This window comes from Phyllobates terribilis, unplaced genomic scaffold (genome assembly GCF_046119375.1).
Source record: "Phyllobates terribilis strain yellow unplaced genomic scaffold, ASM4611937v1 Scaffold_1__5_contigs__length_1240528914, whole genome shotgun sequence".
Lineage (NCBI taxonomy): Eukaryota > Metazoa > Chordata > Amphibia > Anura > Dendrobatidae > Phyllobates > Phyllobates terribilis.
The window spans coordinates 499,410,562-499,480,924 of NW_027362761.1; the positions used below are offsets into that span (position 1 = coordinate 499,410,562).

General features: G+C 44.5%; 2 protein-coding genes across 3 annotated transcripts; both read right to left on the bottom strand.

Annotated features, from left to right (window-relative positions):
* Positions 1 to 1,175: 1,175 nt before the first annotated feature.
* KGD4 (alpha-ketoglutarate dehydrogenase subunit 4) lies at positions 1,176 to 10,581 on the bottom strand. Of its 2 annotated transcripts, none has more exons than XM_073655052.1 (4): positions 10,464 to 10,581; positions 7,860 to 7,923; positions 6,643 to 6,803; positions 1,176 to 1,430 (listed from the first exon to the last, which is right to left on the bottom strand). In XM_073655052.1, the coding sequence occupies exons 1-4, from the start codon at positions 10,500 to 10,502 to the stop codon at positions 1,413 to 1,415; spliced, it is 282 nt and encodes a 93-aa protein (XP_073511153.1). In that variant the 5' UTR covers positions 10,503 to 10,581; the 3' UTR covers positions 1,176 to 1,412. The 2 variants fall into 2 exon arrangements, with proteins under 2 accessions (XP_073511153.1, XP_073511152.1); XM_073655051.1 differs by having other exon boundaries at positions 6,643 to 6,851.
* Positions 10,582 to 24,510: 13,929 nt separating this feature from the next.
* On the bottom strand, positions 24,511 to 60,710 carry CENPH (centromere protein H). The gene is made up of 9 exons (XM_073680197.1): positions 60,419 to 60,710; positions 53,970 to 54,025; positions 51,982 to 52,042; positions 36,718 to 36,789; positions 35,667 to 35,723; positions 35,251 to 35,314; positions 33,026 to 33,077; positions 32,573 to 32,733; positions 24,511 to 26,030 (listed from the first exon to the last, which is right to left on the bottom strand). Exons 1-9 carry the CDS (start codon positions 60,676 to 60,678, stop codon positions 25,938 to 25,940), a joined length of 876 nt encoding a protein of 291 aa, XP_073536298.1. The 5' UTR covers positions 60,679 to 60,710; the 3' UTR covers positions 24,511 to 25,937.
* Positions 60,711 to 70,363: the final 9,653 nt, after the last annotated feature.

Below are 70,363 nucleotides of genomic sequence, written 5' to 3' on the forward strand. Positions count from 1 at the left end.
AAAGACTTACATGTAAGATGAAACTGCATGGACTGTACCACTGAGCTCTCCACAGGAAGAAAAACTCCAATCAGTTACTGATCAAGACTACCCAGCACCTATCACACAATAATGATGAAAGTTCAACCTCCTGACGGTGTTCTTATATTAGCTTACTTAGGATGATAATCATACTGTCCCCACAGCAGGCAAAGTTCATTTTAATCAATAGATCTTGGAATAATAATAATTTCCACAATTGGATGTGTTTAAATAAAATGTTCCTGTGCTGAGATTATCTTATAAATGTGTCCCTGCTGTGTACTGTGTAATGGCTGTGTCTGACCGTGCAGGAACATGGTCTGATCATACCACAGCTCCTGGGCAGGGGAGGAGCAAAAGAATATACAGACATTACAGCACAGTATCACAGCTGATTCTGTGAGGTAAAATATTATTTAAAAAACATGCAAGAAAATGTTCTACCTCACAGAAAGAATCAGCTGTGATCCCATGCTGTCATGTCTGTATACTCTTTTGCTTCCTCCCCTGCCCAGGAGGAGCTGTGGTATGATCAGACCATGTTCCTGCACGGTCAGACACAGCCATTACACAATACACAGCAGGGACACATTTATAGGATTATCTCAGCACAGGAACATTTTTTAAACACATTCAATTGTAGAACTTATTTTTAATACTAGATCTATTGATTAAAATGTACTTTGTTCATGGGACAACTTCTTTGAATGATTGGCCACGCCAAGAGTGCAGCGAGTGCCTTGGTTTGAACAGTCATTTTGTGCTGACATAGTCCCTTTAACAAAGTTGATGGGAGTGCTGAAATCTAGAACATAGGAATGAAAAGCCTGAAAACCCAAACGTAAGACTTGGCAGCAGTCGGCATACAGATGAGCACATGAGTCACATCCAGCTTTCACCTGATTTCATGCATCTGTAGAACAGTTAAGGTGTGGGAACACAAGTACCACTGATCCCAGCCAGCGAAGAGGCCAGGGAACTCCTTGTCTGATAAGATCAGATGGGTGGTATTTTGTCTCTCTGCACCAGTTTGAAAGCTATAATGTCTGCTTTGTGTACCCGCACGCCACCTAGTTAGTAGAGGCTGTACGGAGAATTGCAGAGTAATAAACCTCCACCTCACGACAGATTACAAGGAAACTACAGGACTAAGATTACAAAAACATTTCCATTTAATTTCAGAATTCTATTCATACAAAATGTTCTCGTCACCGTTCAGACAGAGTAAAGCTCTTGTAGATATTAAGTGAATACAGAGGTTGAAGGCTTCTGATGTGTCACTTTCCTTCCTTTATTAAATCCACAAATTTACAATTATGTAGAATTACACAGACCCAGGTAAGCTCTGTAACAGGTAGGTGTATACTGGTAGTGGTTGAGCTGCTGCCGTCTCATTCAGGACCTCCGCGCTGAAAAAAAACAGAGCAGAAAAGAAATCGATGTAAAGCCACATTTGCTGCAATCAAACATATTACATTTGTGTCAAGAAGCCCAAATTGTTTTCTAATTGAAGATTTATATTTATTCTTATTTATGCTTTCTTTCCACAATTATAGGGGCGGCCATCTTGCCTGAGCCACAACACTACTCTGTTAATGCACCACTCCATCTTTTTATTTTATTTCAGCGCTGGAGTGGTGCTACTAACGTAAGATCCCTCCTAATGTTATACTCACCACCCAACATCTTCAGCTCTTCCCAGCACCACTCCGGTACTGTGCCACCATCTTGTGACTGTAACTTCTCAGTCAAAGGCAACGGTCACTAGCTCTATGTAAGTCTGCAAGGCTCAACTTGCATTGAAAAGTGACCTCTGGCTCGCTCCAGCCAACAATGGAGCGATCTGGCAGGTCACAAACTGCTGGAGACTGACAGGAGCGGCGCGGATAAAAGATGAAGACGGCAACTGATAAGTATGTGACTAAGTGCAGGGAACTTACATTAGTAGCACCACTCCAGCGCTGCTATAAAAAAAAAACAAAAAACGCTGGAGTGGTGATTTAACAGATTTGCTTTTAAGCAGCCACAGGAAACAATGGTTCCTTTCTGATTATACAAAATTGATCACTACTTATTTGAAGTCCCTTTTCTGTTTCCCAGTGCACAAAGCCAGGCCCATAAAGACATGGTTGGGGGGAGTTTGGTGTGGAAGGGAGGACTTGACCAGCTGCCCAGAGGCCGCATCTCAATACCACTGAATATCTTTAAGAAGAACTAGAACAAAGATTACGAACCAGGTCCTCTCCTCCAACATCAGTGTCTAACCTCACCAATGTTCTTCTGGGTGAATTGTAAGAAATGTCCCACAAACCCTCAAAAATCTTTCAGAAACCTTCCCATAAGAGTGGAAGCTGTTATAGCTGCAAAGTCAGGAGCAACTCCATATTAATGTCTGAATATAGAATAATGTCCAAATACTTTTGTCATTGTAGTGTGCCTCATATACTAAATGTTGATTCCCACAGAGAATAAATTGAGCCTCTCCATTTTAAAGTTTAGTTCTTGGGGCTCAGCGGTCTCCAGTGATCAGTGAATTGTCACCTTTCTTCTGGATGGCAACAACCCTATAATAGCCAAAGGGGAAATAACTGGACTCAAACATTTTCCATGTTGCTTCTTTCTTCTTGCTTCCTTCTAAATGATCAAATGAGCCAGTACAGGGTAGACCCCGATTCATCATGACCAATGTTGATCATGCCGGTGTCGATAAGCAGGTGCCTTCCTCAACGATTCAGGAGCATCTGACAAGTGTTCGGCGCCTTGTCACAAATTTTACTCTATTCAAGAACAGAGTAAAATTTCTGGAGTAAGGAACGCCATAGCTTGTCATGTATCCTGCCCCAGCTAAGCCAATTTTGGCAGAGCTGAGTAAAACCAGATTAAAAAAACGTCAACGCGGAGTTGCGCAAAAATGTTGCTACTTTTTTCAAAGGTGATTTATGTTAGAATTCTGGAGTAAATCGCTTTGAAATGGTTGAAAATTTTTGAATCGCTTTGATGAATCGGGGTCAAAGAGTTTGTACTTGATTTTTTTTTAGTCATTAGCAGCAATGAAGAAGCCCAATATCCTATGATTTTGCCTGGGTTGGAACAGCCATTCGCTTCCCTATTGAATTTAAGGGAGTCTGGAGAGATTGGACAGCAAATTTTCTTATGGATACAGCAAACCCAATACTATGTGGCCAAATCAAAGGTTGTAAGCCAGAAAATTAGAATAAAAGCTTTGGAAGGTAACCATTTTTTAGCGCAACATGGAGTTGTGCAAAAACTTTGTAATATTGGGTGTTTTTGAATCAGCTCCACCAAAATGGACGAAGCTGGAGAGGTGTCGTGCGTGGCCACATGCGCCCGTTAAATTAATTAAAAATGCTAGCAAACAGCCCTCTCAATGGCAGAGAACTAGTGATGATCGAGCATGCTCGTTGCTCGAGATTTACGAGCGTGCTCGGGCAAGTACCTAATATCTTCAGCGTGCTCGGGGGGTTAAGTTTTCATCGCTCCGTGGACACGATTTGCGACTGTTTGACAGCTTTAATACATGTGAGGAATGCTGGAAAAACAGGCATTCCTCACATGTATTAAAGCTGTCAAACAGTCGCAAATCGTGTCCAAGGAGCGACGAAAACTTAACCCCCGAGCACATTGAAGATAATAGGTACTCGCCCGAGCATGCTCGATCATCACTACAGAGAACACATTAAAGGAGTTGGCCACAACTGGAACATCTTTTCCTAAAACCTGCATTCGTCAGTGTAAAATATAAATAGCAGATACAACAGATACACGCCCCCCGCACCGGCGCATTTCTAGCGATATCAGAGAGGAGTCTCACCGTGTTCATGTGATATTGTTATGCCATGCGAGTGCTGCAGACAGTCTGCTAATGTGCTGCAATGCTAACCCTTTCCTCAGACGTCAAAGTTATGCCAGAAGGAGATGTGAGCGATGAGACCAATTTGTAGCTGCTGATTGTTATGCAATGGGAGTGCTGCAGCCAATGTCACATGAACCTCAGGAGATCCACTGCCGACATTGCTGGGGCGGCGTCAGTGCGGGAGGAGAGTATCTGTTATTTTTATTTTACCCTTGGAAATACAGTAATTAAGAAGAATTTGTCCAATTAGTAGACCAACCCTTAAAATAAGAACATCTATTTTTCCTGCCATCTGATAGATGGCCTTACTTAAAGGGAACCTGATTAGAGATTCATGCTACCCTAGCTACGTGCATCATGAATCAGAAACTGATAGTAGCCGTGAATGTCTTACTATGGAACAATAAGGCTATGTGCACACGATGCAGAAATGAAGCAGAAAATTTCTGCATCATTTCTGCATCACCCTGGCAGAAAAAACGCATAAAGATTGTGCATGCGTTTTTCCTGCAGAATACATGCGGATCCACATGCAGATTGACAAGCGCTTTCCAGGCGATTTTAGCATCACCTGGAAAGTGCTTGACAACTAGGTCACACTATATAAATCCATGCAAACAGCATGGATTTATATAGTGTGACCCGAGAGAGTGTATATACTTACCTCCGATGGCCCGCGCTGTCCTGCTCACTCCGTTCTCCCGGCAACTTTGAATTGAAAGACCTGCCGACGTCAGCGTCACGTGACCCGTCACATGACTCTGACGTCACCGCAGGTCCTGCAACTCACTGCAAGTGCCGGGAACAAAGCAGGAGCGGTGCGCGGGCCGACAGATGGTAAGTATATATATATTTTTTATTTTATTCTTGTTTTTACAGCTTTTTTAATGGTACCCGAGTGTGGATGAGACTCTCCTCTCCTCCACACCCGGGTACCATCCGCACATTAGAACGCACCAATTACGCAAGTACAGATGCAGTCTTGCGGAATTGGCACGTTCTAATGCAAGTCAATGGCGGCGAAAACGCCGCGTTTCCGCAAAATTAAATGACATGCTGCGGATTTTTGAGTGCAGCGTTTACGCTGCGGAAAAATCCGCATCATGGGCACAGCACATGCAGATTTCAATTGGGGAACATTGCTGCCCTTCTACCATGCGTTTTTCATGCGTTTCCACGGCGTTTACGCAACTGCAAAAACGCCGCGGAAACGCATGAAATACGCATCGTGTGAACTCAGCCTAAGGCATTTCAGAGAAAACATACTTTACAGAAACGTTCAAACTATGTGTTTTGGATTATTAGTCAGAGGTAAGACCCTAGTGGCGTCTCCTCATACCTCTCTCCAAGACTTACAGGTCTTTCTATATATATGTATAAGTCCAGACCCGTCAGTCTAGTCACCCGTGAGGCATAGTCACTTCCAAAGTCTAGCTCTTCAAAGTATGTTTCCTCTGAACAGCTGAAGTCTTGCAGAATAAAACATACACGGCTGCAGTAACACCACCAGTGTCTGATTCACGCTGCACCTGGTTAGAGCAGCTTTAACCTCCCATCAGGTTCACAGTAAAGGGGCACTCCGGGGAGATTAAAAAAATTATTGTAATGGCCCAGCCTTCATAAGCTATGAAGATAGCATGAATAGTGCTGTGTCCCACCCTCACACTGCAGCTGCTCCTCACTGCTCCCTCTCCCTTGTGGGACATCACAGCACAGATTGGGGTTGTGGCCAGCTCCTGGACTCTAGTAGCAGCCAGCTCCCTGATACCATCTGCTTCTAGACAGTCTGAGATCAGCGGACGTGATGGGGGTGTGGCCTGCTCCCTGCTAGCCCCCTAATAATGTCTTTCTATGCAGCCCGAGATCAGGGGCATAGCCAGCACTTGGAATCCATGCTGTGCACCTTCTTCATGATTGTCCACGCTCTTGGAGATAGAAGGATAGATGGAAGGAAGGACGGATGGAAGGTATATTTGGTGCACAGTATAAGGAACAGGGCACAATAGTGGGACTTGGGGGCTTTATTTCATGTCTGAGAGATGCTGTAGCAGACGGCTGGATGATTTCTTCGGGCTGAGGAAACACGCGAGAATAAAGTTGCAGGGGTCAGGACACTACCAAGTTGATATGGGGAAATGGACCATGGTCTGTGCTCCCTGCTTTATGCCTGACAGCAAACATTATGGACTGTCATGGCTGCACAGCAGAGGATCGCAGTAAGTACTCGCAGCTTCTTTAGGAGATGTCCAAGAGCGGGGACAGTCATAAAGAGGGTGCACAGCATGGATTCCAAGTGGTGGCCACCTCCCCTGATCTCGGGCTGCATAGAAGGACACTATCAGGGGGCTGGCAGCTACTAGAAGCCAGGAGCAGGCCACATCCCCACCACAGCCCCTGATCCTGGCCTGAATAGAAGGACATTACCAGGGGGAAGGCTGGCAGCTTTTAGTGGCCTGGAGGAGGCCATGCTCCCTGATCTTGGACTGCATATAAGCAGATAGTATTTGGGCTGGCAACTACCAGAAGGCAGGAGCAAGCCACACCCCCTTATGTGTGACATGACATCCCGTAAGGGAGGGGGAGCAGTGAGGATCGCAGGCAGTGTGAGGGTGGGACACAGCACTATTCACCATCATGGCTTATGAAGGCTGGGCCATTACAAAAATTTGTTATCTCCCCGGAGTGCCCCTTTACAGCAGCGCCTCTGTGCCAGTAATGATCTAGGAGCTCACTAGCTGTGGCCTTACTTGTATATAGTCCATCTCCTCCACAGATACAGCTTTTCTCCTGTATTTCTGCGGCAGTGACCTCAGCAGATCACTTGTGTCTGGGGAGCCTTGTACTTTGCGGACGGGTGCAGGATTCGGAGCTCCAGGAGGGTTTTCACTGGCGGCCTGATGTGCCGTTACTGGAGGAGCAGTAAATGGGTAGATCATAGACTTCAAGGCTTCTTGTACTAAACACAGAAAATCAAACACTACATATTACAAGTAGAAACCCCCCCTCCATCTCCCGCTGTGATCATGGGTGTGAGAATCCTTTGCTCTTTGTTTCTTCTTCACACACTGACATTTCGGCAATGTCACATCCCATGAACGCATCTATCAATAGCAGGAGGCCACAGTCATGGTTTCTATACATCAGGATGGAGTGTTGCAGACAGACGGAGCAGGTGAGAGGAAGATTGCTCAAGATGTCTATATTCCAATTTTTTTTTTTTTTTTTTTAAGGTGTCCCCTTATACAGCTCCACAAAAAAAACAAAACAAAAAAAAAATGTATATAAATGTGGACCGCACATCAAATAGTCCACAGTGATCCACTGTCTTCAGAAATGAAGGTCAGGTTTTTAGTGCCCATATTAGTGCAATGATATAAGCCCACTGGCCATTTCATGGTGAACTGTGTTCTTCAGCGAGGGCTGGGCGTGGGACCACATAGAAACTACAGCAATACAGCACCAAGCGGGTTAAAAAAACAAACAAGCTGTCCGACAGCAGCTCTGCAAGGAAAAGACCCACAATCTCCCCATAAGCTTTATATTATAGTGACAGAGTGCAGCACTACTCCATGCACGTGAAAAAATGGGAAATACTCGCTTCACCACACGGCCCAGTACACACACACTGAAAGCCGTGAGAACAAACCTGTTTGCAGCCTCTTGCTAAACACAAATACCCGAGCCTAATGGGTTCAGAGGTAATACCAAGGAAAGCAGATAGAGGGAGACTAGTAAAGCAGGATTCCCTCCCTCCGGCTAGTAATGGGTCAGTGGTCACAGTGCGGTCCGACACTGACAGCTTATGGGCCGCCATCAATCTACACCTGGCGCAGAGACTTTTTTTGTATGTGTTGTTGCCCAAAACTGTTAATCTTGGGGAAAATTTTTTTTTTGGAGCCAACTCAGACAATATTTAACACTATGAAAGTAAAAACTTTTGGCAACGTATTGGTCGGACACTCACCGTTGGGTTTTGGACTGCTCTTTCTATCGGGGAATCTAATGGTTGGCACATGAGGCTTCACGACCTGTAGAAAATGTGAACATAGACCTGATATCAATGCATAATAATATTTTACACTGACAGTTAACATCACAGAGATGGTGGTATTACAGATAGCTAATATGGCGCTTGTGCACGGATACAGGCCGCTGTGTGACGCTAGCTAGATACAAACAATAACAGACCCTCACACAGAGGACCCCCACACTGCGCCAGGCTTCACTAGAGAGTACCCCACTTGCTCCATAAGGTCATTTGGCTCTTCTAGGAAGAAAAGGATCCTACATACATGTCCCCGACCTTCAGGACCTATCAGCTCCCCAAACATGTCTGTTCTTGTACATACTTGCATTTCCCATTTCTCTGCTATTCCCCCCCAGACATGTCTAATAAATTCATAACTTCATGTTCCATTTCCACTTGTTAAAGGGGTTGTCCGGGACTGAACTGCACAGTTGTGGAGCAATGGTCTATCTAAAAGATAGACCATCATAGTTAAAGTCCTGGACAACCCCTTTAATCAGAGATGTCCGTGCACCATCTGTCAGCACTGAAGGTGTCAAAATACAGAGAAAAACTGAGGTAGGTAGATTCAGGGGTCCTTAATCAGTAAACAAAAAGCATAAAAAAAAACATCTAAAAATCTTATTTATTAAATATTATATTAAAATTCAAAGTAATTATAACACATACAAACATTAAATTGATAAGATACCAGGGGAGCACTGAAAGGTCCCTAAATGGAAACCTATTATCACCCCCGCCTGTCAGCGGAGGTTGGCACCCTAATGTGAAGTCAAAATGGCGTCCCGGCTCCACATCGGCTGACCCTATTGGTCCCTATACCCTCAGTTAGGCATGATAAGAAAGAAAAATGTTTATCAGTTTGGCATAGACAAGGAGATAGAGATAGAGATATATATATATATATATATATATATATATATATATATATATATATATATATATATATATATATAATCTCGGGGATCATTAAGCACGGCATCTCCTCAGCACTGATTAGAGTCCCATTAGGGATACCCTCGAGGAAGCGCTCCACTAGGTCACCTCACCACCATCCCCTGATGAACCCCCACAATGAGGAGGGGGGAAACGCGTCGGGCTTGAATACTTCGGGGAATTAAGATAAGTGGTAAGCTTACTTTGAATTTTAATAAATAATACTTCTAGAGTTTTTTTTTCTGTTTTTTGTTTATTGGTGTCAGAATACACCAAGCATCAGTTTATTTACACCAGCCCATGAGGAATAGCAGAGGAACAGACCAAGGCAGGTTCCAAGACGAGTGGCTCCAGAATAGTTTTTCCATTTAGAATTCAGGTAAACAAAAAAAGCAAAAACACATTAGGAGATCCAGCAGGTCCTCTCGAGTGGAGGCTTTCTAACAGAAGTTTTATGGGCCAGAAACAGTTAAAAATGCTGCAAAATGATGTGTGTGAATCCAGCCTTATTATGGCGCACATTCAGGATTTCTCTCTAGTAGCCAAAGTGCAGAGAGAGTCTCCTGCTCCGGAGCTCATGCATTACCGATATATCACACCAGGATAGTCAGTGGTGCAGTATAGAGGTCACAGCAGCCTCTGTCCCAATTCATTAGTCACGCATGGCTCTTGCTGGATAAATATGCACCCGCCCACTGTGCCCGTTGGCACCAGGGGTTTCAGGACCTGCGATGATCAGACGATTACCAGAGAAGAGTTGTGTAAATGGAAAAATCTATAGTCAGCACATTTTTTTACATATAAATGTTGTGGTATCAGAGCATATGCACTTGTCCCATTATAAAAATGAAATCTAGTACAAAAGTAATATGCAAACCAGACTCTAGGTGCACTGGGGCGTGTCTACCAACTCAGAAACAGCTATTTAGTGCGCTGACACGCCCCCTGTGCACTTCCAGCATAATTTGCATATACAATCCATGATCACTTTCTCATGACCTTCACATCAGAGCTATACAAGGTGCGGTGCTTATAGGGTGGCGCTATACAAGGCGTGGTGCTTATGGGGGGGGGGGTGTGCACGCTATACAAGGTGCGGTGCTTATAGGGGGGCGCTATACAAGGCGTGGTGCTTATGGGGGGGGGTGTGCACGCTATACAAGGTGCGGTGCTTATAGGGGGGCGCTATACAAGGTGTGGTATTTAAAGGGGGGGCGCTATATAAGGTGCGATGCTTATAGGGGGGCACACGCCTATGCCCTCACCACAACTAATATATGGAAAAGTCATTTTTTTCCACCTATTTTCTGCATGTAGCGGAGACCCGAACACAGCAGATCTGAAAAGATGTGACTGCACCGACATTGGTCAGATCTGATGTTAGTAACTAGGGCGGGTGACACGATAGTACGCGGGGGCACAGGCTGCCCGGCTCTGATGCCAGAGTCACCCTTACTTCTCCTCTGCCAGGGTCACAGCCCCGGCTCCATAAACTGCAGAGACCGCGGAGCACAGCTCCGGGCTGACTCCAGCAGGCAGACGTCTACCGGCTCCGGTCACCGGGGAAGTGGCCTTGACTGCCTGTTCTCTCCATAGTTCCCTTACCTGGACGACCCTGCTGGCCGCCGCCATCTTACTCCCCATGGCGACCCCTAGCGGTACTTCCGCAGCCAGAGGAAGAAGGAGGCGGCGGTATCACGTGACAACCAGCTGTCACCACAGTGAGGAGGGCAGAGTCTATATATATATATATATATATATATATATATATATATATATACACACACACAACTACTACACACTGTGTGTATATCTATATATATATAAATATATAAACAATAAGGGCTGAATCTATATATATATATAGATGTGTGTACACAACTACTACACAATATGTGTGTGTGTATATATATATCAATGTATATAAACAGAATGATTACTGAATCTATAAATATATATATACACACCTGTGTGTACACAACTACACACTATGTAGTTGTGTACACACTATATATATATATATATATATATATGTATACTATGTGTGTGTGTGTATATATGTATATAAACAGAATGAGGGTGAATATATAAATGCATGTACACATACTACACACTATGTATATACATATATCAACAGTGTGAGGGCTGATCACACACACATATATATATATATATATATATATATATTCCCCCATGTTTCCTGGTGGAGCGTGCATATATGGAGTGTGATGGAGCATTTTGGGGGATTCTGTATTTTCGGGATCCTGAAGCGTATGATCTCCCCCCTCAGGAGCGTGCAGCGCTGCTCTTCCTCAGTGGTACTGGATGGACCAATTACAGATCCCCTCTACCTTCGGTGGTGATCCAATAGTGGATCCGCGGAGCTCTGTGAGGCCTCATTCTCACCTGCGAGTCTATTTTGCATATGCAAAGAACAAACCTTTTTCTGCTCCAGTTTTTAGTCATTTGGGGGCTGACTCATCAAACGATTTTCCACAGAATTCTGAGGTAAAACTGCTTGAAATGGTAAAAAAAACTTTTGCACAAAGAAACCTCCAAAAACCCTATGTAGAAGCTCTCAGTGGACTGATTCTCAGTTCATTCATTCTGCAGCCAGCGATAGACAATAGAGGCTATAGAAGGCAAACAGTGCATTATTTTTATGAAAGCCAATTGCAAAACAATTATTTTTAGCCAAAAACATTTGCATTTAAGTAAAAAAGATCTAAATGAATGAGAAAAGCCTGATATGGAGCTTTCCACAAAATGTCTGTATGCAGCAGCTGGAAATATACCATCACACACCACCATGCCATGATGCCTCACTGTGTATGACACACATCTAGTCACAATACAAAACTAAATCTTCCTATTGAGCAGTAATGAGGCAGTACCATGTGGACAACCATGAGCAGGGTTTGTATGTGCAGGGCCGTGTTAACACTTAGCCAGTGTTCAAGAGTTTTCCACTCGAAACGCGTATGCCATTTTTTATACACACCACCCCATAATATATGCTTTGTCGTCTGAGATGTCCATTTTTTGTCCTTTCTACAAGTTTTTAAAAGGATTTGCCAATAAAGATTGTTGAATTTTTATTAATTGCCCGGTGTGTTGAGCTGCTTCCATCTTCACTTCCTCATTGACCCAGGCGCTGTGCAGCAGCGAGGACCCCGTGCTCCATGCCAGACTGGGATTACATCTCAGGGGCGAGCTGAAATTTTCTCTTTATTCACAATTTCAAGATACCTGAAGGTGCCTCGTTCATCAGTACAAACAATTATACGCAAGTAGAAACAAGATGGGAATGTCCAGCCATCATACCGCTCAAGAAGGAAACGGGTTCTATGTCCCAGAGATGAAAGTGCTTTGGTCCGACATGTGCATATCAACCCAAGGACAAAAGACGTTGTGAAGCTGATGGCGGAAACTGGTTAGATTGTGTCAATATCCACAGTGAAACAAGTACTGTATCAACATGGGCTGAAAGGCCACTCTGCCAGGAAGCCATTACTCCAAAAGAAACATAAAAAAAAAAAACAGATTAATGTTTGAAAATGCACACAGGAACAAATATCTTAATTTTTGGAGACATGTCCTGTGGTCTGATGAAACTAAAATTGAACTTTTTGGGCATAATGACCATCGTTACATTTGGAGGTAAAAGGGAGAAGCTAAGAAGCATAAAAACACCATCCCAACTGTGAAACACGAGGGAGGCAGCATCATGTTGTGGAGTTTTTTTGCTGCAGGAGGGACTGGTGCACTTCACAAAATAGATGGCATCATGAGAAAAGAAGATTATGTGGCAATACTGAAGCAACATCTCAAGACATCAGCCAGGAAGTTAAAGCTTGGCTGGAAATGGGTCTTCCAAATGGACAATGACCCGAAGCATACTGCCAAAATGGTAAAAAAGTAGCTTAAGGACAACAAAGTCAATGTTTTGGAGTGGCCATAACAAAGCCCTGATCTCAAATTTATATGAAATTTTATGGGCAAAGCTAAAAAGGCAGGTGCGAGCAAGGCGACCTACAAACCTGGATCAGTTACACCAGTTTTGTCAGGAGGAATGGGCCCAAATTCTGACCAACTATTGTGAGAAGCTTGTGGAAGGATATCCCAAACGTTTGACCCAAGTCATTCAGTTTTAGGGCAATGGTACCAAATACTAATGAAATGTATATAAACTTTTGACTTTGCAGTAAGTAATAAAAATGATATAAAGCAGGTATAGTGGTGCAAAGAGTTAAAACATAACCTTTAATGTAAGAATGGGTAAAATTATTAATACAAAAGTCACTAGGACCTAAAATCAAGTAATTTTTTTGATTATGGTGAGCGCTCAAACCTTATACATGCTAATGGAACGACCTCACCGTATACAATGTCAGTTCTTGCCTTCCAGCTTTAAGACAGCTCCATGTAGTTGGGCATCAAAAACCTCTTCAGCCTCCAGCTACACGTGGAACACTGCTCCCAACGCGTTTCATCACCTTGAAGCCCTTCATTTCTGTCTAACGCAGAATGTCTTCCTCTTCGGCGGGAAGTACTTCCACCAGCTCAGCGGCACTGCGATGGGGAGCCCCTGTGCTCCATCGTATGCCAATCTTTACCTGGGCTGGTGGGAGGAAACCGTCATTTTCGGAGATATGCCTGTGGAGGGGAGCGACAGCATTTTGTTGTGGATTCGTTATATTGACGATGTCCTGGTGATGTGGAAGGGAGACAAAAAATCTTTTGAGGACTTCGTCGGTAGATTGAACCACAACAACCTGAGTTTACATTTTACATTTGAGCTCGGTTTGGATGAATTACCGTTCATCAATATCCTTATTCAGAAAGGGGCTGACGGAGTGATGGGGACGAAGACTTATAGGAAAACGACGGCCTCAAATTCCCTTCTTAGGTAGGAGAGTAACCATCCGGTCCCCCTTAAGAAGGGAATTCCTAAAGGTCAGCTTATGAGGATCCGGAGAAACTGCTCCGATGATACTACCTTCAGAGCACAGGCCGATGATCTTTGTCGGCGTTTTTATGAGAGGGGATATCCAAGGAAGGTAGTGGCTGAGGCCTATGGTGAGACATTAGTGAGACCGCACCTCCTTATTGCACCCACCCCCCAAATCAATTGAGGATAGCACTACATGCAGGCGTATCACTACGTTCTCTAATCAGGCACACACAGTCCATGAGATACTACAGAAGCATTGGCCGATTCTCCAGATGGATGAGGACATCGGTAGTCTGGTTGATTCAAGACCCCTGATCACCTACAAAAGGGGCAGATCCCTGAGGGACAGGTTGGTCCATAGCCACTACATGGGCCATCACGGAGGCAATTGGATAAAAAGTTCCACCAAAGGCAGCTTCAGATGCAGCGGATGTGTATCATGTAAAGTAATGGTACAAAGTAAGGACTTTAAAAGTAACGTCACTGGAGAGACCTTTGCTATAAGGCATTTCATCAATAGCAGGTCCAAGGGGATAATTTACAGGGTCACGTGTGTGTGCGGGGTCGAGTACGTGGGTAAAACCAAAAGAGAACTGAGAAGAAGGGTGGGGGAACACCAACGTGACATCGCCCTCAAGAGAGACACCCCCATAAGCAAGACATGTGAACAGTGTGCATCCAAATTGCACCGATGTGGTGTGGTTTATGGGGATTGACAAAGTAATTGCCCCGCCGACAGGGGGTGATTGGGATAAGTTGATCCTTCAAAGGGAGACGAAGTGGATCTTTAGGCAGCAGACAATGGCCCTGTATGGCCTGAATGAACAATTGTCCTATAGGTCCTTTTTATAAGTGCAGGGCGAGATAGGATGAGGAGAGTAGGGAAAGCCGTTGCGGAGTGGAGGCGCCAATTGCGCAGGTTTTAGGGTGCCAACCTCCACTGACAGGTAGGGACTCACTACGTTAGTTTATTACTAGGGATGTTTAGACCCTGCCACCTATCTTTTCGGTTGCCACCTCTTTCATCTTTACATCAAGAAAAATTAATTTCTGCATCCTATGCTTCACAATTATCCACTTTGTCCCCTTCTAGAGGTGTGGTCCTCGCTAATTCTTGCCATGATATCCCATGCATTTGTGCTTCTTTTCGGGCATATAGTGTGTTCCTTTTGCCTGTGCCTCAGGGCCACTGACCTGTCTTGACCTGTGAAGTTCTTCTAGCCTTTAACCACTGGGGTATGTTGTAGCGTTGTTAAAATGTACTTCGCCGCATATGGTATGCAGCCGGAGCGGTGTCCTGTGTTGCTTCTTTATGGACACACCTCCCGGCTGGAGTGAAGTTGGGTGCTAGCTAAAGTTTGTTCCCACCCATTGCATCGTGTGGTATTCCACAGGCTGTGACCACTCCCCATATTTGACGTCACCTGGTCCGTGCGAGAGCTTGTCTCATGACGCGCGCACCGGATGCGACGTTTGCGCGTCACGGCCTACACTTGCGTTCCACATACCGGATGTGAGCTACCCGGAAGTGACGCGTCCGCGCGATTAGGGAGCGTGGGCAGATACAAAAAAGAGGACAAGTCTATCTGGAAATGGCGCTGCCACTGGGATAGGCTTAGCGACGGACACCAGTTTCATACTGAGTGACAAAACACCCCTTTCTCCCCTGATGAGTTGCTGAGGTGATGAAATGCGTTGGGAGCGGTGTTCCACGTGTAGCTGGAGGCTGAAGAGGTTTTTGATGCCCCACTACATGGAGCTGTCTTAAAGCTGGAAGGCGAGAATGGACATTGTATACGGTGAGGTCGTTCCATTAGCATGTATAAGGTTTGAGCGCTCACCGTAATCAAAAAAAGTCTATTAAGGTTCGCAAGCGCTGAGACATTGTCTTGACAGCTCCACTATTATCTGCCACTAATCTTGGTTATGACACAGGTGGACTATATCTGGTTAATATACCGTTAAATTCCTGTATATAACGATGTATTGATTGGTGTGGTTATTCATTACCACAGGCAGGCATATACTTGATTTTAGGTCCTAGTGACTTCTGTATCAATAATTTTACCCATTCTTACATTAAAGGTTATGTTTTAACGCTTTGCACCACTATACCTGCTTTATATCTCTTTTACTGTGTGGTTACCCTAGAAACCCTATTGCTGTATTTTGATATCAAGTAATAAAAATGACTTAAAACATTCTCTCTCTCTCATTATTCTGGCATTTGCCAAATATTAAAAATGATAACCTAAAACGGGGAAGGTTTACTCTGATTTCATGTCAGATATTGAGAAAAACATGCATGTGTCTTTTTATATAGTGTATGTAAACTTCTGGTTTCAACTGTATATACCAGTATCTTTGATAATTTTGTATTTTAGCATTAGCTTTATAAGTGTTATTCATAAAAGCAATAACACAAGGCGTAGTCTCTGATATAGGTGTCTTTGTGTTACGTTTTCTTTGTTGCAGACGGCATAGAAAGCTGGGCAGAACCAGTTTCAAGGAATTCAGCAGTTTCCATAATTTATGACTTTGTTATTCCCAATTAAAATACTTTCTTTCCCCAATTAAAATATATTTTTCCTTAGGTAATGTAAAGCCATACCCCTTTTCATAGCTTTGTAGTTGTAATAAAAACTTGTGACTGGGCATCTGAGATCACTCAACAGAAACTGTCTGTGTCCTTGCTTCCGATCAATAAACTCTGATTTGATATTGATGTTTAATAAAATATACAGCTTGCATTGTTAAATCTGGTGACAAATCAGCTTTAGTTCAGAAAAAAAAAATCACTGTGAATTAGTATTTTTTTTTAGTACAATTTATTCTGCGGTGCTGTCCATATAAGAAAAAAAAAGAAAAAGTACAATAAAAGTGTCACGGGTGTGTCGGAGGTGACATTCGCCCTGCAATGGCTTGCAGGAGATCTCCACATTTGGCAATGCAGACAGCTGCCAGATAAAAGGCTGTGTTTAAGACCCAGCGATGACCTCCCTTTAGTCTGGGTGTATATATACCTGGTGTGTCTAGGTGGGCGTCGCCGGTTATACTCATTTCTACTTGGAACTTGGCTGAAGCAGCATCACGTCCTCTTTGGAGTCTTGAGGCCGTGTGCCCTGTTGAAGTTCTTGTAAAGCGGAGTTGCTGTTCCTCTGTCCTGTTTTCCCCTTGTCTTTAGAGTGCTAGCGGAGGTTGACTAGTGCTCATCTCCTTCCTTCCCCAGCTATAGCCTTACGCTAGGGATAGTAGGGCGAGGCACGTGATCGGCGACAGCTGCGGAGGCTGTATAGGGACGTTAGGGGGAGACAGGGTGACGCTAGTCCAGATTAGAAGGTCACCTCTTCCCCCTTTGCCTAGTGTTTGGGCTCCCTTTCCCCTCTGTGTTGCACTCACACCTGGCGTGACATTATAACCAGCCTTGCGCGTTTTGGGGGGGGGGGGGGGGGAACCCCCAAGATTGACTTTTTTTTTTCTCTGAGTGTTTTTCAGCGTGCACCTTTTTTTTCCTTTAGTATGGGATCAGTTGCAGAGCTTACAGAGCAGTTCCGCTGTCTGTCTCTGGACCTCCGCTGTGAGGTTCAGCAGTTACAGGCCGCCAATGTGTAGGTCTCTTGCAGGTAAACCTGTCCAGCCTGAACCCATGGTAGCCCTCCCGGACAGGTTTTCAGGAGGTAGGGACAATTTTTTTGTGTTTAAGGAGGCATGCAAATTGTACTTCAAACTTCGTCCCTACTCCTCTGGTAATGAGGAGCAACGGGTTGGTATTGTGATCTCTCTACTGCAGGGCGCTCCTCACTCATGGGCGTTTTCGTTACCACAGGACTCAGTTTGTCTCCAGTCTGTGGAGGTTTTTTTTGAGCTCTTGCCCTCATCTATGATGACCCTGACTGAGTCGCCTTGGCTGAGTCTAAGCTACGTCACCTTCAACAGGGGATTCGGTCAGTGGAAACGTACAGTTCGGAATTCCGTAGATGGGCAATGGATTCTAAATGGAATTAATCAGCCCTTAAAAGTCAATTTTGTGGGGGGCTTACTGAAAGGTTGAAAGATGCCTTGGCTGTATGTGATATCACTCAGTCCTTGGAGGCTGCCATGTCTTTGGCCATACGTCTGGATAGGCGCCTTTGGGATAGACGGGTGCAACCTTCTTCTCCGGGGCCTTCTTGTCGGGTTGGGGACCTTTGCCAAGGGAGTGTTATAGGGGTGAACCAGTACTGGGGGAGGTGGAGGAACCTATGCAGTTAGGGGGTGTCTCTACATCATACATCTCCCGAGATTCACAAGAAAAAAGGCGTATGTTTTCTTTGTGGGAAAAAGGGACACTTTGTTGGGACCTGTCCTTCAATTCCAAAACAAAAAGAGACTCGATTAACTCTGAGTAGTCTGGACTTTGATAAACAAGGGGTACATTGTGGCCAAACTGCAGTTCCCGCTTTGTCCTGACAGCAGAGGTGGTGCTAGAGAGCAAAACTGAAAAAATTTCTGTGTTTGTTGACAGTGGAGTCGGGGTCAGCATGGTTAATGCTGAGTTTGTGAAAACTCATGGTGTCGCTTGCTGTGCATTAGCTGAACCTATTCCCATCTTTGCCATTGACTCGGCGCCACTTGCACAGAAAGCATTTACTCAGATTGTACATCATATAAAACTGAGGGTGGGGTCAGTTCATTGTGAAATCATCTCTTGCTATGTTTTGAAAAATCTCCCTACTCCGATTTTTTTTTAGATACCCCTGGCTTGTTAAACATAATCCGTTGATGGATTGGCAAATCGAGATTACTGAATGCGGAGATTACTGCCTTGAGAACTGTCTGAATGTTTCTATTGCTGCTGTCTCTACGGGGATACTGCCTGCATTTCTGTCTGGTTTTGAGGACGTTTTTTCCGAAAGGGGGTGTCAGGACTTGCCTCCTCATCATTATGACTGTCCTATTAACCTGATCCCCCCGAGCTAAACTACCAAAGTCTAGACTATATAATCTTTCTCGCCCTGAGAGACAAGCCATGAAGGTTTTTATTGCGGAAAGTCTGGAGAAGGGACATCAGACCCTCGTCTTCGCCCGTGACGGCAGGGTTCTTCTTTGTGAAGAAAAAAGATGGCGGTCTACATCCCTGTTTAGATTTCCGGGAAGTAAATCAAATTAACATCTGTGATCCATACCCTCTTCCTCTGACTCCCGATTTGTTCAGCCAGGTTGTGGGAGCTAAGGTATTCTCCAAGCTGGATTTAAGGGGAGCCTATAATCTGGTTAGAATCAGAGAGGTGGACGAATGGAAGACAGCGTTCATTCCCCCGGAAGGTCATTTCGAGAGTCTGGTTATGCCTTTTGGTTTGAACAATGCACCTACGGTATTCCAGCATTTCATAAATTATATTTTTCATAATTTGGTGGGGGATGTTTGTGGTGGTGTATCTGGACGATATATTGGTTTATTCACCTGATTTTGAGACCCATCGGGGGCATGTTAAGCAGGTGCTACAGATATTAAGGGATAACAAACTTTATGCAAAACTACAAAAATGTATTTTTGCTGTTCAGGAGGTGCAGTTTTTGGGGAACTTGTTATCTTCAGGTTCTCGGATGGATCCGGAGAAGATCCGTGCAGTCCTTGACTGGGAACGTCCCGATAACCTGTAGGCCCTACGTTTTCTGGGCTTTACTAATTTTTACAGGGAATTCATCCAAAACTACTCTTTTGTAGTGAAACCCCTTACTGACATGACTAAGAAGGGGTCTGATTTTTCCAACTGGTCGGAGGCTTCCCTCCAGGCTTTTTCTTCCCTAAAGAATCATTTTGCCACTGCACCTATTCTCAGTCAACCCGATGTTTCTCAACCCTTTATTGTGGAGGTCGATGCTTCGGATGGTGGGGTTGGGGCTGTGTTGTCTCAGGGTTCGTCCCCTTGTAAATGGCGTCCATTAGCCTTCTTTTCTAAAAAATTGTCTTCGGCTGAGAGAAATTATGACGTAGGTAATAGGGAACTTTTGGCAATCAAATTGGCATTCGAGGAATGGCGACACTGGTTGGAGGGGGCTGTCCATCCTATTACTGTTATTACTCACCCTAAGAACCTGTCGTATCTCCAGTCAGCTAAACATCTCAACCCTAGGCAAGCCAGATGGTCCCTGTTTTTTACTAGGTTCAATTTTGTTGTCACTTTTCGTCCGGGGGGTCAAACATGTCAAGGCTGATGCTTTGTCCCGAAGCTTCCCTGGTGGTGGTGACCATGAGAACCCTGCTCCGATATTACAGAAAGGGTTAGTTATTTCATCTCGTTTTCCTGAACTGGAGGGTAAGTTGCTGGAGGCTCAGGGGGACGCCCCTGCCTTCCGCCCTTCAGGAAAGTTATTTGTACCACCAGATCTGCGCCGTAAAGTAATCAAGGAACATCATAACTCTGTGCTTGCTGGGCATCCAGGTGGTAAGGCAACCGCGGACCTCCTCTCTCGTCATTTTTGGTGGCCAGGGTTGCTTCGGGATGTAATTGAACATGTAGCTGCTTGTAGTATTTGCACGCGTTCAAAGGTTTCACACACCCGTCCGTTTGGTACTCTTCTTCCGCTACCTATCCCTAGCAGGCCATGCCATGGACACACTTGTCCATGGATTTTATTACGGACCTACCGTTTTTTGCAGGCAAGACGGTGGTTTTGGTAGTGGTAGTTAGGTTCAGTAAAATGGCTTACTTTATCGCTTTACCTGCACTTCCCAATGCTAAGACACTTGCTCAGGTGTTCATAAATGAGATTGTGAAGCTTCACGGGGTTCCCTCCGATGTGGTGTCTGATTGGGGGACCCAGTTTGTTTCCAAGTTCTGGAAGGGTATTCTGTTCTCGACTGGGGGTGCAGCTCTCCTTTCCTCTGCCTTCAGTCGAATGGTCAGACTGAGCAGGTCAATCAGTACTTAAGAGACATACCTCAGGTGTTTAGTCTCCGAAAATCAGGAGGATTGGGCATCCTACTTACCGCTGGCAGAATTTGCCATCAATCATCGTCAAGAATCCACTGGCAGGTCACGTTTTTCGGTGCATACAGTTATCATCCACAGTTTGTTACTTTCAGTGGGGGAGGAGCTTCAGGAGTTAATGAAGAGGAATGGTTTTCTTCGTCGCTCTCCTCGGTGTGGCAGGGTGTTCTGTGTAATTTGAAGACCGTGGGTGACAGGAATATACGTATGGCTGACAGAAAAAGCTTGCCAGGTCCGGACCTGAATGTGAATGACTTTGTGTGGTTGTCTACCAAGAATATAAGATTGAAAGCTCCTTCTTGGAAGCTGGGACCTAGGTTTATTGGTCCCTACAAAATAACCGTCGTCATTAACCCAGCAGCGTTTCGTCTTGAACTTCCTCGAGCCCTTAAGGTTCACAATGTGTTCCACAGGTCCTTACTCAAAAGGTACATAGAACCTCTTGAGACTTCACCTCTACCACCACCCCCAGTAATGGTGGATAGTAATTTGGAGCTCGAGATTTCGAGGATAGTAGATTCTTGTCTCCAACGTCGTTCTCTGCAATACTTGATGCACTGGAAAGGCTATGGTCCAGAGGAGAGGACGTGGCTTTCAGCGTCAGAGGTGAATGCTCCCAGATTGGTTTGCTCTTTTCATACCTCTTTTCCTGAGAAACCCGGTCCGGAGTGTCTGGAGGCCACTCCTAGAGGGGGGTGGACTGTCACTGGTGTGTCAGAGGTGACAGTCACCTTGCAATGGTTTGCAGGAGATCTCCATGTTTGGCAATGCAGACAGCTGCCAGATAGGAAGCTGTGTTTAGGACCCAGCGACTACCTCCCTTTAGTCTAGGTGGGCGTTGCCAGTTATACTCATTTCTACTTGGAACTTGGCTGAAGCAGCATCACGTCCGCTCTGGAGTCTTAGGCCTTGTGCCCTGTTGGAGTTCTTCTAAAGCTGAGTTGTTCTTCCCCTGTGCTGTTTTCCCCTTTTGTCTTTAGAGTGCTAGCGGAGGTTGACTAGTGCTTATCTCCTTCCTTCCCCAGCGATAGCCTTACGCCAGGGATGGCAGGGCGAGGCACGTGATCGGTGACAGCTGCAGAGGCTGTATAAGGACGTTAGGGGGAGACAGGGTGATGCTAGTCCAGATTAGGAGGTCACCTCTTCCCCCTTTCCCTAGTGTTTGGGCTCCCTTTCCCCTCTGTGTTGCACTCACACCTGGCATGACAAAAAGTGAGCCTAATAAAGGACAGATGAGTACAGTATATAAAAGACTGCCCACTAGTGTTTTTTTTTTTTTTTTTTTACAAGGGAATGAGACAGTAGATGTTAAAAGCTGCTTAAATGCAATGAAGGCAGCATCATTGCGGGTTGTAGAGTTTACTTAAAGGAGGTGTCTAGGCTTAAGATCTTGATGGGCTATGGTTGGAATAGATCATGAAGACCTGATTAGTGGTGGCCCTTCCACCAATCTCTTAGCAGCTCTGGCAGTATCTGGATGTAAACCGCTCCGTTCCTTGAGTAGTCACCGCTTTTTCATTGGCTGTAAGCCATAATCATCAACAGAAATAAACACTTGAAATAGATAACTGTTTGTAATGACTCTATATAATATATGCATTTCACTTTTTGTATTGAAGAATTGAAATAAATTAACTTTGATTATATTCTAATTTAGTGAGAATCACTTGTATAAACCATACTTAGTTCCCGTCCTATCGGTGAGAAACATAGAACATGGATAGTGTTTGGTATTGCACGTCTAGCAAGTATAGTGGAATAAGGCGTTTCACGGAGCCAACCTTGGTACCTCTCTACTACGGCATAACCCAGCAACATCTGTCTTGATTGGGACCATGGGAAGCATGGACAGTGGTTTATGTCCCATACGGGACAATTGGGAGTTATCGCCCTATGTCCCAATAAGGACCTTAGATTTATCCAATTCCCCCCAAATGGTGGGATATCTGAAACCCTGGAAGGTGGTTATTGTCTTGAGGAAAGTTTAGCTTTGTGTCTGCAATAAGACATTTGACCACCTCACCCTATGAGGATACCATCAACCCTACGTTGCAATTGGAACTATGGATCTATTTGGTAAAAACCCATTCAGTGCACTACATGGAACATTGACAGTGATTAACAACTAGTGATGAGCGAGTATGTTCTGTTAACCCTTTCACCGAGTATGCCCGGGTCAAGCACCGAGTAGTTACAGATGCTCGGTGTTATGTTTGATTCACTCCCGTGTGCATGATTTGCAACTGTTTGACAGCTTTAGTACATGTAAGGAATGTCTGCTTCTTACACATTCCTCACATGTCAAAGCTGTCATACAGTCGCAAATCATGCACACGGAAGCGATTTAAACATAACACCGAGCAGCTGTAACTACTCGGTGCTCGGCCCGAGCATACTCGGCCAAACGGTTAACAGAACATACTCGCTCATCACTATTAACAACCCAAGAAGGACAATTGGAATAAAAATCATATTAACATTATGTCTCAGTTAGGACTAGAAGTCAACTGCATTCCACCCAGTCAGAGGGCTATGTGGATTAGGGTCCTAAAAAGGACGGTTGAAGTTAAGATTAATATACATCAATTGCATACTATGTCCCAGTTTAGACTGTAGGACAATTGAATTCCAACCCAATTGGTGGGATATAGGGAGTAGAGTCCTAAAAAAGGACAGTTGCAGATGTCACCCTTTGAAGAAGTATGTTCAGTCACACTAACAACCCAAAAAAGATTGGGAGAGGAGCCCCAAAAAGGACATTTGTTAAACTCACCCTATGCAAGATCCTGAAGCCCCATGTCTAGGTCTAGATTAAAACCATTAGATTTTTCTTAACCAATGCTTTTCATCCTATTATAATCATCACAGGATGATGGTAGATTAAAGATCTTGCTTAGCTTATGGCACAGCAGCAAGACCCTGGTGTGGTCTGAGACAGCTGTCCCCAGACCTGCTTTTTACAACTCCACTGCTCAAAGAAACCTTCTCAAGTCAGGCTGTCAGTCCCCAGCCTCCTTTAATAGCTGGGCATCCCGTGCCATCCATTCAATACAGGGCAGGGCAGGGCAGGGCAGGGGAGGGGAGGGGAGGGGGTGGGGGTTAGCACAACCCTCCATTGCCAGCCATGCCCACCTGATGGCGCTCTGGTACAGGCCACACCCATCTGATAGTCTAGTATAGGCAATGCACATGACATCACGCTCCAGTCCAAGCTGGAGTTGTTTATACACTATCCTGACATACTTTACCATTACAGTATATTGTCAATCTATTGAAAGCCTATGAAGCTCAGTCACAGGCGTACAAAGATGTGGGTGACTGGCACCTTTCACTGACCCAGCTGCCATGGTGAATGCACCAGTACCCTGTCATTGCATCATGGGGGGCAATAGCAGCATAATCAATCACCAGATCGAATCCTTTAAATCAATGTTTCCTAAACTCCAGTCCCCCTCCCCACTCGATCAGGTTTTCCTTAGTATTACACAGGTGAGAGAACCGGTGGCAATTTCTAATAACTATTTTTAGACCACCATTGATTTGATCAGAAGGGGTTACATAAAATTGCCTTGATAATAATTCCATCACCTGGGCAATAACTAAAGAAATCCTGAAACAATGATCCAGCGGGGTCCATGATGACTGGAGTTAGCGAAACACTGATTTAAATGATGCTGTCAGCTACGAGCACTGCTTTTAATAAAAAAAATATATATATCCAAAATATCAATATCCCACAGAAATTTACTATTTAGAAAGTACATGTATTTTAAGAGGCAGGTGCAGGCTGTATAACACAGCTGTCACCCATAACATATATAACGGACTCCGTTCCTAAGACCACACTATACACCCACAGCAGATGTACCACACATGTCACATATGTTGGAAAGGAGTTAAATTGCGAGCTTACATGTCGCAAAAGGTGGCAGAGAGTTTGGTTAGCTGTGATAGGACGATGGGGGATGCACAGGAGAAAACTCCTCAGTTGTGTGAGGAGCAGACAGGAGAGTAAAGAAGGAGATCTTGTAAGGAGCAAAGGAGACAGTAAATGGACAGCCTTTTATGTCACCGTTAGCATTGAACTGAGCCTTCTGGGCACTAGGGAGCCATTCAAAATCAACTTTTGTTTGTGGGGGAAAAACCTTTAATCAATAGAACTTGGAATAATAATAAACACATCCAATTGTGGAAATTATCTCCACAGGAACATTTTATTTAATCTTATAAATGTGCCCCTGCTGTGTAATGGCCGTGTCTGACCGTGCAGGAACATGGTCTGATCATACTACAGCTCCTGGGCAGGGGATGAAGAATAAGTATACAGACATTACAGCAGGGGGTCACAGATTATTCTTTTTAGGAGGTAAAACATTTTCAAATAATTTTTTGCCTCAAAGAAAGAATCAGCTGTAATGACTGTATACTCTTGCTTCCCCCTGCCCAGGAGATGTGGTATAATCAGACCATGTTCCTGTAAGGTCAGACACAGCCATTACACAGTACACAGCAGGGGCACATTTATAAGATTATCTCAGCACAGGAACATTTTATTTAAACACATCCAATTGTGGAAGTCATTGTTGTTCCAAGATCTATTGATTAAAATCAACTTTTGTTCATGGCAAAACCCCTTTAAGGGTCTGGCAGAAAAGTAACAAGGGTGGACTAGAGGGGCACATGGGAGTGAGATGTGGGCCACAGAGAAGGAAGTTGCAGTAGTCTAGGCAGGCCGGACCTGAGGACATGTACTAAAATAGTTGAGAAAAAAAAAAAAGCGGATAGTTTTTAAATGAAGGCTTCCGGAGCAAAGAAGGGCTTGGAAGGAAAGGTTATTAGACTTATTCAGACAGGGGAAAATGTGGAGCTATTAACTGTAATTGACAGATCTGGTGGAGGGATTGAGAGAGACAGCAATACAGCAGACATACACTGGTTAGCTAAGGTGACTACTGGGCTAGAGAGGAACATTGAAGTGTTTAGCCTAACAGGAGGACTGTAAAAAAAGAAAACAAGACATAAAAACCTTTTTACTAACTATTTTGCTTAAGAACTTCTTAAAAGTGGAACAGAACCAGATACAAGATAAAAACAATGAAGATAAAATAACTATTTCAATAAAATATTATAAAATAAAAATTGTTAAGACATTTAACAGGATGGATTCTTCGTGCCCATTTTGAGCAAAATCTGCTTTAGGTTTGGATCTTCTGCCCAGTTAACACCGCTGCCGAGAACCAATCTCTGAAGAAAGAAGGGGAAAATGAAGTTAGTGAAAACATCCGATTCTCCATCTGGCTTCTGTTCAGCGTTGTCCTTTACACAAAACCGTGGCCGATGGCACTTTTATTCACGCTTAAAAAAGGACAGACACCGCCAGGCACCACAGGCTAGACGGCGTCCACAGTGTCTCCATCTGCCTCATTATAGGGAATCTTCCGCCAGTGGTTCCGTCTCAATCACTTATTTCAGAGATTTACACAGAAACCCCGATGTAAGCGCTCAGCGCAGAGCACAGGAAAAACGTGAGCCAACCCATACGGTGATTTAAGTGAGGCAGCATAATATTACACACACACACTATGTTATATTATATATTTACAAATTGCCAAAGGCAAATAATCCCCAACTTAAAATTTTATACTTGAAATGGTATTTATTAGGAAGTTTTGTGCAAGTTTAACCCCTTTACTCCCAAGGGTGGTTTGCACGTTAATGACCAGGCCAATTTTTACAATTCTGACCACTGTCACTTTATGAGGTAATCACTCTGGAACGCTTCAACGGATCCCGCTGATTCTGAGATTGTTTTTTCGTGACATATTGTACTTCATGATTGTGGTAAAATTTCTTCGATATCACTTGTGTTTATTTGTGAAAAAAACATAAATTTGGCGAAAATTTTGCAATTTTCAAAATTTGAATTTTTATGCCCTTAAATCAGAGAGATATGTCACACAAAATACTTAATAAATAACATTTCCCACAAGTCTACTTTACATCAGCACAATTTTGGAACCCACATTTTTTTTTGTTAGGGAGCTATAAGGGTTAAAAAGTTGACCAGCGATTTCTCATTTTTACAACAAAAAAAAAAAAAAGGTTTTGTAAATTAGGGACCACATCACATTTGAAGTCACTTTGAGAGGTCTTTATGACAGAAAATACCCAAAAGTGACACCATTCTAAAAACTGCACCCCTCAAGGTGCTCAAAACCACATTCAAGAACTTTAACCCTTCAGGTGCTTCACAGGAATTTTTGGAATGTGGAAGAAAAAAATAAACATTTAACTTTTTTCACAAAAATGTCCCAATTTTTTTTTATGTTTGCAGGGGTAACAAGAAAAAATGGACCCCAAAATTTGTGGTGCAATTTTCCCTGGGCACGCAGATACCCCATATGTGGGGAAAAAACACTGTTTGGGTGCACGGCAGGGCTCGGAAGGGAAGGAGCGCCATTTGAGTTTTTGATTGTAAAATTTGCTTGAATAATTAGCGGACGCCATGTTGCGCTATTTTTACGAATCAATTTGTGAAGCACCTAGGGGTTCCAAGTGCTCACTATGCATCTAGATAGGTGCCTTGGGGGGGTCTAGTTTCCAAAATGGGGTCACTCCAATGTTTAGGCACACAGGGGCTCTCCAAACGCGACATGGTGTCCGCTAACAATTTGAGCCGATTTTCCATTCAATTTGTTAGCGGACACCATGTCGCGTTTGGAGAGACCCTGATGTGCCTAAATAGTGGAAACCCCCCACAAGTGACCCCATTTTGGAAACTAGACCCCTCAAGGATTTTATCAAGGGGTATAGTGAACATTTTGAACCCAGAGGTAAGACACAGAATTTGATAACATTAGGTCATCATATTGAATAAGTGGTCATCAGTCTTGAGCGCAAGTGCTCGCTACTTGAGTTTGCATCGGGTAATCAGGTATGCACCATGTACTGCGTGTGCTCAGGGATCGCTCGTGCATGGCAGGCAATCCCAGCAAAGTTTTTTTGGCCGCGAAGCATATGGGGCGGAGACTCGAGCATGTCACTCAAATACCCACGATACTTAATACATACCAGAGCACCCGATGCAAACTCAAGTAGCGAGCACTTGCGCTCAACACTAGTCGCCATATCGTCATCTTTTTTTCTTACTTTTGAAAAAAATCCCAACCCCAACCCTAATACAACCCCATCACAACCCTAACCCGAGAGTTTATTTTTTACGCCGTTCCTCGTGCGGTATAAGTGATTAGACGACTTTATTCTTCGGGTCAGTGCGACTACAGCGATACCAGAATCATATGGGGTTTTTATGATTGACAGCTGTCACACACTAAAAGACGCATTTATTGTAAAATCTAGTTTTTGCATCGCCATATTTTAAGAGCTATAATTTTTCCAGATTTTGGCAGACAGTCATGTGACGGCTTGTTTTTTGCGGGATGAGTTGACGTTTTCATTGGTGCCATTTTCAGGCACATGACATTATTTGATCGCTTTCTATTCAGATTTTTGGGAGGCAGAATAAACAAACCAACAATTCAGGAATTTTTTTATTTATTTTTTATTCTGTTCCGCGTGTGGTAAAATTAATAAGGCAGCTTTATTCTTTGGGTCAGTAAGTTTACAGCGGTACCACATTTATATCGCTTTTCTATGTTTTGCACTTTTACATAATAAAAGCAATTTTATAGAAAAAATTATTTTTTAGCATCGCTTTATTCTGAGAGCTATAACTTATTTTTCGGCTGATGGAGCTGTATGGTGGCTTGTTTTTGCGGAACAAGATGACGTTTTCAGCGGTACCATTTTTATTTATATTCGTCTTTTTGATCGCATGTTATTCCATTTTTTGTTTGGCGGTATGGTGATAAAGCATTGTTTTTTGCTTTGTTTTTTTTACCGTGTTCACTGAATGGGTTAACTAGTGGGACAGTTTTATAGGTCAGGTCGTTCTGGACGCGGCGATACCAAATATGTGTACTTTTATTGTTTTTTTTTCATAATATTTATTGATGGGTACATTATATTTTTATTTTTGTTGGATTTTTTTTGCTTTTTTTTAAAAATATTTTTACATTTTTTTTTTTATTTTTTTTTCACTTTATGACAGTTTTTTTTACTTTGTCCCACTATGGGACTTTCACTTTTTTTTCTCTGATCGCCTGCATGGCACAGGAATGGAGCACCATCCCTGTGCCATGCAGGCTGTCAGCGCTGGACAGGGAGAAGATAGTTTGGAAATGCACTGCGCATGTCCAAAAAATCTTCCTGCTGTCTGGTGACCCGGATGTTGTCATGACGACATCGGGTCGTCATGGCTACATCCAGGAAGCCGCGGCAGACAGCGCTGGAGGCCGGAAGAGGTGGGGAGTACACCGATCACCTCCCCTTAGCCACCGCAATGCTGCGATCGACTTCGATCGCAGCATTGCGAGGGTTAATGTGCGGGACCGCTCCCTGCACATTGTCACAGCTGACACCCGGCGGCGATCGCATCCGCACAGCCTGTGTGCGGGCGAAATCGCCAGGGCGTATTAATACGTATCTGGTCCATAAGGCCCAGGGCACAGATACGTACTAATACGCCCTATGTCGTAAAGGGGTTAAAAACAGGTAGTTAACACATTTCACCTCTGGCTGCCATGACAACCCTCAGCTCCAGAGGGTTGAGAGAAGAAGCCCACTCCTGCTCATAAAACTTCTAAATTCTGCGATCGCTATTGATTGCAGCATCTAGGCGATAACACAAGGTTAACATAATCGGGAGCTGAGCAAATCGGGTCCCAATGATGTCGTCAGTCACAGCTATCACTCTGCACCAGAATTCCAGTGCTTGCAGGACTCTGGGGGTCCCGAGCACTGCAAGACCACCAACCATAGAGAAACGTTGGTGCTGCACAAAGCCCATGGTCGACAATCGTGAAGGGGTTAAGTATGCCAACATTTTGGCTGTTCTAAAATCATGTCTTAAAGCCAGTACACACAATTAATTATGTGTTTTAACTACTTTTTCTGACTGTCAACAAGAGGACTTCGCTCAGTTGGGAAGGAAGCATGGCTGGATACTATGGCATGTAAATGTTTAGGCACCCCTTGTCAAAATTACTGTTATTGTGAACAGTTAAGCAAGTTGAAGATGAAATGATACCTAAAAGGTCCAAAAAGTTAAAAATGACACATTTCCTTCATATTTTAGGCACATTTTTTTTAAATATATTTTCAGATTTTACATTTTAAAAATTACAATAATGAAAAAAGTGGGCCAATGCAAAAGTTTGGGCACCCTGCATGGTTAGTATCTAGCAGCACCCCCTAGTCTTTCAATTCTTGTTCGAGGGATTTTCATCCATTCTTCCTTGGAAAATTCTTCCAGTTCTGTGAGATTCCTGGGTCGTCTTGCATGCACTGCTATTTTGAGGTCTAGCCACAGATTTTCAATGATGATCAGATCAGGGGACTGAGGACCAGTGTAAAACCTTCAGCTTGCGCCTTTTGACATGTGTTTAGGATCATTATCCATTTGTAGAAGCCATTCTCTTTTCAACTTTTTTTTTTTTTACAGATTGTGTTATGTTTGCATCAAGAATGTGTTGAAAAGACTTTGAATTCATTCTTCCTTCTACCCATGAAATGTTCCTCGTGCCATTGGCTGCAACACAACCCCAAAGCATGACTGATCCACCCCCATGCTTCATGGCTGGCGAGATGTTCTTTTCCCTCCACATGTACCTTTGATCATTGTGGCCAAAGAGTTCTATTTTAACCTCATCGGTCCAGAGGACTTGTTTCCAAAATGCATCACACTTGTTTAGATGTTCTTTTGCATACTTCTGACGCTGAATTTTATGGTGAGGATGCAGAAGTTTTCTTCTGATGACTCTTCCATGAAAGCCATTAGTGCAGGTGTCTCTGAACAATGTACCAAAACTCCAGAGTCTTCTAAATCTTTATGAATGTATTTTGCAGTCAAGAGGGGGGTTCTGATTTGCCTTTCTAGCAATCCTAAGAGTAGATGAAATTGCTTGGTCTTACAGACCTTATCTTGACCTCCACTGTTCCTAGTAACTGACATTTCTTAATTACATTTCAAACTGAGGAAAGGGCAACTTGAAAATGCTTTGCTATCTTATGCCTTCTCCTGATTTGTGCGCCTCCACCATTTTCATTTTCAGAGTGCTAGGCAGCCGCTTAGAAGAACCCATGGCTGCTGTTTTTTGGCACAAGGTTAGAGGAGGCTGGGTTTTTATAAAACCGGGAAATTTGCATCACCTGGCCTTTTGATGATGAAGAAGCCATAACTCCAATAGGCTAATTAAGTTATGATCACACAAATTTCCAAGGGTGCCCAAACTTTTGCATCAGGCCATCTTCCTTTTTGTAATTTTTAAAATTAAGGGGAAAAAAAAAAAAAACCCACAAAACACAAGAACGACAATATGTATTTTTTTCGCCTAAAATACAAAGGAAATATGTCATCTTTAAATTTAGAACTTTTAAAGATCATTTCATCTTCTACTTTAACCGTTCACAATAACAGCATATTTGATCAGGGGTACCCAGACATGCCACTGTATGTGACACTAAGAAGCAAAATATTGTCACAAAGTAAGTTGACCAAAAGCTTGTTCACACTTCTTTTCAAGAGTAAAAAAATGCTGCACTTTACATCACCAGCACAGTGAGTGAGATTTTTGAAATCTCATGCACATTTTGGTTATGTTTTCTTTGTGGGTTTGAACCATCAAAACATTTTTGCAGGATGTCAATTCCTTCAGAATTTTTCATCCATTTAAAATGAATGAGAAAAATAAAAATCACAAGTAAAAATGTGTAAAATTCGCACATTTTTGACATAGCATTTCTGCCAAGATTGTTTTTGGTAAAGAAAAATCTGCTGCAAATACTCAATGTGTGCACATAACCTAATAGCTAGTGCAATATATCAGACTTTCTAGCCTTAAGTGTAAACTGTATAAAGTTTAGACAGTTTTAGTAAATCTGCGCCCTTAGATGAGCCCTGCTCTATAATGTCCATACGCCCTAACAAATAGTTTTAAGCTTTATTTCAACAGTTTTCTGAAGCGACATAATATGATAGCTATAATATAACGGGAGATGCGTCCCTCTGTCTGAAGCCTTTATATACTGCGCATGCGCGACACGCAGTCTGGCTCCAGACAGAAGACTGCATCCAGACGTTACAGGTAAGAGGAGTGTATGGTGCCGGAGATCACGGTATGGTAGACAATGAACGCATACCGCGATCTCCAGCGCCATACTTAGATACTTACCGGACCGGGAGGAGCGTTGCCGCGGCACCTCTCTTCGCCGGAGACCAGGGCAGGAGTGAGGGGTCGGATCGGCGCATGCGCATAGTGCTATCCGGCGCCATTTTACTGAAGACACATTTGCAGTGTGTTTTCATCAAAATGGCGCCGGACAGCACAGTATGGGCACGCGCGTACTCCGGCGCCGCACTCCTCCCCCGGCCTCCGGCAGAACAGAACGCAGCAGCGCTGGAGCACAGAGAAGAAAGGTGAGTATAGGTTTATTTTTTTATATGTGTGTACAGCATGAAAGGGATGAGGGGTGCCACGCATACCAGGATTATGGGATGAGGGGTGCCACGCATACCAGGATAGGATGGTGGGGACAGGCTGGGGGCAGCACAAATACCAGAATGGGTGACCATATACCAATAAAAATGCTCGCCACTCGGGCGTAAAACAAAATAGATCATATATAAATACATACAATATATATTTATTACACACATATACATTTACCTGGAAAACATTCTGAATCACGGTCACTGTGTCTGCTTCCTTCTTGATATAATCATGTATTTTCTTAAATTTGGGATTATCCAGCCGAGCAAGGTCATCTCTCTGCTTTTCTTTCATAGCTCTGAGATCTGCCATCAATGTGGTACAGGTCTCTCGAAGTTCTGCCAGTAAAATAAGAAAATAAAAATGTCAATGTGAGGAGGGGGCAGCAGCTGTAGAGGGAGATATTATACCGGGATAGGGGATTGGACATGCAGCTCTGGCAGCTGGGTCCTAATATCAAGGTCTTATATCAAGCTAATGACTGCCGACAGTCCCATAGTGCTGGTAAGAAAAGAATACTGAATGGAAGTAAATAAATAAAATGTAAACTACATCAAGAATAAGAAAAAAAAATAAAATGGCAGACTCAAGAAGCAGCATAACAAAAAGCGTAAAATTAGAGCAGCTTACGCAGTCTCTTCTTTCGGACGTCAATCATTTGTTCTTCTAACGTGCGAGCCTCCTTCAAGTAATAAAGAAAAAAAAAAAAAAAAGTTACTCTGAAAGTACAATATATAGTGTGAAGATCCGGGGTCTTCCGTGGGTGTAACGCTACTCAGACAACACAGGGTGAGCGAAACAGCGTGGCAATACTTTATTGAACCACAAAGCACAGTCCCAGCAAATACCCAAGATGGTGCAACATTACACAGTCTCACTCTTCTGCTATGCCTGCCTGGGATAGAACAGCTGTGACTTTGAGACTTCCAGGGCCAACTACCTCAACCAGTGCACCCCCCCCCCCCCCGCGCTTCTGGTGGCCCCCACAGAGGACGTAGCGGCAAGCTTAGGAAGCTAGCAGCCCATTGAGGTACAAGACCAGGAGACCCGAGGGTCCCACCCTGGCCTCAGTTTCCATGGGGCCAGATGACCGGTGGGTCCCAATCTGGCTTCTCCAAATGTCTCCATGAGTTCCAGGCGACTGATGGGTCCTTCCTGGCAACCCCAAACATATCCATGGGGCTAGGTGACTTTAGTCCCAACCTGGTCTCCTGAAATGTATCCATGGACTCTCTGATATTCAGTGGAGCAGATCCGTATCTTTCCAGTCAGGGCTATATACACTTAGACTAGAATCATGTAGAATCCAATTCTGTGTCCCTTTGGTTAAAGCCATGCTTCCAATCTGATGGTGTGAAGAGAGTGTTCTCTTGCTTCTCCTTGATTATCTGATTCACATCTGACTGCTACAGAAGCACATGTCCCTTAAAATAGTTAGTTGTCCTTCAAGTACACATTTACAGGTAAGAGGTTAGGGAGGGCATCCTCGTGTCTCATTGTTTGAGCATTTAATGAATTTGCTTACTTTGTCTTCCTGTCTTGTGAGTCAATAAGTCACAGGGTCCACAAATGTTAAATCAACATAATTAGCAAACATTCATTGTTCCAGAATCAAAGAGGAGACAACAATCGGGGTTATACAAATACTGGTCTGTTCTTGACCAGGCACAAACACACATATATTTACAAGTCAACACAAAGATAATAGCACAGGCAGCACGGTGGCTCAGTGGTTAGCACTGCAGCCTTACAGCGCTGGGGTCCTGGATTCAAATCCCACCAAGGACAACAACTGCAAGGCGTTTGTATGGGTTTCCTCCCACACTCCAAAGACATCCTGAGCAGAATGATATATAGGTCTGTTAGAAAAGATTCAGTATAACTTGTATTTTATTCATTGAAATCCTTGGTGTTTGCATCCATGACTATATCATGATCACGAAATGATATCGAACAAGTGTTATCAGTGGTTTTTACAGATAGCACTCGTACTCATGGTATTCTATGGGGCTGTAAACAGGTCTGATATTTTCTTCAGACCAAGTAGTCCGAAAAAAAAAAAAACAAAACAAGAAACGTCATTTTCATCCGGTTGTTGGATCAAAATCAGCAATGCAAGTCAATGGGTCTGTGAAAAACATTGGACCTCACTTGGATGACATCTGAATGCGGTCCAATGTTCACAGACTGACAGAATGGAGAGGGTGGAGAATTATTTTCTCTCTCTACCTCCAAAAAAAACACAACAAAAAAAAAACTGATGCCACTCTGATCAATGTATGATCAGGATAATCAGACAGTTTCTTGGATGGAGAGAAAACAGTCGTGTGCACCTACCCTTCCATCTCTGCATGCACTATTATATAGGGAAGACTGTCAATTACTGAGTAGGACCGCCCACTGGACTCCTACTCAAATTGCAAGTTTTACTGAAACTTGGTTCGCACGAAAATGTACAACAATTTGATCAGCTCCCGCTGCTCTATAATATCCTGCCTGCAGATCAGATACCATTTTAAACATGACAGGTTCCCATTAAATTATATTTTTCTGTTCTGAATGTCTAAAGTTAAAATGAGAAATATAAAATATTTTCCAAAATCCATCTACAAAACAGTCCCCGTTATAGGGGTTAGGTTCAGTTTCATAAATCTGCCATACAGCCAGTATATTAAAAAGCATTCAGATGTTGAGGTGCGGATGGAAAATGCACTTGTCACAAAACTGACAAATCACTAAAACCTCAGGTACTTTCTTACTGCGCCTCACTTGCAACATCCCAATACAACCTTAGACAGAAAAGATAAAAAAAAAACCTTTTAGGATAGCTCAGCTGCTCCTTAGTTACGTCTTACCTTCTGTAACGCTTGTATATGATCGCAAAGACCTCTGGTGTGCTCCATGGTCTCATGTATCATCCTAAAACAATATGATGATAATCATCCATCCAGCAGTTCCCAAAATGCAAACAGTTGACTTGAGTCAGTTTTCTATTGCATCTACCATCAGCAGACTATAATATTGTACATCCTGTAAACCGAAAGCGCTGCTGATACTCCTACAATGATGACAGCCACTGATTGTGCTTACACCGAGCAATGGAGAATGGTTAGGAATCTACCATTTAATTACATTGGTCAAATGCAAAACCATTTATCAATACAACCTGAATAGTCTCCATAGTATGGGTAACAACTTGCGTCTGCAAATGCAGCAGAGATACAGGAAAACCCCAGAAGCTGCAGGATAAGTGCCCAGCAGTAACACTTACTGGGACTCTCTGCTCTTCTCGGATAACTTATTACGTATCGCATCGTATATCTGCAGCCTGTAGGGAACATAAATTGGTAATGAATATGTCATTCAAATGATTAAAAGCAAATTATAATACATAAGTAAAGAAAATAATGTTTAGGCCAAATTCAGACGAGTGTATATGACAGTGTACAGACTGATGTATGGGCTCAGACATATACAAAGCTGTCAGGTACGGGTCAGGAGACCAGCGTCCAGTCTGTATCCCCAACGCTGGCCTTATACTGTAAATATATGTCCTCTTTAATTTGTTAGGATTGTATTTATTAGGTTTGTTTTGATGCTTAGTATTATAACTACCCTTTCATTGATGGCCTATCCTCAGGAGAGCCTGAAAACAATGCACGTCTGAGCACACGTTCACTGTCGGCACCATTATAGTCTATTGCCCCGTTGGCGCATATGCCCGAATCCTGTTTCGCTTGAAGGGGGAGGGGTTTGGACGCTAGCCCCAACGGGACCAACGAACATGACACAAAAAGCAGTGTGAAAACACCATTCACCTCAATTGTCATACTGTTCTGACCCTTGTGCCAAGCTTTAATACTGCTACAATATCCTGGAGTCCTAGCATGGATGAAGGTGAATCCAACAAAGAATGATCAGATTTTGGTTAAATTCTTCCTTTAAATTGGCATTCCCTGCTTAAAAAGCAATAGCAAATCTATAGGGTAGACCATCACTTTATGGTTGGTGACAGTCAGATTTCTGGGACTCCCATTGACTTTGCAGCTCTGTTCCCTTGAACGGAATGGTTATATCTCCCTCCATAGTCAGGTGAAAGGAGATGCCCAGCCACACCAGCTCTGCGTCCCCTCATTCTAAGGATTAATGGGGGTTCCAAAAGAGTCCGCAATGAGCATATAGTGATGGCATACCCCAATGTTATAGCATCACTAAGTAACATGGGAATGGCCACCTTAATAAATTATTCTACCCATTTCCCTACTGACTTCATTCTAGATCACGATATGTGAATGTTATGATAGAGCAGAGATTACACTTGCCTTCGTAGTAACAGTGATTTGTTATGGTGAGTGACCTCCACCTTTTCAATCTCCTTTTTCAATTTTTCAATTCTGAAAAAAAATTATATATCAACCGTCAGTTTATATGATCAACCTGATCTTTGCTATGGGTAATGGATTATTCCAAAACCTTTATCATATTATTTATATATATATATATATATATATATATATATATATATATATATATATATATATATATATATATATATATATATATATATATATATATATATATATATATATATATATATATATATATATATACACACATACACATACATACATACATACATAGTCCAGGAAATCCCAAGTCGCTGATTGGCCGCGGCCAATCATCGACGCGGGATTTCAGAACAAGATGGTGGCCGTTAGCGGCTCATCTGCCGCACGGAGGTCAGCGGCGATGCAGCCGGGAGATCACCCTCACCCGCGCACACCCCCTCACGCTCACCCTGTGCTAGCCGGTCATCTCCCGGCTGCTCGCAGCAGAAGTACCCCGACTGGCAGCCTCGCTCCCCGGTCCTCCAAAATTCATTAGGGGCCCCGGGGGATACATTGGGGGGTTAATTTGAAGTAGTGCACAACCCATTTAAATACTGCTTCGCTGGTTAGTCACGCCCGGTCGGCCACATACATATTCTAGAATACCCGATGCGTTAGAATTGGGCCACCATCTAGCGTCTATATACAGTCATATGAAAAAGTTTGGGCACCCCTATTAATCTTAAGCTTAATGTTTTATAAAAATTGGTGTTTTTGCAACAGCTATTTCAGTTTGATATATGTAATAACTGTTGGATACAGTAATGTTTCTGCCTTGAAATGAGGTTTATTGTACTAACAGAAAATGTGCAATCTGCATTCAAACAAAATTTGACAGGTGCATAAGTATGGGCACCTCACCAGAAAAGTGACATTAATATTTAGTAGATCCTCCTTTTGCAAAAATAACAGCCTCTAGTCGCTTCCTGTAGCTTTTAATGAGTTCCTGGATCCTGGATGAAGGTATTTTTGACCATTCCTCTTTACAAAACAATTCCAGTTCAGTTAAGTTTGATGGTCGCCGAGCATGGACAGCCCTCTTCAAATGATCCCACAGATGTTCAATGATATTCAGGTCTGGGGACTGGGATGGCCATTCCAGAACATTGTAATTGTTCCTCTGCATGAATGCCTGAGTAGATTTGGAGCGGTGTTTTGGATCATTGTCTTGCTGAAAGATCCATCCACTGCGTAACTTCAACTTTATCACTGATTCTTGAACACTATTGCCAAGAATCTGCTGATACTGAGTGGAATCCATGCGTCCCTCAACTTTAACAAGATTCCCAGTGCCGGCATTGACCACACAGCCCCAAAGCATGATGGAACCTCCACCAAATTTTACTGTGGGTAGCAAGTGTTTTTCTTGGAATGCTGTGTTTTTTTGCCACCATGCATAACGCCTTTTTGTATGACCAAACAACTCAATCTTGGTTTCATCAGTCCACAGGACCTTCTTCCAAAAAGAAATAGGCTTCTTCAAATGTGCTTTTGCATACCTCAGCCGACACTGTTTGTGCGTACTTGCAGAAACGGCTTCTTTCGCATCACTCTCCCATACAGCTTCTCCTTGTGCAAAGTGCGTTGTATAGTTGACCGATGCACAGTGACACCATCTGCAGCAAGTTGATGCTGCAGCTCTCTGGAGGTGGTCTGAGGATTGTCCTTGACTGATCTCACCATTCTTCTTCTCTGCCTTTCTGATGTTTTTCTTGGCCTGACACTTCTGGCCTTAACAAGAACTGTCCCTATGTTCTTCCATTTCCTTACTATGTTCCTCACAGTGGAAACTGACAGGTTAAATCTCTGAGACAGCTTTTTGTATCCTTCCCCTGAACAACTATGTTGAATAATCTTTGTTTTCAGATCATTTGACAGTTGTTTTGAGGAGCCCATGATGCCACTCTTCAGAGGAGATTCAAACAGGAGAACAACTTGCAAGTGGCCACTTTAAGTAGCTTTTCTCATGATTGCATACACCTGGCTATAAAGTTCAAAGCTCAATGAGGTTACAAAACCAAAAAAAGTGCTTTAGTAAGTCAGTAAAAAGTAGGCAGGAGTATTTAAAACAAGAAAATGATAAGGGTGCCCATACTTATGCACCGCTCAAATTTTGTTTGAATGCAGATTGCACATTTTCTGTTAGCACAATAAACCTCATTTCAAGGCAGAAACATTACTGTGTCCAACAGTTATTACATATATCAAACTGAAATAGCTGTTGCAAAAACACCAATTTTTATAAAACATTAAGCTTAAGATTAATAGGGGTGCCCAAACTTTTTCATATGACTGTATGCAATCACAATAATATAAGTGGAAATTATATTCTGTAAAGTAAATAATGTTCTTAACTGTGGAGTGTTCAGAGGAGGTGACGGCCTGCTGGACATTCCCACCGCAGGGAAAATGCAGTATGAAATGAATGAAAGTGTTACAGAGGGGGATCACGTGACACCCAGATGGTGTAGTAGAAGGGGTGGGACAGTTCTTTGAGGTCCCTAATCTATGTCTAGAATAAGAATGAACCCGTTTACACTCGGGTCACCAAAAGAGAAGCTGAGGATCCACATTATCCTCCTATAAAAATAAAAGGGATTTACAGAGACTGAGAAGAGATTTTAATTTGAAGGAGTCACAAAAGTGAAGGGGGGTGTGGGACAATGATGAAAGTGTCCCAACACCGTCAAATGTATATGAAAAAAATAGGACAGTGAGCGAAATATATTACAGGGCCTAAAAAAAAAAATAGAATTAGTCCTTACCGGTAATTCGGTTTCTAGAAGCCTTCCACGACAGCATTGGAGGATATTGTCCACGCCCTATTGGGGGACAGGAACATAGAGAGTTTAAAGGCCCCTCCTCACCATCAATCCCCAGAGTTTACCAAGATCACCTGGAAAAATGGTTACCTGACAGTTATATGGAATCCAAAGGGAGGGAAATTCGAGGAAGGCTTCTAGAAACTGAATTACCGGTAAGGACTAATTCTATTTTCTCAATACGCCTTCCACAACAGCATTGGAGGAATACCAACAATATTTTATTAGGGAGGGACAATAGCTTGTAGGACTTTCTTAACAAAGGCTAAATCCCTAGTGGATGATAAGTCTAATCTATAATGTTTAGAAAACGTATGAAGGGAAGACTATGTAGCTGCCCTGCAAATCTGCTCAGTAGAAGCGCCCGCTCTTTCGGCCCATGAAGTTGATGTGGATCTTGTAGAATGAGCTTTTAAGGCAATCGGTGGATTCATTTGTTGATTGCTATAAGCTTCCCCAATTGCCTTTTTGATCCAGTTTGCTATAGTGGACTTAGCTGCCTTCCTTCCTCTGTTCTGCCCTGAGTGCTGTATAAATAGGTTTCCATCCAATCTCCAAGACTCAGTTTGTTGAAGATAATAAAAGGACAGTTCTGTGGACATCTAGGAGGTGGAACTCTGCTTCCTTTGGATTGGAAGGATTCTGGCAGAATGAGGGAAGGATGATTTCCCGGGAAAGATGGAAGTCCGTAACTACCTTTGGGAGAAAGGAAGGGTCCAGGCGAAGCGTAATTCTATCTTCGGTCACATTCATGTAAGGTTCTCTGATAGAAAGGGCCTGAAGTTCTCCTACTCTCCGAGATGAAGTGATGGCTACTAAGAAGGCAGTCTTATGAGAGAGAGTCTGTATTGAGCTAGAGGCTCAAATGGAGAGTGGGTTAAACCCTTGAGTACCACATTTAGATCCCAGGATGGGACCAGAGACTGAATTTTTGGGTGAAGTCTGAGTGCTGAAGTTATGAATCTCTTGATCCACCAATGAGGCCAAATCTTGGTCGAATATGGAACTTAGGGCTGAAATCTGCACCTTAAAGAGTGCTGGGTTTGAGACCCAACTCCAATCCACTCTGTAGAAAATCAAGGATCCGAGCAATGTTGGGATGTGAGGTATCAGGAGTATCCGGGGCCTACCATGATAGGAATTTTTTCCATATTTTACCGTATATCGCGTTGGTTACTGGCTTCCTACTCTGTTGAAGAGTTTTTATAACTTCTTCCGAGAGACCTTTGGATCTTAAGATCTCTGCTTCAGTAACCAGGCTGCTAGGATTAGCCACTGAGGATTGGGATGGAACATTGGCCCTTGAGAGAGAAGGTTGCTGACCTGTGGTAGTATTACCGGACCCTCTAGGCAGAGTTCTGTGACGGCCCCGAACCAAAGCCGTTTTGGCCACGGGGGGGGGGTGCACCAGCATTGATGCTACTCTCTATCCTGACTTTCTGGAAGGTTCTTGCTATCAGCGGTATCGGAGGGAACACAGACCAGCTTGAAATGCCAGGGATGGGCTAATGCGTCCAAATTCATGGCTTTGTCTCGTCTGTCCAGAGAATAGAAGAGGGGAAGTTTTGTGTTTCACCGACTGGCAAAGAGATCTACCTCGGGGGGAGACCCCATTTGGCTACCAGCGACTGCAAAATCTGAGGATTCAGGCTCCATTCTCCTGGCTGGATATCTTCCCTGCTTAGAAAGTCTGCTTGGACGTTGTTTGAGCCTTTCAGGTGGATTGCTGAAAGTGATAGGAGATGTTGTTCTGCCCAAAAAAATATTCGGCCTGCAATCTGTTTTAGGCTGTGTACCTTCGTACCTCCTTGATGACGAAGGAAGGCAACTGTAGTCACGTTGTCAGAGAGAATCTTGATGTGAGAACCCTGGATCAAGTTGACTGCACCACTGAGCGTTTTTTTCTACTGCCATTAGCTCCCTGAAGTTGGAAGATCTGGCACAGATCTCGGGACTCCATCTGCCTTGAAAGGTAATCTGGGCCACCATAGCTCCCCAGCCTCGTAGACTGGCGTCGGTAGTCACTGTAATCAGAGGGTCCTGGGTCCAAGAAATCCCCCACTGAAGATTTCGGGAGCTTAGCCACCAAGAAAGAAGCTTTTATCCGACCGGGGGTCCTGAACCATTTGTTTAGTGAGTCCCTTTGTCTGTTCCAGGATCTTCAGCTATGATCCTGGAGAGGCCTTGAGTGGGCCTGGACCCACAACACCGACTGGATACAGGCTGTCAGACCCCAATACTGACATTGTCGCTCTCAATGTTGGATTCTCTTGGTGTCTGAAATGTGAGATTTTGGAATTAAGAGTAGTCTGATGCTCCAATGGTAGAAAGGACATCTGTTTGTTGGAGTCCAGCAATACACCAAGGAATTTCCTCCTTGATGAAGGAGTAGTTCCGATTTTTTTTAGGTTTGGGACCCAACCTAAAGACCGAAGGGTTCTTAAGGTTATAGAGACGTGAAGATTGAGAGTTGCTACTGAGGGAGCGACAATCAACATGTCGTCCAAGTATGGCATTATGCACACGCCCCGTTTCTGGACGAGTGCGATGACTTCTGCCATGATCTTTGTAAACACCCGGGGTGCTGAAGAGATGCCGAAGGGCAGTACGTTGTACTGGTAGTGAACTGTTATATTGTCCCTGAGGACTGCAAACTGCAGGAACTTTCTGTGGGACTGATGAATCGGCACATAGTAGTACGCATCCTTTAAATCTATGGTTGCCATGACGAAGTCTTTCCCTATTAGGGGAATAGTTGATTTTATAGACTGCATCTTGAAACGTCTGTATTTGATTTGATGGTTTAGGGACTTCAGGTTGATCATGATGCGTGGGGTCCCTGATTGTTTCCACATTAGAAATATTTTTGAGTGGGGCGTGGCCTGGCCGGGCATGTGAGAAGACGTGAGGCAGAAGAGCTCCTATAACCCTGTCCTATAATCCTTCCTGCCCGAGGGAATCATTGCTTCTAAAAGATCTCACCAGGTGGCCTGGGGTCTCAGGAGTGCAGTCGTTGGTGCAGAACGAGATGACCCGGCGAGATAGCAAGCAGAGGCAGGCGGCTGGCTCATCACAGCACGAGGGCCAAAATGGAGCCGTGGCCTCTGAGGCGGGAGCTGAAACTCCAAGACAGCGGGAGAAGCGCATGGAGGTGGTGAACAGGCTCTCCAAATATGCGCATGGCGGAGGAGCTGAGGAGCTTACACCCGACCGGAATGTGCAGACATTGAAGAGCACGGTAACTGAAGGGGAAGTGGAGAGGGCAGCGGGGGAGACACATGAGAGGAATGTGCAGGCTGCTAAAACAACAACTCCCCCCAGCAGAGAGGCTCAGGTTACCAGTGGTGCTGACTCACTGGCCAAGGATGATGAGCCTACTTTAAAAGACGTGCTGCTGGCCATCTCACATAGTAAGGCAGATCTTACTGAACACATAGGGTCTGTGAAAGTGGACATATCTCATACGCCATGACATGCAGAAAATGAGGGAGCGCCTCACTGCAACAGAAGGCAGAGTGGGGGATTTGGAGGATACTGTGTCTCCTATGACTAAAACGCTTAAAACAGCTACTGACTATTAACTATTTACTCAATAAAGCTGATGATCTTGAAAATCGTCTGAGAAGAAATAACGTGCGTATTGTGGGTGTGCCTGAGAAGGCGGAGGGCAGGGAGGTGGTGGACTTTTTTGAGAAATGGCTGCTGCAATCCTTTGGAAAGGATAAATTCTCTAGAATGTTCGCTATTGAGAGGGCACACAGGGTCCCCACCAGACCTTCACCGCCTGGGGCACTGCCGCGTACAGTTCTAATCAAAATGCTGCATTTTCATGACAGAGATAAAATCCTACAATTGGCGCGGTCTGCTAATGACTTATGTATAGAGGGGGCGAGAGTGTCCTTCTATCCTGATTTTTCTGTGGAGGTTCAAAGGAGACGCGCCCAATTTCAAGATATCAAGCGCAGACAGAGCACTTCAAGTACCCTATGCAATGCTATATCCTGCACGGCTGCGGGTCACAGCACTGGGTGAAACTCATTTCTTTGATTCACCAAAGGAGGCTGCAAAGTGGATGGACTTAAAAGAGACAAATCCAGGCGGGCTGACACCAATTTTGAGAAGATTCTTGACAGATTATAATATAATAATTCAAGAAATTTTTATTCTAGTGGATAATACTCCGCTGTTGGCTAATGAATCTCTGTTTATAAATGTTATGATTATTATTTTACAGTTATTATATACTGTTCATAACCTGGCTCTCATATATACCTCGGGCAGGCCAATATACTTATATAGTTGTTGAGGTGCTGGTTTCACCTACAATGTATAGGCAGGGTTAAGACATTCTGCTGTTTGAATGTTTTGGCAACTTTGTGTAAGGGGGGGGGAGTGAGGGAGTCTGTGATGCAACTCATGCTGCGGCGCCTCGTGTGCTTAAGGCCTACTAGGCTGCATGAGGCTAAACACCAGACTCTTCATGTTACGGCTGTTGGTATTCATTTGATCAAGGGGGGGGGGGGATGTTAAATGAGGTAGTGAGGGGGGGGTAAAAGAACAGAATTTACTTTGATTGGTGCAGACTGTGTATTATTACAATACCATTATCTTGATGATCAGACACACGTGTGGGTACAGAGGGGGGCTTGTGACAGTTCATCTTCAATCGTTAAAACATGGTTAAGCAGATTAATGTAGTATCCTGGAATATTAGAGGTATGGGAGATTACAACAAAAGATTTGCGGCACTTAAATATCTTAAGGAATATCGGGAGTCGATAATCTGTCTGCAAGAAAAAAATTGCAATACGGAGGCCGCTGCAGCACTGAGCAAGCTTTGGAGGGGGCCAGCCTATCATTCTATACATAGTACTTACTCTAGGGGGGTTAGTATATTGATTCATCCGAATTTACCCTTTGAATGTGAAAGAAGTATTTGTGACAGAGAGGGTAGGTATGTATGTCTAGTGTGCAGAGTGGCTGGGCTTAGAATTTGCCTAATTGCTCTATATGTTCCTCCACCTTTCTCTATACAGACTCTGCGACAACTATTCCCGTGGATAACGGAATTTGCTACTATACCCCTGTTAGTTATCGGTGATTTTAATATGTATCTACACGCTGAGCTTGATAAGTATAGGGGTAATGTGGTGGGAGGGGCTGCTCAAGAGACATCGTTGGCAAGGGTCCTACAGGAAATCAATCTGGTGGATGTGTGGCGGGTTCGTTTCCCTAATGTTAAACAGTATTCGTGTTATTCAGCATCCTATTCCTCTCTGTCCAGAATTGACCTGGCTCTGGGAAATAGTCATCTGGTCCCTCTAGTCACTAAAGTAGAATACTGCACGAGATTGTTATCTGATCATTCTCCATTATTGGTTGTTCTGGGAATAGATCCTGGCATCATAAACAGAAGGGCACTGTGGAGGTTTAACCCCTACTGGCTGGACGTATTCGGGGAACAGTTAGATTTAGCAGGCAAATTGGCTCATTTCTTTAAAGACAATATAGGCTCTGCTCCTTTAGATACGGTATGGGAAGCCATGAAGGCGTTCTTAAGGGGGATCCTGATTAAGGAAATTTCCGTGATCAAATCCAAAAATAGGGCTCGTACTCAGGAGTTGCGGAGGGAAGTAGACATACTGGAGCAGAGGTATGTTGAGTCTCCAATCATAGAGAATAGGGAACACTGGACTCGGGCACAGGCTACACTAAATGACCATATATTGAAACAAGCAGAACATAAACGATTCTTTCTTAAACAACAGTTTTATGTGGAGGGAGAGAGTGCAGGGCACTTGCTGGCCACTATAGCTAAGGCCCAAACTGGGGCTCCTATGATTGCAGCTATCAGGGATACTAAGGGTGTGGTAATTACTGATTCAAAGGATATAATGGAAGAATTTTTTCAGTTCTATAGACAATTATATGCGTCCAAACTGACTAAGGCGCAAAGGGACATAGATCTATACCTTCATGATATGCAAATACCATGCCTAACAGATAGCCAGAGAGAACAACTAGATGCACCAATCACCCTGGAGGAGATGCAGGAAGCTTTAAAAGATTTTCAAAATAACAAAGCCCCTGGTGCTGACGGGATCCCCGCGGAAATTTATAAGGAGGCTGGGGGGGTTTTGCTTCCCAGGTTACTGGAAGTGTTTAAGGAAGCGAGGGAGGGGGGGGCCTTGCAGACTTCAATGAGGGAGGCAAAAATAGTTCTTTTGCCAAAACCTGGAAAGGATGCACTAAACCCCGAATCATATAGGCCAATATCCTTACTCTCGGTAGATGTAAAAATTTTAGCTAAGGTCTTGGCTACCAGATTGGTGGCGGTTATTACACATCTGGTTGCAGAAGACCAAACTGGGTTTATACCGGCCAAGTCGACGGCAATTAACTTGCGTCAGCTTTTTCTTAATCTACAAATGCAGTCACAAAATACGGGTGGTAGGGCAGTACTATCACTTGATGCCGCTAAGGCTTTTGATAGTGTCGAATGGGAGTATTTATGGCCTGTTTTGCGAAAAATGGGGTTCGGTACTGTATTTCGGGCCTGGGTACGGCTTCTATATAACAATCCGCTAGCTCGGATTAGAATTACTGGTAGTCTTTCTGGTAGCATCGAAATGGGCAGGGGCACGCGTCAAGGCTGCCCGTTGTCTCCCCTACTGTTCGCCCTGGCTGTGGAGCCATTGGCTGTTAAGCTTCGTTCCAGCAGTGAAATTCAGGGTTTCCGCTACAAAACACTGGAGGAGCGGGTGGCCCTATACGCTGACGACCTTCTGTTGTTTTTGGGTGACACGGAGCAATCTCTGACGACCGCTATGAATTTAATAAGGGAGTTTGGAGATCATTCCGGCTTACGGATTAATTGGGACAAATCAGTTCTTATGCTGGTTGATGGTTTGTCTCAGAATACTAGGGTAGGGAGTACTTGCTTGAAGGTGGTGCGAGAATTTAAATATCTCGGAGATTATATTTCTTTAAATTTACTTGAACTGCTTACTAAATTATAACAAAAGGCCAATACTTGGAGCAAACTTCCCCTATCAATGGTAGGTCGAACTAACTTAATTAAAATGGTGTTAATGCCCCAATTATTATATATCCTTCATAATTCACCGGTTTGGATCCCCATGAGAATATTTTATAAATTTCAGGCACTGTTTCGGGAATTGATCTGGAAAAAAGGGGTGGCCAGAATCAGCTTGGATACACTTCAAAGGCCCAAAGATCAGGGGGGACTAGCCGCACCTAATCCATGGATATATTTTCTAGCTTCTCAAATGCAACAGCTCTGGTTAATCCAGGGGAACCTAGATAAACTGATACGTCTATTATCACACAATCTGCCAATTACCTCCTTTCTAGAAACAGGAATCTCAGGGTGGGATGCTAGGAGACACCTCCCGACCCTAACACTTATGGGGAAAACGTGGCAGAAAATCAAATTGTTGTTGGGAATAAAAGGCTTTACCCAGTTTACTCCGCTGTGGCATAATGCGGGCCTTCCAAAGATCCATAAACTGAAAGGATTTGGAATATGGGAAAAATTGGGAATAACTAATGTGGCGCAAATATTAGAGGGGGAAATATTTAAATCGTTCCAACAGATAAAAGAAGAATATTGTATTCCACAAACTAGTTTTTATTTTTATCTCCAATTGAGGCATGCATGGTTTGCACAGCCGCGACATATGCAAAGTAAAATCCAACATCATTTACTGTTTAACACATTATTATGCCATAGAGGTGGGAAGGGATTGATTTCCAGAATTTACGGGATACTTATGCAGCAATTTCAGTGGGACAGACCCTTAAATGTTAAGGAGAGGTGGGAACGCGACATTGGTACTATATCCTCAGAGGAGTGGGGAGCGTTCCGATTCTATCTACATGTGAGGCACATAGACTTTCACAGTTGTATTTATTACATAGGGTATATAGAACCCCCAAATTTCTACAGCGCATTGGGGCAAGGAATGACAGTGCGTGTCCAAAATGTGGAGAGGAAGGAGCAGATCTTATGCATATGATGTGGACGTGTAGAAGGGTCGCTGTATTCTGGAATGAGTGTGTGCAATACATTAATGATGTGTTTGAGTGTAATTTACCCCTATATTCTAAAGTGTGTGCATTAGGCCTTGTAGAAATAATAGGATGTGAAGAGGATGAAATAATAACTGTTAAGAGGACTCTATACCAGGTCAGAAAGCTTATAGCTGCATATTGGTTGGATCCCTCCCCTCTCAGGCTCCAGGAATTTTTGGATAGAATGCGCCTTTTATTAAGATTAGAAGAGGGAGTGTACAAAAAGCGGAAGGCTATACGTAAATTCGATAAAATCTGGGGTAAATGGAATATGTTTCATGGTTATCATATTATGTCTATTTTAAATATCACTTGAATTTAAAATGTTGTGGTCTCTCATGTTCTGTATAACTAATTACTGATTATCAGATACTAAGCTCTGTACCCATGGATCAAACTAGCAATGCTTTAACAGTCGGATAAGCCTTATGATGGTATACGGTTTGTAACAAAATTTGTTTTTTGCCATATGGTTCTTGGGGCTGTTATGGGTGGGGGGGAAGGGGAACGGGTGGGTCTTGAGAGGCACTGCTAGTTTAGTGATGCTTCACTGTTGTTTATGTATAATGTTCTAAAAAAAGTCTTTTAATAAAAAATATCTGATTTAAAAAAGAAATATTTTTGAGTAGTGACCCGTCCCCTCCTGGCCAGGGGAAACTAGAGACACCACTCCCAAATCCAGAAGGTCTTTCAGGGCGACCGATAGGAGATCCTGAGCCCCCCCCCCTCTCCGAGAGGGAAGGGACATGACCCTCAGGATCTGAGGGGGGCGACTCTTGAATTCCAATAGAAGACCCTTCTCGATGGTATTGAGGATCCACTGGCAGGAAGATATTGCCTGCCACTGGAGAAAAATTCGAAAGCTGCCCCCCTACACGGACCAAGTCATTGCCCGTCCTGCTGCTGGTGTTGTTGCTGGGGTACAAGGATGTTGCGACCCTTGCCGCCTTTAGGATAGCTCCAGAGCCCAGATTTTCACTTTCCTCTATACTGTGAGGGGTGACTATGGGAAGGCCGAAAGGAAAGTTTCTTAGCCTGTTTCTGTTCAGGAAGGGTTTTCTTCCTGTCTGAGGCCTTTTCCAGGATTTCATCCAGGGCTGGGCCAAATACATATTTTCCTTGGAAGGAACAGCTTGATTTTAGAGGTGAGCAGTATTGGACAGAACAGCTGCCCTGGCCGCGATACGGACTGACTCAGCCGAGGTGTGAACTAAGAAACCTGTGGCTTTTTGAAGGAGAGGGATGGAGTCAAGCAGATCTGCCCTGGACGTGCACTGAGACAGATGTTCCTCCAGTTGGGTCAGCCATTTGAAGAGGGATCTGGCCACACAAGTCAAGGAAATACTGACAGAGGCAGAAGAGGTTTCCCATGATTTAAGGAAGCTTTCCATTTTGCAGTCCAAAGGATCCTTTAATTGGGACGAGTCCTCAAAGGGAAGTGAGGTTTTCCTCACAACCCTAGCCACCTGGATGTCCACCTTAGGGACTTCCCATTCAAAACCTTCACCCTCTAACAGAAACCTAGGTTTTAATTCCGAAGGGGTGGTGAGGCAATTTTCCAGGGACTCCCATTCCTGTCGGATGAGATCTCCAATTACCTCATGGACTGGAAACCCAGTCTGTTTCTTGGTTTTAAGACCCCTAAACATCTCGTCCTGAACAGAACAGGGAACCTCCACTTCTTCCAGCCCCATAGTGCCTCTAACAGCGTCCAGTAGTTAAGCTAAGTTGTCCGAGGAAAAATAATATCTACCGGTTTCTACTGCTTTGGCAGGCCCTATGGATGCCAATTCTTCAAAATCATCAGAGGCTGAGCTACTAGCGTCCATAGAGACCACATCTGAGTCTAATTCTTGGATCTTCCTCTTAGGGGGAAAGGGCCTGGAGGAGGAATAGACAGGCAGGGCAGCAAAGGAGGCCTGGACCTCCTGTCTAACCACCTGGACCTCCTGTTTAACGAGTGATTTAAGCTCCTCGATCAGTAACGGGTTTTCTTCTCTAATTATTTTATCCGTACAGGGCTGACACAACTTCTTATAGGATAAGGACAGCTTTTTTGTACAGATGCCACATCTACGGGGCTGGTCTTTATCCTTCTTAGAAGCAGGGGCCTTGTCTTCCTAAGAAAGGGGAAGATAAGGGGACCCGTGTGAAATAAAAGGAGGGGAGATCTAGGTGTCATCTAAAAGGAGGCTGAGATAACCCCATAGTGACCACCCAGGTACTACTCACTGTAGCCGAGGGCATGCTGGGCTCTGCAGATGCAGGGGTACAGGACTTATCACCTTCCATAGTGGGAATAGCCTTACTTTTTGGTGTCTTCAGGCGGGTTTTAAATAAAACCGTGCCTCCCAGCAAGTGACCTCAGTCCCCTCCCCTTTCTGGTCACTTAAAGGGCCAATCCAGGTTTGGTATGGGCCTTGATGGTCCTGTCATTCAGCGTCCCACGTGGAACGCCCCGACCGGAGCGATAGGACCACAGTGACGTCAACCGATGCACACGCCCAAACCGCCTGTCGGCTCAGGAGCATGGAATCCACCTGCAGTGTGGAATGCTCAGGCCAGAGCAGCAGGGCGTGCGGAGACGCCACTTCCGGCGCGCGCGGAGATGCCTGTGCGTGCTGCAACGTCCGCGCTCCAGGAAAGTAGATGCCGGAGGGCAGGAGCAGCCTCCGGCATGACCGATGCCCTGGCTTGCTTTACCCTTAGTGGGGCACAAAAAGCCAGGGTGGTACCCCAAAGGGGAGCAGCAAGGAGGGAGGAGGGAGCACCCCGACCGACCACTGCCCAGCACACAGGTAAAGGAAATACAGCGCTGCCCTGCCGGCCCAACAGCACTGCAGGATCTCTCCATGCCCCAAGAGGGACAGGAAAACCCTGGGGAATGACGGTGGGGAGGGGCTTTTAATCTCTCTATGTTCCTGTCCCCCAATAGGGCGTGGACAACATCCTCCAAACCTGTCGTGAAGGCGTATTGAGAAAAGAGGAATAAAACGGCACCATTCATAACGCACACGACTTGAATGGATAACGACACACCTTGCGATTATACAAGAACTCCAGTGCTTCACTAAATGCAAGATTTTCGGAAGACTTCGAAGAAAGGAAAGGCAGCACTCTGTCCCATAAAAACGCATTTTCTTGCAAAATAAAAAAAATAAATAAATAAAAAAAAATGGATGCAGGTGCAAGAGACAGACGACAGCCATTTTGCACACAATGGTGCTTCAACAGGTGTTTGGACTTGTTGAAGCCCCATTGTGTGCGAAACAGCCATCGTTCATCTCTTGCACCTACATTCTCCAGAATTCATTTTAATGATTTTGCAATAAAATACATTTTATGGGACAGAGTGCCACCTTTCCTCTCTTGGAAGTCTATTAAAAAGGGGTTCTCCAGCATTGCTCCATTTCACATCAGAGGTGAGCGTTGCAGATGACGTTACAACCCCACACACCTATTGGGACCCATACATGATTGGCGGGTATTATGCATGTGTACTATTCTAATAAAACAAGGCACATGTATTTTCTTATGAATTTTTTCCTGCTGAGCCAGTGCAGCGGTCCCTTGTCCCCTCTCTCCCCTGATGAGTAATTAACGAAACACTTAGGGAATGGGAAACTTTTTCAGACATGTGCAATAGTTCCTCGGTACACTTTCTACTCATGAGATATTTTTCTTATGGGTATTCTGTGGGTATCCCCCCCCCCTCCCCCATCTGCTGCATCTACTCTGTGGATTGTGTCTTCCTGGATGAAATATCAACTAATTGGGGATCTCTTACTTTGAGTAAGGTTATACTCCAACAAATGGTGAGATTGTTCCTTTCTCAATTATATTTGTGTCACTGTAAGAGGGCTTTAAAAGTAGGGTACGTTTACCCTCCCCCGTTTTGCCCATGACCTTCTCTGATGTGTGTAGTTTGTGTGTATTGTTTATATTTTATCTGAGCCATATGGTCACTTTTTAATACATCATTAAAAGTTACATTTTATTATACCTTCTACCGTGCTAGATACACAATTATACGGTTGGTAGCTCTACTGTTATGTTTTCACATGCAGGATACCTGCCGATTGACCCGCACATATCCGTGTGCACAATGCATTGGCACCGCTGACCTTCGATGTGGAAGAAGTTACACTGAAAACTTAATGGTAGAGATTTAAGTGTATATGTAGTCCTCGGTGCTTGTACTTCTACAGCACATGTACAGTATATGTAGTCATGAGGGGGTTTGTCCTGTAAAAAAACAAATAGCTGCAGAGACCATGCTTACATCTCAGTCAGATTTTCTGTGGTGAGGTTTTCTGGTGGGATTTCATCCATTGAAATTTCCTCTGCAAAGTAAAAAGAATAAATAGAGAGCATGGTACACAATCAGACTCACTGTCCCACCAGAAAACTACCAATGACCCCAAAGAACTGACACCCAGAACGACCTTGGGAGGCAAAACCTCTGAGATACAAGCTACTAGATAACAACCCAAGATCATTTTCAGGGTTGAGCCTACTTTAATCATGTGATTTTTTTGTAGTACAGCGTCATGTTTTTTTGTTTGTTTTTTTTTTTATCATGCACATTTGAGTATTTTATGTAAAGTGTATTTAATGTTACAATTTTTGCAGGACTTTACAAAACTCAGTATGCCAAAGTTTAGTTTCCTGTCACCAACAAACTTTGGCACAACCTAATAGGTATTTAGCCGTGGGAGGATAGTTGGGGTGAATCCATTCACAAGGCTCAGTGGCCGCTGGACGGGAGCCATAAGAACCACCTCATACGTGCCAGCATCAGTGTTTTTTCCTTTTGATTAGCCAACCTGGCGTAACATCACATGCATCATGCCGTAACACTGATGTCACTCCAGGCTGGCTAATAAAGACAAAAAAAGGCGGATGCCGAGAAGTAGCAGGCGGCTCTCAGGGGCCCAGTCCAGCACTCAGATTATGGATGTGGTCGCTGGACTGTGTCCTGCAAGTCGATTAACAGCAAAGCAATCACAAAGCACTTCTAAGGTGACAAGAGCCTCTCCCCACTGTCTACATGCCTAGATGTCACGGTCTATATATGGTGCCCGCACCAGCCACAGTAGGAGATGCCGCACAGCTCCTATGCCCATTCCATCCACTGAACTTTTGCAAGGCGTATCCTCTTCCCGATAGGGCAAAATTTGTGTTTTCTTTTTTTTCTGTCGTTAAGGTGATAATTGTGTGGTAAAAATTACATGGCAGCCTGATCCAGGTCAGTACAGATACAGCGATACCAAACTTTTATAGTATTGTTTGGTTGAATTAAAAAAAAAATAATAATAATAATTTGGGTGCATAAGAAGTGTTCAGAATTTTTTTTAATTGCATTTTTACCAAACGGGTACATTAATTTAATATTTTGATAGGACACTCACAGATATGGTGATATCCAATATGCTCATTTCATTATTTTTTTTTTTTTAAAACAAGGACAAAAGTGCGATGTTAATTTCTCTTTTTTTAGTCGACTTAAGGGAATTCAAGGGATTGTTTGGTTTGTGCTATATACTGTAATACTGTTGTATTGCTATATAGACAAAATTATATTTTCCTATGAAACCCATCGGCACTCTGCGATTTCGGCATTTATAATGGTTAACAGCAATCAGCACAAGCTCCAATTGCTGCTGCTACAGGCAGATCTTGACTGTAACAGAGCCAATATCAGTGGGCTATGGCTCAGCCCCTGGGCCCACTCCATACATGGGGACCCTACATTGGACATACTATTACGTCCTTTATTGGTAAGGTACTAAATGGGTTTGTTTTAAAAAAAAAAATAAGAAACGAGCTGAAAGGTTATGCAACTGTTACATGCCAGTGAAAGAAAAAAAAAAAAAGTTTTACGGCAGACACTCAACACTTCCCACAGCTCAGAAAGGGATCAACATGTAGTCTAAGGCATCTGAGCCAAACAGGTCAGCAGCCCCATTACAAATCTGTCCTGTTATTAGTTCCTTGCAGAGTATGGGGGTAATAAATGTATCAGCCTGGAGCCGTCACACAGGATTGCTCAGACTGAATACTACTGGATGATTGTGCAGACCAATACTTCAGTCTCTTGGTGTAAACCTACATGTTCCCATTCACCGACAGGAAGCAGAAATAACGAGCAATTGGAAAATAATGTCTAAACCTTATTCAAAGAAAATAGAAAAGGTAAATGTGGCAGAAGCACATGAATGGCGCTGCGGGATATATACAGTGATGTGACAATGGCCGTACACACACTACCTGCTTGAATCCTGTTCTCCAGATCAAACTTCTGCTGCTTCAATTTTTTCAATTCTCTGGGAAAAAAAAAAAAAAACAGACAGGAACTGATACAGTAACTTCTTTTGTGTTTTTTTTTTTTTTTTGGAGTGATCTCATGAAGGTGAACCCTGTTAGAAGCCGGAGCAATGATCAGCACATGGTCACAGGTCCAGTTCGGAAACTGATATATGCCAGAAGACCCACATTGTGAGCGAAAACATGGCCATGACTGCATCAAGTGTGCCACAGTGGAAGCGAAGGGTACTTAAAGGGGTTGTCCACTAATTCACAGCCAATTGTAGTACCTTAAAGGATTTAAAACGTACCTTTTAATTTGTTAATTTAAAAGAAAACATTATTCAAAAGACAAAACCAATTACAATATATACAACTACAGGGACACAATCTATCCCTGTTTAGGCACCCTGCACAGATGGCACCCTCACTCCTCGACCGCTTGTCCTTCTCTCCCTATTACACCCTGTTGGTGGAAGGTATCAAAAAGGTTAAATCAACAGAGTGCTAACGCTTACTATGGATATATTCTGTTAATCTCACAAAAAAGGGGATTAATATCCAGGATTATATAATACAAAGACATGATTCAAAAAAGTGCTGGTGCAATAAAAAAAACAAAAAAAAAAAAACCCAACAACCAGCAATTGCACCATATTGGTATCCAACCAAATCAGTAAAGTAGTAGTGGTTCTAGGCATATCTGGTTCAATTAGCCACCCATGAAATTCATTACCATAGTAAAAAAAAAAAAAAAGTGCTAGTGCAGTTAGTTTGGGAGAGAATCCTTTTCCTACGCAGCAGTTGCATCATAGTGGTATCCAAAAACACACCATTAGGAAAGAGGTGGTTCAATGTATCAAAACTAAGCAGACCTTCAATCAGCAAAAACCTGCAATTCATGCCTATAATTTTAAGGCTCAATGCCATATATAGAACTCAAGACTCATTATCGTAAATACAATTCATTGCCCTAGTTATAAGGCTCAGTACTGTACATAAGGCTTAAAGATCATTACCCAACATAAAACTCAACGCGTTTCCCCTTTAACACAAGGTTCATCAGGAGTGGTGCTTTAAGGTAATGTGTGTAGAGTGTAAAAATAAATAGTTCGCTAGTCAGCTGGACATCATATACACAGGTGCCATTTGATAAGGCCCTCGCCACTGCAGAAAATAGGCATCCCCAAGATGATCTGCTATATGTCAGAAGACTCACATTGTGGCTGCTGAAGAGAAAACATGGCCATCCATGCATCGAGTGTGCCACAGTGAGAGCAAAAGAGTACTTAAAGGGGTGGTCCACTACTCAAACAACTCCTTCTCAATCTCTAGGTTTCTCCCTAATAAAATAGTTCATACTCTCCTCTGGTGTCGGCACTGGCTCTCCCGGGGATGGCATGACACCATTACATCGATTAGCGCTGGCTTCACTCTCCCATCCTTTGGGGATATCACATACCTCCAGAGGAATGGAGAGCTCAGCAGCGCACACTTCGGGATTTGTCATGCGATGCCCACACTGCTGGAACGGCACTGGAGGTCAGTATAGGTGTTATTTTACAAAAGGTAAACCATAGGGATTGAGAAGGGATTGTCCAAGTAGTGGAGAACCCCTTTAAAGGCATTCTCCAGAATTAGAAAAATGCAGCTGATTTTTCTTCCAAACCCTGAACCCATTTACTTCAAAAAGAACAGAGATGCAATACCAGACACTCTGGGCAGGTGTGGCGTTCTTCTTGGAAGAAGACAGCCATGTTTTCCAAATCCTGGAAAAAACACTTTGCTCCTAAACCCTTGGGCTGGGTTCACACCTGTGTACTTTAGTTTGTTGTTTTTCATTACATGAGCAGCACAGCCTAATTAAAGGGGTCTTCCAATTCTATGATATTGATGACCTAACCACAGGCACCCGCACCGATCAGCTTCCAGATGTGAACACTGAGCAGAGCCACACAATGCAGCTCTATTTATCAGTTTGGCTCGGCACGGCGCCTGCACCCCGAGTGGCGGGGCGGGTGGCTCCGCACGGCACAGCGCCTGCACCGCGAGTGGCGCCTGTACTACCTGCTGCTTAGTGGGGGCGCCACCGCTGACCGATACTGATGGTCTACCCCCTGAGGAGATGATATAACTGGACAAACCCTTTAAAGGGAATCTGTCACCCCCCTGGGAAATATCAGACCTCTACTATGGTCATACAGGTTATAGAAAAGTAAATCTATACATGCCTGTATGGCCAATAGTAGAGGTTTGATTGCAGAGAAAAGCGCTTTAATCAATTCTATTTTGTACAGGCGTGGCGTCCGGGGGAGGCCAAGCAATCCCCTATGTGATTATTATTCCCCCAAATCCCCGCCTATATGCTTAATTATCCTATCCCCCCCCCCCCTTCCCTGTCATAGTGCATGAACAAAGCGCCGCTCACATAGAGCTCACAGAGCGTGCTTTGCTTCATCCCGGCCCCGTCTTGCTGTGCACTGCACTGCAGGGTTCTATTGCACAGGCCCGGGAAGTGACAGTGACTCCACACAGGCGGGGAGTTCATGGCGTCCAGGGGAAGCCATGCCTGTGGAAGACAGTTTATAAAAACACATTTCTCTGCAATAAAACCTCTACTATGGGACATACAGGCATGTATAGATTTATTTTTCTATACCCTGTATACCCATAGTAGAGGTGTGATGGCTCCAAAGTGGTGACAGATTTCCTTCAACAGCATCACATGACATCAGGCAGACCCCTCTGACTAGAATGGGGATCTGACATTTTTCCATCATGTCGTCTGGTGTCTGATGTGAGCTGTGGCGCAGAGTTCCCAGTGCTCAGTCAGGATATGATCTCTGCCTCTATTAGGCCAAGTGCTCACTATGCAAAAATGCTGCGGAGCATTTCTGCATCTCCCTGGCAGAAAAAACACATGCAGATTTTACATGCGTTTTTTTCTGCCAGATTAGAGCGTTTTGAACATGCAATTATGCAAGCGGGTTGTCATGCGCTTTTCCAAGCGATTTTAGCATTATCATTTGGAAAAGTGCTTGACAACTTGGTCACACTATATAAATCCATGCAACCAAGTTATGATGCTGAAAATATATATATATATATATATATATATATATATATATATATATATATATATATATATATATATATATATATATATATATATATATATATATATATATATATATATATATATATATATATACACATACACACACACACCTACCTTACAATGGCCCCTGGTCTCCACTACGGTGCATCTGGTGGTGTCTTCGGCTGCTCGTGGTGCTCTAAAAAGGATCTTCCATGACATAATTTAGTCATGTGACAGGTCACGCGACCATAGACGTCGCGTGACCTGTCACATGACTAAATGACATCATGGAAGGTCCTTTTGAGATCACCACAAGCAGCCGAAAAGCCAGCAGCGACGCTGGGAGCAGACAGGGGGTAAGTATATGTTTATTTTAATTCTTTTTTTTTTACAGGTACTATGGTACCCGGGTCTGGATGAGAGTCTCCTCTTCTCCAGAACCGGGAACCATCCGCACATTGAATCGCTTAATATCCACACGTGCAGATGTAGTGATGCGGATATTATGTGATCCAATGCAAGTCAAGGGCAGCGATTTCGCAAAATTAATGGACATGCTGTGGATTTTTCTGCAATGATAATCCGCAGAGGAAATTTCCACAGCATGTGCACAGCACATGCGGATTATCATTGGGGAACATGGCAGACAACTTAACAAGAGTTTTTAAACTGTTTTTACAGAGGAGTTGCAGCCACGGAAACACATTAAATCTGCATCGTGGCCAAGCAGCTTTTGGCTATGTGCCCACGATGCAGAAATGCTCAGGATTTTTTCCTGAGCGTTTCTGCATCTCCCTGGCAGAAAAAAAAACATGCAGATTGTACATGCGTTTTCCTGCCAGGGACATGTGGAAATGGAGCGTTATTCACTCACATTTCCGAATGCGGATTGACAAGCGCTTTCCAAGCGATTAGCATCACTTGGAAAGTGCTTGTGACAACTAGGTCACACTATATAAATCCATGCAAACGGCATGGATTTATATAGTGTGACCGAGAGAGTGGTAAAAATTATATACACATATATATACACACACACACACACTTACCCTCCGATGGCCCGCGCTGGCTTGTTTCGCTTGGTCCCGGCAGCAGTGGATTGAAAGACCTGCCGAGGTCAGCGTCGCGCGACCCGTCACATGACTGACGTCAGCGCAGGTCCTTCATTCCACTGCAAAGTACCGGGAAGCAAGGAGGAGCGGTGCGCGGGCTGCCGGAAGGTAAATATACATTTATTTTTTATTTTATTCTTTTTTTACAGATTTTTTAATGGTACCTGGGTGTGGATGAGACTCTCCTCTCCTCTCCACCCGGGTACCATCCCCTCATTAGAACGCTTGGATTCTGCATGTACAGATGCAGTGATGCGGATTAGATGCGTTCTAATGCAAGTCAATGGCGGCGAAGAAGCAGCACTTCTGCAAAATAATTGGTAGTGCTGCAGATTTTTCCGCAATGATAATCCGCAGCGGAAATTTCCGCAGCATGTGCACAGCACATGCTGATTATCATTGGGGAACATTGCTGCCCTTCTAACATGCGATTTTAATGCGTTTCTGCAGCGTTTCCTCAGCTGCAAAAAAGCTGCAGAAAGGAATTAAATCCGCATGGTGGCCACGCAGCCTTAGGCTGTGTGCCCACGTAGCGTTTTTCAAGCGTTTATGCTGCGGAATTTCCGCAGCGGAAACGCTTGTAAAACGCTAGGTAATCCGCACCTCATGGTCCCCAAGGGGATTCCGCATGTTCTATGCACATGCTGCGGATTTTTCCGCAGTGTTTATGCTGCGTACAAAAATCCGCAGCATGTCATTTAATTTTGCGGAAGTGCAGCGGAACTCCCGCCATTGACTTGCATTGAGACGCACAGAAACCGCGACTTTACATTTGTACAAGCGGCTTGTATGCGTCTCTGTGCGGATGGTACCCAGTTCTGGAGGAGAGGAGACTCTCATCCAGACCTGGGTACCATTGTACCTGTAAAAAAAGAATAAAATAACAAATAAAGTTTATACTCACCTGTCCGGCGTCTTCTCTCTGAATGCCGGCATCGCTTGAGGACCTGCGGTGACGTCAGTCATGTGACCGCAGGCCCTTCACCGCTCTGTCTCGCGATATGCCGGCAGCCGGGAACCAGCCAGGAAGCAGCGCTGCAGCCACGCCGGGGCCTCGGGGGTGAGTATAGCTTTATTTGTTTTAATTTTTACGGTTCACACTGTATAAATCCATGCTGTTTGCATGGATTTATATAGTGTGACCTAGTTGTCAAGCACTTTCCAAGTGATGCTATCGCCTGGAAAGTGCTTGTCAATCTGCATGCGGAAACGCATGTGAACCCGCATGTGGATCCGCATGTATTCTGCAGGAAAAACGCATGCACAATCTGCATGCGTTTTTTCTGCCAGGGAGATGCAGAAATGCTGCAGAAATTTTCTGCTTCATTTCTGCATTGTGGGCACATAGCCTTAGGCTGTGTGCCCACGTAGCGTTTTTCAAGCGTATATGCTGCGGAATTTCCGCAGCGTAAACGCTTGAAAAACGCATGTATATCCGCACCCCATGGTCCCCAATGGCATTCCGCAATGTCAATGCCCATGCTGCGGATTTTTCCGCAGCGTATATGCTGCGGTCAAAAATCCGCAGCATGTTCATTAATTTTGCGGAAGCGCAGCGGAATCAATGTGCGGATGGTACCCAAGTCTGGATGAGAGGAGACTCTCCTCCAGACCTGGGTACCAAAGAACCTGTAAAAAAATAAAGTTTATACTTATCTTCTGATGTTTTCCCTCCGTCGCGCTGTTGTCTGAAGGACCTGCCACGTCATTGAGTCATGTGACCCACCACATGACTCAATGACGTCACCGCAGGTCCTGCACACAACAGCGTGAGCCGCTCAAGACTCCGGACGGGGCAGAGAATGCATCGGAAGGTGAGTATAAACTTTATTTTTTACCATTCTGAACAAGTTGTCAAGCACTTTTCCAAGTGATGCTTGGAGAAGTGCTTGATAACCCGCATGCGGAAATGCATGCAAAGACGCCTCACAAACGCTTCTACCTGGCGGGAAAACCGCATGTAATATCCGCATGCGATTTTCCTGCCAGGGAGAAGCATAAAAAATATGCTTCAGGTCCGCAATGTGGGCACATAGCCTTAGACTTTCTTCTTTTTGACCCCTTCTCATGAAGGTCCCAGGAGGAACTTGTCTGACAAAGACGCAGAGTGTGCACACAGCCTACAGTCCTGTTTTCTACCACCTGGGTCCTGTAGTAGCACTGACAGAGCAGCTGGGACTTGTAGTTCTCCGGACACTTACTTCAGCAGGAGCAGTGTGCTGGCTGCGGGCTGCAGCTTGTGATCTCTGCTCCGCATCAGCGCCACTCTCCCGAGCTCCACACTCTGCTGCTCCAGCGACACTAGGTCCGCCGCCGCCATGTCTGCCCGTTGCTCCTCACCAGCCCGAGCCATGCCGCCGCTCCTGGGATCCGTCACAGAAGAAGGAGACGCGTCTGAGATCCGGGGACTTTCAAAACAATTCCCGCCGAGCAAGAGGTGCGGACGGTACGAACTGTCCATATATGGGTGCCTGAGGTCACGTGTCTCGTTGGTCACGTGGGCCCGCTTGTTATGATTTCTTGCTGAAAAGGCTGCGGAGCAAGTGAAGGGGCTGCAAAGACTGAGGGGCCGCACAGGATTGTAGCAAAAGACTGAGGGAAGGGGTGTGGTGTCCTCAGGCTGTATAAAGGTGCGTGGTCTGGGGCCCTTGGGCAGAGCAGTTTGGGGGATAGATTTGTGTATAGAGCTGGGGTCCTTGTAATGGATTGCAGTAGTGTGTAAAGGGAGTTTTCCTCTGAAGGTTTCCTGCAGTCAGATCTCTGTTCTGGGCTCCTGCATACTGCACTGTAGAGCTCTGCATTACTTCGCCTTTTTCCCCCTTGTGTAGTGAGGTGGGCTTTGATACCTTTTTTATTTAGCGGTTTATTCTCTGATTTGGTATCTGTTAGATGGGTATATAGTTAGTAGTTCTGTTCTCCGATCTTTGGTACGTGTCAGTCTTGGACTGAAAATGGCCCTTTTTACATATTTCAAACTGCAATGTGTCAGGACAGGTTGTAGACTAAAGAAACCCAGTTGGAGACCTGTCTCAGCTGTCAGAGGAGCATTTGAGCAAACACCTCACTCAGCCCAGAGCAGGGAATCTTGTTTTTTCCTCTATCCTCAGTCCCCTGCTGTAAAACTGGCATGGTGATTGAGCAGCACAGGTATACAAATAATCATAGAGGAGGACGAAGCAGGAGATAAAAAAATAGTTGTGATCAGTCAGCAAGAAAAAGTTGTTTTTTTTTCTAATGTCACAGCCCTGCTCCACAGCTGAGTGAGGGGTGTTTGTTCCCTGTGCTGCTCTTCTGACATTGATTCATGTCTGGAGCTGTGTTTCTTCTGTCTGCAGCGCATCCTTACATGTAACTAAGACTGGTTGCAATGAGAAATGTGACAAGGGCTGTACTGGTCAGTTTTATTTCTTTGGCATATCTAAATGATGTATCACCCCATGCAAAATAAGGAGAACTAAGTAGTCTGAAGGCTGCTATTAGTCATCACCTGATTGTTAATGGTAACTGTCCAGGACTGACACCTAACCAAGACCATAGAACAGAACTGCTAAATATAAACCCCCTCTGACAGATACCAGATTAGAGAACAACCTGCTAAATAATAAAGATATCGAAGCCCAAATCAATACACAACAGGGACAAGGCCCCACTAATGCTGACCACCCAAAACTCTCAAAATACAGACCTATAAAAATGCATTTTGCAGAACCCCATAAAGCAAACTTTTCACTGCAGAACACCTTCAGAGGAAAACCCCCTTTGTGCACTCCCCCAAACACTTAATATAACTTACAAGGACTCCCACTTTATACACTTTGCAAATCCCCCCATTAATACTATCCCCCCACAGACTCCCGCTTTGTACACTCCCCAAGTCCTTTGCAGAACCCCCACACCTTATACACTATATAAACAGTGGTGCTTTCACTGTACTACACATTGTCATTGTGTCACTAGGGGCCGTTCTCGTGACTTTGTCATATTTATGTGAAACCAGAAGTGTACATACTACAGGTGCATCTCACTAAATTAGAATATCATCAAAAACTTAATTACTCTGTCGCCTCATTGGGGGACACAGGACCTTGGGTGTTATGCTGCTGTCCACTAGGAAGAATGAACAAATAAAGTAGCACACTGTAACACTGAGTATATAGATGTGAAATATGAATAGCATAACTGCTGTAAAAAATAGAAATAAATGAAAAATTTTTTGAAAATTTTTTTTAGCGCATGAAATATGAAGTATGGAAAATGAATAGCATTACTGCTGTAAATAAATGAGAAATCTTAGCGCATAAATTGGCCAATTCATGTGTACCTGACAGCCGCGGTAAGGCGTTTCTCGATGTCAGGACCTACCAATGTGAATACCTCTCTAAGAGACCTCCGTCTGCTTATGTGTGGGAAAGACAGATCCTGATGCATTTAAAACCACCTGCGGCATGGGGGTGGGGGTGGAGTGCTCAGTCAACGCTAAATCTAGTAACAAAGAAAATGACGGCACTTCCACTACAAAAACTAGGTGTGAACAGGTGCTTACTAAGAGCAGCTACCTCCATATATAATGAACAAATAAAGTAGCACACTGTAACACTGAGTATATAGATATGAAATATGAATAGCATAACTGCTGTAAAAAATAGAAATAAATGAAAAATTTTTTGAAAATTTTTTTTAGCGCATGAAATATGAAGTATGGAAAATGAATAGCATTACTGCTGTAAATAAATGAGAAATCTTAGCGCATAAATTGGCCAATTCATGTTTTTAAATGCAGGCGGTTTTAAATGCATCAGGATCTGTCTTTCTCACACATAAGCAGACGGAGGTCTCTTAGAGAGGTATTCACATTGGTAGGTCCTGACATCGAGAAACGCCTTACCGCGGCTGTCAGGTACACATGAATTGGCCAATTTATGCGCTAAGATTTCTCATTTATTTACAGCAGTAATGCTATTCATTTTCCATACTTCATATTTCATGCGCTATAAATAAAAAAAAATTTTCAAAAAATTTTTCATTTATTTCTATTTTTTACAGCAGTTATGCTATTCATATTTCACATCTATATACTCAGTGTTACAGTGTGCTACTTTATTTGTTCATTATATATGGAGGTAGCTGCTCTTAGTAAGCACCTGTTCACACCTAGTTTTTATAGTGGAAGTGCCGTCATTTTCTTTGTTACTAGCTGTCCACTAGGAGGCGACACTAGGCTTAATCTGAAAAAGATTAATGGTGGCTCCTCCTCTGCAGTATACACCCCTGGACGGCGTCAGCCATCTTCAGTTTTTGCTTAGTGTCGCAATGAGGCACACCTAAAGATTTTTACCTCATTTTTTTCCGATTTTTTCTTTTTCCACGGAGTTACAGATGAAGATAAGTGGGTCTCCGGCGAGACTCCCGGCATGGCTCCTTCCTCTGCCTCCTTTTAGGGGTGCACAGTTGAAGTCGAGACGTCTCCTTACCATGTCGCTCCTTCCCCAACCCCTCAGGTGTTGGTTCGAAGTTGAGAACCCCCCTCCTTCCCCAATTCCTTTTGGTCTATGGGTTGAGGTCGAGGTGAGGGTGACAGCAGCACCCTCCCTAATCCCCCTCTGGGGGTATTAGGTTGAGACACCACAGATAGGGCTTGTGCAGACAGCAATAACAGCTCCCAGTAGCTGTCGCTCTGCACCAACGTCCAGGAATCCCAGCTCTGCTGCAGACTCCTGCTGGGGCCGGGGGACAGTGCAGGCAGACAAGGCACACAGAGACACAGGCTATTTACAGCCCTGTTTCTCTGCTGGCACCAGCGCTATGGTGCCTCAGGGGGACCCTTTAAGGCCCCCTCTTAAGATAATATCCCCACCGCCTTCCCTGCCGTTAAAACCGGGGGGGGTCCGGTTCAGATCCGACAACCCCCCGGACTACCGCGCCGGCCTGGAGCCCTTTTGGGCATAGGTTCTAAATTTAGACCGTGGCTATACAGTGTCATAGAAGGGGCGGAGACGAACTGAAAGGGCGCACTTTCCAGCATACTGCCGCCCTTTTCAGCGCTCCGCCCACCTTCTTCTCCGCACTCCGGCGGCCATTAGCTACTGAAGGAGCGTTAACCCTTTAGCTACCGGTCGGCAGCTTGTCTCCGGGGGGCACAGGATCGTGGATTTAAACGGCGCTGGACTACAAGAGGCAGACTGGTGGGGTAAGATCACAGCTAGAGTCTCGCACTCTGCTGTGAATTCTATAAGCTTCTCTGCATTGCTGGCCCCCTCTGCATAGCCACCCCTGTATACTATGCCGGGCTCAAAGTCCAAGAGAACCAGGCAGGATTGCTATTATGCACTCTGTACTGCCTGCAGTAATACTCTCCCTAGTGGCAGCACGTATCCACATTGCCAGGACTGCATGCAGACTACTGCACCAGAGCCCCATGAAGCACTTCCCAATACTTCGGTGCCTAATACCACACCGGAATGGGTCACTCAGATGTCGCAATCTATGACGCAGTCTATAGATAACCTCACATCCACATTGCTTCAGGCTCTGCAGACTCATGCTTCGGCTATGAACACTACTCAACAAAGAGAGAGTTCCACTCGGGGACATGATGGCACGGGCACATCCACGTCTAGATCAGGACGCAAGCGGACCCACAGGTCACGTTCATCTGCGTCATACCATACCACACGGTCGTCCCCTTCCAGTGAGAGACACCGTACTCCCAGCTCATCTAGACCGTCCCCTGACAGGGACAGACAACGCAGATCCCCACAGCCATCCCTGACCAGAGAAGGCCTCCGCTCCGGTTCTCCCAGCAGGAGACGCCTTGGTGATACACAGGATTCGGAAGGGTCCCTGATCCCTATTCCCCCTGGCAATACAGTGCTAGTTGATGATTTAATTTCATCCATCCATCGGGTGCTGGACATCTCCGATCCACCCCTGGAGACACCAGGACATAAGATTTCCCTTGAAGGAGTCCTGAAACCGCCTAAGGTCTTCTTTGACCACCCAGAGTTTAATGCGATCCTTAAAAAGCAGTTCTCACAACCTGAGAAAAAGTTTACTAATCGCAAATATCTGGAGGCGCGGTACCCCTTTCCACAGGAGGTCACCAAACAGTGGACAGATCCACCTGAAGTGGATCCCCCAGTCTCCAGACTAGCAGCACAGACACTCCTTTCACTGCCAGATAGCTCAACCCTCAGGGACACAGCAGACCGGTAGGTGGAACGCATGGCTCGTTCAATTTTCGAGGCCGCACGGGCCTCCCTGGCTCCCGCGTTCGCCTCAGTTTGGGCTGCCAAGGCAATCCTGGCCTGGGCCCAAAATTTACAAACTGGCCTACAAGCATCTACCCCTGAACTGTCGGACCAAGCGGCCCAAATAGCAGTTGTGGCAGATTGCATGTTCCATGCAGCTCTGGATTCTGCAAGGGGTGCAGCCGGGATAGCTTCAGACGCCATCACGATTCGGCGTATCCTCGCTGCGGGAATGGAAAGCAGATGCAGCTTCAAAGAAGTCCCTCACTCACCTCCCATACCTCTGGTCGGCTTTTCGGTGAACAGTTGGACACAATGATATCCAACGCCACCGGGGGTAAGAGTACCTCTCTCCCCCAACTGAAGCCCAAACACACTTACAAAAAGCGCAATCAAGTACGATACCGATCCTTTCGGAACTCTTCCGGCTAGTCCGTCTCGCGACCAGCACAGAATAACCACCGTGCTCCAAGCAGGGGCAACTCGAGGCCGACGCAAAAGTCAGACAAGACCGGGCAATCAAAGGCAGGCCAGTCAAAATTTAAAGGAGGAAAATCTCGCAATTCCTCCTCATCATGGCTCGCGAACTCTGGAAGACACCCCACCTGTAGGCGGCCGTCTTTTGCTCTTTCACCAAGTCTGGCTGCCTATTACAGAGGACAGGTGGGTTAGGGAACTAGTGTCTTCAGGATACAAGATAGAGTTCACTTCCAACCCGCCAAACAGATTTTTTTCTGTCTGTTCCCCCAAAACCGCCAGCCAAGGCTCGTGCCTTCCACCACGCGGTTTCCTCGCTTCTTCAACCAGGAGTCATAGTATCGGTCCCCACGGCCGAGCGCTTCCAAGGGTTCTACTCGAATCTATTCATAGTCCCCAAAAAAGAAGGCAGCGTACAGCCCATATTGGACCTAAAACGGCTCAACAAATATGTACGGGTACGTCATTTTCGCATGGAGTCCCTTCGGTCCATAATTGCGTCCATGGAGAAGGGAGAATTTCTCGCCTCCATAGACATTCAAGACACATACCTACATATACCAATTGCGCCAGCTTATCAGAGATTTCTCAGGTTCGCAATCGACCAGGAACACTACCAGTTCGTGGCTCTCCCGTTCGGACTCGCCACAGCTCCCAGAGTGTTTACCAAGGTCATGGCAGTCACCATGGACATCCTGCACTCCAGAGGCATAATAGTGGTTCCATATCTGGACGATCTCATCAAGGCTCCCACCTTCAAGGACTGCGGAATCAGCGTCTCAATCACAATCGACATTCTGAGTCGTTTGGGCTGGTTAGTCAACTTAAAAAAGTCATCACCAACCCCGAGTCAGTCTCTGACCTTCTTGGGAATGTTATTCAACACCCTCAAGAGTCTAGTACTCCTCCCCAAGGACAAAGCACTGCCTCTCCGTATAGGAGTCCGCACCCTACTTCGCAAACCCCCTCGGTCTCTCCGGTTTGCCATGAGAGTCCTTGGCAGGATGGTGGCGGCAATAGAAGCTGTCCCATTTGCCCAGCTTCACCTCAGACCTCTCCAACTAGCCATCCTCAAGTCATGGGACAGGAATCCTTTTTCTTTCGACAGGGAGTTTCAGTTGACGTCGTCAACCAGAAGATCCCTGCACTGATGGCTCAAGCCAACCTCACTAGAAAAGGGGAAATCCTTCCTCACGGGTCAATGGAAAGTTCTGACCACCGATGCGAGCCTGACGGGTTGGGGTGCGGTACACCTACACTACAGAGCACAGGGCAAGTGGTCCCCAACAGAAGCGACCATGCCCATCAACATCTTGGAAATTCGTGCCATTCTCCTGGCGTTGAGAGCCTTCCATCACTTACTGACAGCCTCTCACATCAGAGTACAGTCAGACAATACCACGGCTGTGGCATATGTAAATCACCAAGGGGGGACCCGCAGTGCCAGGCGATGCTAGAAGTGACACACATTCTCCACTGGGCGGAAGACACAGGTTCGGTTCTCTCTGCGGTCCACATTCCGGGTGTGGACAACTGGGAAACAGACTTCCTCAGCCGGCAGGGAATGGACTCGGGAGAGTGGTCCCTCCATCCCGAAGTTTTTCACCAGATCTGCCATCGCTGGGGGACTCCGGACTTGGACCTAATGGCATCCCACTTCAATGCCAAGGTCTCCAACTTCATGGCCAGAACACACGACCCGCGGTCGCTGGGAGCAGACGCCCTGGTTCAGGACTGGACTCAGTTTCAGCTCCTGTACATCTTTCCACCTCTTCCCCTGATATCCAGAGTGGTGAGGAAGATCAAGCAAGAGGGAGTTCCAACCATCCTCATCGCACCAGACTGGCCCAGACGTACGTGGTACGCCGACATCGTTCAGCTTACAGCAGACGTCCCCTGGCGTCTCCCCAACCGCCGGGATCTTCTGTCACAGGGCCCGTTCTACCACCAGAACTCAGGGGCCCTCAATTTGACGGCGTGGTCATTGAGACCTACAGACGACCACTAGAGACGTGGGATCTCAACCTGGTGCTGACAGCGTTGCAGGAAACACCTTTTGAACCCCTTAGGGAAGTCTCACTCCACCTTCTATCCCAGAAAGTGGTTTTCCTAGTGGCAATCACCTCGCTACGCAGGGTGTATGAACTCACAGCACTCTCCTGCAGACAACCCTTCCTGGCTTTTTACCAAGACAAGGTAGTTCTCCGTACGGTTCCATCCTTCCTTCTGAAGGTTGTGTCCGACTTCCACCTCAATAAGGAAATTTCACTGCCATCCCTCTGTCCGGCCCCGGTTCATAGAGTGGAAAAGGCTCTGCATACGCTTGACCTTGTCAGGGTATTACGTATCTATGTGTCTAGGACTGCGCCCTTCCGGAAGTCTGATTCTCTTTTCCTTCTTCTGGAAGGCGGCCGCAAGGGTCTACCAGCTTCCAAAGCTACCCTTGCTAGGTGGATCAAACCCACCATACAAGAGGCCTACCGCCTCAAAAAGGACCTCCTGGGCCATTCGGCTCCAGGCCTCGGCGCAACAAGTGTGTAAGGCAGCCACCTGGACTAGTCTACACACGTTTACCAAGCACTACAGGGTTCATACCCAATCCTCGGCAGATGCGAGCCTGGGTAGACGTATCCTACAGGCGGCAGTGCCCCAATTATAGGGGCCTGTCTACACAATATTCATCCATTGCTTCCCACCCAGGGACTGCTTTGGGACGTCCTAAGGTCCTGTGTCCCCCCAATGAGGCGACAGAGTAAAGGAGATTTTTGTGTACTCACCGTAAAATCTTTCTCTTAGCCTCTAATTGGGGGACACAGCTCCCACCCTGTTGCCCGTCTCGGGCCGTTGTTACGTTGAGTTCTCATATTGGTGTTTTTTCTTGAGCTCGTACATAGTTGCCTTCTTATAGGCATGATTGTTATCCATGTTACGTTCCTCCTACTGTTTTTGCACAAAACTGAAGATGGCTGACGCCGTCCAGGGGTGTATACTGCAGAGGAGGAGCCACCATTAATCTTTCAGATTAAGCCTAGTGTCGCCTCCTAGTGGACAGCAGCATAACACCCAAGGTCCTGTGTCCCCCAATTAGAGGCTAAGAGAAAGAGATTTTACGGTGAGTACACAAAAATCTCCTTTTATTTTAGTTCTTCAATATAAAAAGTGAAACTCATATTATATAGTCATTACAAACAGAGTGATCTCTTTCAAGTGTTTATTTCTGTTAATGTTGATGATTATGGCTTACAGCCAATAAAAACACAAAAGTCATTATCTCAGTATATTAAAATAATTAACAAAAAACACCTGCAAAGGCTTCCTAAGCGTTTAAATATGTCCCTTAGTCTATTTTAGTAGGCTCTGCAATCATGGGGAAGACTGCTGACTTGACAGATGTCCAGAAGGAAATCATTGGCACACTCCACAAGGTCTCAGAGTTTCAATTTTCATTTGGAAATCAAGGTCCCAGAGTCTGGAGGAAGAGTGGAGAGGCCACAATCCAAGCTGTTGAGGTCCAGTGTGAAGTTTCCACAATCAGTAATGGTTTGGGGAGCCATGTCATCTGCTGGTGTAGGTCCACTGTGTTTCATCAAGACCAAAGTCAGCGCAGCCGTCTACCAGGAAATTTTAGAGCACTTCATTCTTCCCTCTGCCGACAAGCTTTTTGGAGATGGAAATTTCATTCTCCAGCAGGACTTGGCACCTGTCCACACTGCCAAAAGTACCAATACCTGGTTTATAAACAACAGTATCACTGTGCTGCATTGACCAGCAAACTCGCCTGACCTTAACCCCATAGAGATTCTATGGGGTATTGTCAAGAGGAAGATGAGAGACACCAGACCCAACAATGCAGACGAGCTGAAGGCTGCTATCAAAGCAACCTGGGTTTCCATAACACCTCAGCAATGCCACAGGTTGATCGCCTCCATGCCACGCCGCATTGGTGCAGTAATTGATGCAAAAGGAGCCCCGACCAAGTATTGAGTGCATTTACTGAACATACATTTCTGTAGGCCAACATTTCGGATTTTAAAATCATTTTTCAAGCTGTTATAAAGTATTCTAATTTACTGAGATAATGACTTTTGTGTTTTCATTGGCTGTAAGCCATAATCATCAACATTAACAGAAATAAACACTTGAAATAGATCACTCTGTAATGACTCTATATAATATAGGAGTTTCACTTTTTGTATTGAAGAACTGAAATAAATTAACTTTTTGTTGATATTCTAATTTCGTGAGATGCACCTGTATATAAAAAGACACATATGCATGTTTTTCTCAATATCTGACATGAAATCAGAATAGACCTTTCCCGTTTTTGGTCAAGTAGTATTACCATAATTTTCAATATTTGCCAAATGCCAGAATAATGACAGAGAGAGACAATGTTTTAAGGCATTTTTATTACTTACTGCA

Bases quoted from the DNA above. Each gene is read 5' to 3' on its own strand.
- KGD4 (XM_073655051.1), bottom strand. From the start codon at position 10,502: ATGGGGAGTAAGATGGCGGCGGCCAGCAGGGTCGTCCAG. The intron at 7,924-10,463 runs GTAAGGGAACTA...CATTTTCTACAG, and splicing joins CGGCCAGCAGGGTCGTCCAG to GTCGTGAAGCCTCATGTGCC. The intron at 6,852-7,859 runs GTGAGTGTCCGA...TTCTGTGTTTAG, and splicing joins GAGCAGTCCAAAACCCAACG to TACAAGAAGCCTTGAAGTCT.
- CENPH (XM_073680197.1), bottom strand. From the start codon at position 60,678: ATGGACAGTTCGTACCGTCCGCACCTCTTGCTCGGCGGGAATTGTTTT. The intron at 54,026-60,418 runs GTAAGTGTCCGG...TTTTTTTCCCAG, and splicing joins AGCACACTGCTCCTGCTGAA to AGAATTGAAAAAATTGAAGC. The intron at 33,078-35,250 runs GTAAGACGTAAC...TATTACTTGAAG, and splicing joins ATATACAAGCGTTACAGAAG to GAGGCTCGCACGTTAGAAGA.